The 64,739-nt window shown below is 47.2% G+C and overlaps 1 protein-coding gene across 2 annotated transcripts; it reads left to right on the plus strand.

Annotated features, from left to right (window-relative positions):
* The first annotated feature begins 9,908 nt into the window (after window positions 1-9,908).
* RAD23B (RAD23 nucleotide excision repair protein B) lies at window positions 9,909-53,463 on the plus strand. 2 transcript variants are annotated; one of them, XM_089779162.1, is made up of 10 exons: window positions 9,909-10,109; window positions 33,534-33,615; window positions 34,830-34,909; window positions 36,699-37,003; window positions 38,857-38,912; window positions 41,525-41,652; window positions 45,405-45,549; window positions 48,411-48,537; window positions 49,646-49,826; window positions 52,158-53,463. In XM_089779162.1, exons 1-10 carry the CDS (start codon window positions 10,044-10,046, stop codon window positions 52,269-52,271), a joined length of 1,284 nt encoding a protein of 427 aa, XP_089635288.1. In that variant the 5' UTR covers window positions 9,909-10,043; the 3' UTR covers window positions 52,272-53,463. The 2 variants fall into 2 exon arrangements, with proteins under 2 accessions (XP_089635288.1, XP_075787489.2); XM_075931374.2 differs by having other exon boundaries at window positions 9,919-10,109; window positions 48,411-48,538; window positions 49,665-49,826.
* Window positions 53,464-64,739: the final 11,276 nt, after the last annotated feature.

Below are 64,739 nucleotides of genomic sequence, written 5' to 3' on the forward strand. Positions count from 1 at the left end.
GTGCAGGCCACAGGAAGAAGAGGAGGGGGTGCTGATATCAGGCTGCCCTTCCCCTCACCCTGTACCCCATCTCCACAGAGCAGAGGGGGGCAGGAAAGGAGAGTTTGCTGGCTGCTTTAGGGAGGGGTGCAGGGCCAGAGCAGGGGTGAACCTGCCTTAGCTCCCTGCACCACCACCCCGAAGTCGCCTGTGGTAAGCGGTTCCCACCTGGAGCCTGCATTCCGAACCCCAGCCCCAGTCCTGAATCCCTCCTGCACCCAAACCTCTTCCCTGCCCCTTGAGCCCCCTCCTGCACCTCAACTCCTTGCCCCAGGCTCAGCTCAGAGCCCCTACCACATTCCAAATCCTTTAGCCCAAGATCCGAGTCAGCCTAATAAAAGTGAGTGAGGATGGGGGAGCGAGGCGTCAGAGAAGGGGCAGGAAGGAGGCGGGGCAAGGCTGTTTGGGTTGGAGGTGGATCCTGGATTGCAGTTAAATTCAAAAAGTGATCTCATGCTTTAAAAGCTTGGAGCCCACGGGCGTAACTCATTCCAGAAAGGTCCATTGCAATACGGTAGTGATGGAGGTAACACCGCCATGGAAATCAGAGCTTATAAGCAAGGCTTGCATGGTATAGGCCATTTAATATCGTCACCCATTGAAAATGTCACCGCAGTGGAAGAGGGGGAGCCCCTGGCCCAACACACGTAGCACTTGCTGCAACCAGTGCCCACTTCATCTCCATCGTCAAATGAAAATCACTATTCTCCAAACACATTTACGCTCTTGCAACTATCTGCAGCTCCCTGTGAGTGTATCCATCTGCCAGGGGATCTGAGAGCAGGAGTCACTGTTATTACTACTATGCACTCCTGCCCAAGCGATTTTCCATCTTTTCAGCTAAGTGCCCTGTATTCTAGTTTTGGTGTGTTCCCCTTCAACTCTGCAATTAACAGTTTCACTTTGTAATAGTGAAGACATGAAAACAAACACCTCTAGGTAGATGATTTGATTTTAAGCTGAAGATTGTCAGGTCAGCTACTGACGTGTCTTGGATAGTGCGGTGGGGGAGAGGAGAACATGAGGCGAACTGATGGCGACATTAAGTTGGACTGACTGCATCACGGTCAGCAAATATTTAGAAAGATCAGACCCTTTGAACAATAGATAATAATCACTGTGGTCATTTAGGTTGGCCATCCAGACCTTAACGCAGAGTAGTGAAATCTTAGATTTAAATCTCACGCTCACCCAAAGCAATTATTGTTCCAACGGTTGGGAAATGAAAAGAGAAGAAAAGAAACACATTCCACAACAGAAAATACCCTCAGAAGGACCAAACACAGTGGCCGCACCCCGATTCACTAGCTCCTGGGCCGCAGAAAGGGCACAGAGGTGGGGGTGCCACATCTCCAACGGAAAACATTGGCAAGTGGCCGGCTTTATGGAGATGAGGAGGTTGGGCATGGATTGGAGGATTGCCGTTGATGTGATCATCTGGTTTCTGGCCTGTAGAGATGCATGAGTTCCAAACGTTGCAATGGAGAAGGTGGAAGCAGATAGTAGAGTTGCCCCAGGGTTTTGACTAATCCACTATGGGAGGATTATGCTTTTTTCACCCCCTATTCCTCATTGCAAGCCCAAATAACGGGTTTTAATAATTTAATCCTGGGGGGGAACCTAAAGCCTGGGGGCTGGATATGGCCCCCAGCTTGCTTAGATCTGGTCCTAGAGGCTCAGGGCTCCTCCCCAATATTGGGGAGCCCGTGCTGGCTCTCCAGCCCCACCACCATCACCCTGTGGGGCTGGAGCACACACAATCTACTAGCCTGGGGCCCCTTAGGCTCTGGTGTAAAGGGAACGTGGGGAGTGTCTTTCTCCTCCTCAGTCAGGGGTCCTGTCAGTGATGGTTTAATTTTCTTTTCCTTTTTGCTTCTCACTTATGTGCAGTCCCCAAACCAATTTTTCTATGGGTCAGTGGCCCCCGACCCACAAGAAGTTTCCCAGTCCTGATTTAATCCTAAGAAATAAAATGCCTTTGGACTCAACTGAGAAAATCTGAATGCAATTATCTCTTTTATTGGACCAACTTCTGTTGGGGAGAGAGACAAGCTTTTGAACAACACAGGACTCATCTTCAGGCCTGGGAAACTAGCTTTGGACTTGATTCTCATTACGTGGTTGCCATTTTCCGCTGCCAGTGTAAAGGGGCCTTAAACATAAGAACATAAGAACGGCCGTACTGCGTCAGACCAAAGGTCCATCCAGCCCAGTAGCCTGTCTGCCGACAGTGGCCAGCACCAGGTGCTCCAGAGGGGGTGGACCGAAGACAATGATCAAGCAATTCCTCTCGTGCCATCCGTTTCCAGCCTCTGACAGACAGAGGCCAGGGACATCATCCCTCTCCCTGGCTAATACCCTTTTATGGACCTAACCTCCATGATTTATCTAGCTTAAAGTGGGCATTAGTTTTATTTAAGCCGCCTTACAGTCTCCTCTGTGGTGCTGGAGAGGTGCAAAACAGCTTCCGCATGAATGAGAGTTAGATCCTGTATTTGGTAGGAGTTGTTTGCAATGTATAAATTGCAGCCATACACACATTATAAAGAGGATTGTTTACGTTTACCTGGTTCTATTTGATTTCAGTGGCAAAGATTGGTGCCACTGATGGAATGCGAACTAGTTGCTACAAAACATCTACAGTTGTAGTGACCTATTAATTACAAAGCAGCTAGCTTTGCACATAGAAAGCAGCATTTAAGGAGGTCTGATTGCTTTTCATTCAAACATTGCTAAGTGAAATGAAATACAATTAAAGGTTTTATCTGGAAAAATAAATTAGACACAGTACCACATAGCAGTAGTGCAAGAGGGTAAATAATGTTTTAACTTGTAAACAGCCAGTGTAAAAATATCAAGTGATATTTGATGTGGTTGAACTTGATATGCTTGCCAACCCTCCCAGTTTTGGCAGGAGTCTCCTGGAATCAGGCTTCATGTCCCCCAGGCTAATGCAGCCAGTCTGGGAGAATTTAAACCGCTTAAAGTTTGATGATGCATTGGGCTAAGGCAGGTTCCAGAAGTGACTGGCACATCCTTGTGGCCCCTAGTGCAGTGTTTCCCAAATGATGTTCCTCCCAGTGTTCCGCAAAATGAAAATAAGGATTTTGTGAGAAAATTCCATGATAATAACATTTTATGATTTTAAGAAAAATAATTAATATTTAAGCATTTATGAATTGTATCGAAAACAATTTTCATTTGCGTTCGATTCAAACAGCCAACTAATACAAAAATGTAAAGAAGTTTCTCTGATTACATTTTGGGTCGGCTTATGTCAAGAATATTCAGCTTTATCAAGACGTGCAATTTGTCAGTGGTTACCCTTCGCCAGCACATACTTGTGCGAAACTGGGTTCTTGAATTACGCAACAAAACCGAAATACAGAAATCGACTGAATGCCGTGCCAGATATGCGAATCCAACTTTCCAGTATTAAACCAAATATAAAAAGAATTTGCCAAGAAAAGAAGAAAAACAACTCTTCACATTGAAAACTGCCAATATAATGCATATTAGTTTTTGAGCTCTATTTTTTGTACACATTAAATGTGATTTTTGTTTTTAAATATGTGCAATTAAACTAAATGTTGATCTCATTACCTTGTTTAGCATTTGTTTATTATTATCCTTATTTGTGGTCTACCTTTTCAGCTCCATATATAAGACTATTAGGGGTTCCGCAAAATTCTTTAAAGTTTAAAAGTGTTCTGTGACCAAATAAAATTGAGAAACACTGGCCTAGTGGGAGGGTAGAGGGTCTTTGTGTGCTGCCTCGGCTCTAAACGATTCTGCAGCTCCTATTGGCTGGGAACTGCGGCCAATAAGAGTTGCAGGGATGGTGCCTGCAGGTCGGGGCAAGGTGTGGAGCCATCTGGTCCCCTAACCCAAGACATGCCAGCTGTTTCTGCAAGCGGTGCAGTGCCAAGGCAGGCAGGAAACCTGCCTTAGCCCTGCTGCATCATCACCTGGGAACTGCCAGAGGTACACACCACACAGTCAGTGCTTGCACCCCCTCATCTCCTGCACCCCAATTTTTTGTCCTACTTCTGAGCCCCCTCAATCCAGCATCCCACACTCCCTCCTCCATTCTGAGCATCCTCCTGCACCCAAACTTCCTCCAAAGCCAGCACCCCAATCTCCTGTCCTAGGCTTATTCCAGAGCCCCCACCCAAATTCTGAACCTTTCAGCCACATCCTAGAGCCTGCATCCCACCCCCGTTTCCCAACCCAGTGAAAGTGAGGGTGAGGGAGAGTGAACAAAGGGTGGGGGGTGGAGAGAGCAGGGATGGGGCCTCGGAGAAGGGATGAGGAAGGGGACTTGGCAAGGGTATTGGGTTTGTGTGTTTACATGCTTGGCAATTCTAGCTTGAACATCTCTATCTTTTTGGAATGATCCTTAATGCAATGCAACCAGGTTATTCTCTGCTGCCAAGAATCCTGGATTCCTATGCGCTAGAGTCAGCAGTTTCTTTGGCTTCCTGATAAAAGCGTGTGTCAGAGCCCAAGGTGCAGTGGCTGCAGAAAGCAACACCACATACACATTCATTCTCATGACAAGGCTCCTCCTCAGTTTCCCTTGGGCTGCAGAGAAATCTAGCAGTTTCTGATCCTCAGTGCTGCTTGAGAAACCTTGCAACATTATGACAGACATCCACTAGACTCCTCCAAGCTTACCATGCTAATGGTGATAATGATCCAAATATTTTACTTGTTCACTACAAAGATCTACTCACTCTGCAGAAAGAGGGTGGGTAGGACTTGGCAAGGCATCCTGGGATAAGAAGGATGAGGCTTTTTGTTATTTATATTATAATAGTAGTATAGCAGCTTGAATGTTCATAGATGTTGACATCTAAATGTTAAACGATATTTAATGGGGATTTCATCTTTGTCTGTGTACGAGAGAGGCAAGGTGGGTGAGGTAATATATTTTATTAGAACAACTTCTGTTGGTGAGAGAGACGAGCTTTCAAGCTCTTCCCCAGGCCTGGGAAATGTAAAGCTGATAGCAGTTAATCCACCTCCCTGAGAGGCAGTAGCTATGCTGATAGGAGAAGCTCTCCCACCAACATAGTGCTGCCTACATAGAGTCAGGCAGTTAAAACTACGGTGCTTAGGTGTGTGAATTTGTGTCACTCCTGAGCAACATAGGCCTGTGGTATAGACCCGTCTTAGTCTTAGATCCAACATACAAGGTGAAGTGGCCTGTTAACGTCCCTATATGTAGTCCTAGGATAAAAAAGGGTGGAGTTAATGAGTTACAGAGACAGATACAGGCATCTTTAAGCTCCACAGATTTTTTTTAAATCAAAATATGGCGAACAGGTCCCCTCCATGCCTAATGCTCGTTCCAAACTTCCATGTGCTCAGGCTCCTTTGTATTATGTTGTATAACACTCTACAGAGGTAGCAGCCAGGCAGGGACCATGGATACCAGCTCTTCTCCCGTCTCAACTGCTCTTCATTCATGCCCAATCCTAGACCCCCACCCCAATCTGCCCCTTTCCTCCTCCATCCTAGCTCCTTCCAACAGCCCCTTCCCTTGCAACCACAATCCCGCCTCCCCACCCGCGCAGCCCCTTTCCAGCCCATCAACCCCTTCCCGCTCCCAGCAGCCAAGCCCTAACCCAGCTCCTCAGCAGACTCACCCCCACCCAATCCCATTCCCTAAACTCAGCTCCCAACAGCCCCATCCCCAATCCCAGCTCCCCAAGCACCCCCTTTCCAGCCCGAGTCCCTTCCCTCCCTAAGCAGCCGAAACCCACAATCCCGACCGTGCCCCCAGCAGCCCTTCCCATCCCCCCAACTCCTCCCCCTTCCCAGCTACCACCCTACCCCAATCCCAGCCCCCTGTCTCCCTCTAATCCCCAACCCCTTCCCCAATCCCAGCTCCCCCAACTCCTCTCCCTTCCCACCCCAACCCCCTACAACTCCTCCTCCGATCTGCAACCCCTCCCCCAATCCCAGCCCCCATCTCCCCATAATCCCCAACCCCTCCCCCAATCCCAGCCCCCCCCCATCTCCGCATAATCCCCTCCCCTCCCCCAATCCCAGCCCCCATCTCCCCATAATCCCCTCCCCTCCCCCAATCCCAGCCCCCATCTCCGCATAATCCCCTCCCCCAATCCCAGCCCCCCATCTGCCCATAATCCCCTCCCCTCCCCCAATCCCAGCCCCCATCTGCCCATAATCCCCAACCCCTCCCCAATCCCAGCCCCCCATCTCCCCATAATCCCCTCCCCTCCCCCAATCCCAGCCCCCATCTCCCCATAATCTCCCCTCCCCTCCCCCAATCCCAGCCCCCATCTCCACATAATCCCCAACCCCTCCCCCAATCCCAGCCCCCCATCTCCCCATAATCCCCTCCCCTCCCCCAATCCCAGCCCCCCATCTCCGCATAATCCCCTCCCCTCCCCCAATCCCAGCCCCCATCTCCCCATAATCCCCTCCCCTCCCCCAATCCCAGCCCCCATCTCCCCATAATCCCCTCCCCTCCCCCAATCCCAGCCCCCCATCTGCCCATAATCCCCTCCCCTCCCCCAATCCCAGCCCCCATCTCCCCATAATCCCCTCCCCTCCCCCAATCCCAGCCCCCCATCTCCCCATAATCCCCTCCCCTCCCCCAATCCCAGCCCCCCATCTCCTCATAATCCCCTCCCCTCCCCCAATCCCAGCCCCCCATCTGCCCATAATCCCCTCCCCTCCCCCAATCCCAGCCCCCATCTCCCCATAATCCCCTCCCCTCCCCCAATCCCAGCCCCCCATCTCCCCATAATCCCCCCCTCCCCTCCCCCAATCCCAGCCCCCCATCTCCCCATAATCCCCTCCCCTCCCCCAATCCCAGCCCCCCATCTGCCCATAATCCCCTCCCCTCCCCCAATCCCAGCCCCCATCTCCCCATAATCCCCTCCCCTCCCCAATCCCAGCCCCCATCTCCCCATAATCCCCTCCCCCCTCCCCCAATCCCAGCCCCCATCTCCCCATAATCCCCTCCCCTCCCCCAATCCCAGCCCCCATCTCCCCATAATCCCCTCCCCTCCCCCAATCCCAGCCCATCTCCCCATAATCCCCTCCCCTCCCCCAATCCCAGCCCCCATCTCCCCATAATCCCCTCCCCCCCCCCTCCCCCAATCCCAGCCCCCCCATCTGCCCATAATCCCCTCCCCTCCCCCAATCCCAGCCCCCCATCTCCCCATAATCCCCTCCCCTCCCCAATCCCAGCCCCCATCTCCCCATAATCCCCTCCCCTCCCCAATCCCAGCCCCCATCTCCCCATAATCCCCTCCCCTCCCCCAATCCCAGCCCCCCCCCCAACCCCCTCTCCCCATAATCCCCTCCCCTCCCCCAATCCCAGCCCCCCATCTGCCCATAATCCCCTCCCCTCCCCCAATCCCAGCCCCCATCTCCCCATAATCCCCTCCCCTTCCCCAATCCCAGCCCCCCATCTCCCCATAATCCCCTCCCCTCCCCCAATCCCAGCCCCCCATCTGCCCATAATCCCCTCCCCTCCCCCAATCCCAGCCCCCCATCTCCCCATAATCCCCTCCCCTCCCCCAATCCCAGCCCCCATCTCCCCATAATCCCCTCCCCTCCCCCAATCCCAGCCCCCCATCTGCCCATAATCCCCTCCCCTCCCCCAATCCCAGCCCCCCATCTCCCCATAATCCCCTCCCCTCCCCAATCCCAGCCCCCATCTCCCCATAATCCCCTCCCCTCCCCCAATCCCAGCCCCCCATCTCCCCATAATCCCCTCCCCTCCCCCAATCCCAGCCCCCCATCTGCCCATAATCCCCTCCCCCTCCCCCAATCCCAGCCCCCCATCTCCCCATAATCCCCTCCCCTCCCCCAATCCCAGCCCCCATCTCCCCATAATCCCCTCCCCTCCCCCAATTCCAGCCCCCCATCTGCCCATAATCCCCTCCCCTCCCCAATCCCAGCCCCCCATCTCCCCATAATCCCCTCCCCTCCCCCAATCCCAGCCCCCCATCTGCCCCCCCCATAATCCCCTCCCCTCCCCAATCCCAGCCCCCCCATCTCCCCATAATCCCCTCCCCCTCCCCCAATCCCAGCCCCCCATCTGCCCATAATCCCCTCCCCTCCCCAATCCCAGCCCCCCATCTCCCCATAATCCCCAACCCCTCCCCCAATCCCAGCCCTTCCATCTCCCCATAATCCCCAACCCCTCCCCCAATCCCAGCCCCCCATCTCCCCATAATCCCCTCCCCTCCCCCAATCCCAGCCCCCATCTGCCCATAATCCCCAACCCCTCCCCCAATCCCAGCCCCCCATCTCCCCATCCCCAATCCCCTCCCCCCCCCCTCCCCCAATCCCAGCCCCCATCTCCCCATAATCCCCAACCCCTCCCCCAATCCCAGCCCCCCATCTCCCCATAATCCCATCCCCTCCCCCAATCCCAGCCCCCATCTCCCCATAATCCCCTCCCCTCCCCCAATTCCAGCCCCCCATCTGCCCATAATCCCCTCCCCTCCCCAATCCCAGCCCCCCATCTCCCCATAATCCCCTCCCCTCCCCCAATCCCAGCCCCCCATCTGCCCATAATCCCCTCCCCTCCCCTCCCCCAATCCCAGCCCCCCCATCCCCCTCCCCCCCCATCTCCCCAATCCCCTCCCCCCCCATCCCCCAATCCCCTCCCCCCCAGCCCCCCTCCCCCCCCATCTGCCCTTCCATAATCCCCTCCCCTCCCCAACCCCTCCCCCAGCCCCCCCCCCATCTCCCCATAATCCCCAACCCCCCCCCCCCCATCCCCCAATCCCCCAGCCCTTCCCCATCTCCCCCCATAATCCCCAACCCCTCCCCCAATCCCAGCCCCCCCCCCATCTCCCCATAATCCCCTCCCCTCCCCCAATCCCAGCCCCCCATCTGCCCATAATCCCCAACCCCTCCCCCAATCCCAGCCCCCCCCAACCCCTCCCCTCCCCATCCCCAATCCCCTCCCCTCCCCCAATCCCAGCCCCCCATCTGCCCATAATCCCCAACCCCTCCCCCAATCCCAGCCCCCCATCTCCCCATAATCCCATCCCCTCCCCCAATCCCAGCCCCCATCTCCCCATAATCCCCTCCCCTCCCCCAATTCCAGCCCCCCTCCCCCCCCATCTGCCCATAATCCCCTCCCCCCCTCCCCAATCCCAGCCCCCCATCTCCCCATAATCCCCTCCCCTCCCCCAATCCCAGCCCCCATCTGCCCATAATCCCCTCCCCTCCCCCAATCCCAGCCCCCCATCTGCCCATAATCCCCTCCCCTCCCCCAATCCCAGCCCCCCATCTGCCCATAATCCCCTCCCCTCCCCAATCCCAGCCCCCCATCTCCCCATAATCCCCAACCCCTCCCCCAATCCCAGCCCTTCCATCTCCCCATAATCCCCAACCCCTCCCCCAATCCCAGCCCCCATCTCCCCATAATCCCCAACCCCTCCCCCAATCCCAGCCCCCATCTCCCCATAATCCCCTCCCCTCCCCCAATCCCAGCCCCCATCTCCCCATAATCCCCAACCCCCCCTACTCTTCCCCCTCCCCCCCCGCAACCGACCCCCCAGCAGCCCCCACTCCCAACGCCTCCCTATCCCCCCGCCCACTCCCCAAATCCCAGCCCCACAACCGAACCCCTCCCCCCCCCATTCCCACTTCCCCCTTCGCTCCTCCCCCGCCCGCGCCGAATTCCGCCCCGCACATGCGCCCCAGGCCGCCGGCCTCCCGCGCGTGCGCAGGGGGAGCGTGTCCCTGCGCCTCCCCGCTCCCTCCTGGTGTCTTGTGCAGGGGGCTGCGGAGGCGAGTCATGATGGCGGCGGCCAGGCCGTGAGGCGCGCGAGAGCTGCCTCCGCCCGCCCGCACGCGCGCCCCCGCCCCCCTCCCGCGCGCCCAGCCGAGCGAGCGGCGCCCCCCCCCTCCCCCGCGCGCCGGGGCCGAGGCAGCGCGAGCGGGTCCGGGAGGCGCAGGCCGCGAGCGCGGGGCGGCCGGGCCGGGCCCCGGGGCGCGGCCTCGCCATGCAGATCACCCTGAAAACCCTGCAGCAGCAGACCTTCCGCATCGACATCGACCCCGAGCACACGGTGCGCCCGCCCGGCGGGGGGGGAGGGGTAAGGGGGTGAGGGAGGGAGGGAGGGAGGGGGCTGGGGTAAGGGGGGTGAGCATGGGGGCGTGAGGGAGGGGGCTGGGGAAGGGGGTTGAGCATGGGGGGGTGAGGGAGGGGGCTGGGGTAAGGGGGTTGAGCATGGGGGGGTGAGGGAGGGGGCTGGGGTAAGGGGGTTGAGCATGGGGGGGTGAGGGAGGGGGCTGGGGTAAGGGGGTTGAGCATGGGGGGGTGAGGGAGGGGGCTGGGGTAAGGGGGTTGAGCATGGGGGTGAGGGAGGGGGCTGGGGTAAGGGGGTTGAGCATGGGGGGTGGGGAGGGGGCTGGGGTGGGGGGGGGGGCTGGGGTAAGGGGGTGAGGGAGGGGGCTGGGGTAAGGGGGTTGGGCGTGGGGGAGTGAGGGAGGGGGTTGAGCATGGAGGGTGAGGGAGGGGGCTGGGGTAAGAGGGGGTTAGGTTGAGGAAGGGGTTGGGTAAGGGGGATTAGGGTGAGGGAGGGGGTTGAGCATGGGGGGTGAGGGAGGGGGCTGGGGTAAGAGGGGTTTAGGGTGAAGAAGGGGTTGGGGTAAGGGGGGTGAGGGAGGAGGTTGGGGTAAGGGGGTTGGGCATGGGGGAGTGAGGGAGGGGGGTTGGGCGTGGGGAAGTGAGGGAGGGGGTTGAGCATGGAGGGTGAGGGAGGGGGCTGGGGTAAGAGGGGGTTAGGTTGAGGAAGGGGTTGGGTAAGAGGGGATTAGGGTGAGGGAGGGGGTTGGGGTAAGGGGGTTGAGCATGGGGGGTGAGGGAGGGGGCTGGGGTAAGAGGGGTTTAGGGTGAAGAAGGGGTTGGGGTAAGGGGGTTGGGCATGGGGGGTGAGGGAGGAGGTTGGGTTAAGAGGGGTTAGGGTAAGGAAGGCGTTGGGGTAAGGGGGTTGGGCATGGGGGGGTGAGGAAGGGGGTTGGGTATGAGGGGAAGGGGGGGAGGTTAGCTGCAGCCCCAGCTTGTGTGTGGTGGTGACGACCCTTTCTGCAGGGCTTGGGTATCTGTGGGTGGCATTGGGGTGACTAGAGCACTTCTGCTGGGTGAGGCTGCCTGCGTTGGGAGGCTCAGGAAGGGGCCTGTGTATGTCTGTGGGGTTGGTGAATGCGTGGAGACTATTGGCTGCTCAGGGGTGCAGGTTATTGTGTCTACTTCTCTTCTGTGAAGGGAGTATTTTGGGAGTGGTTACTGGTTCTGCTGGGTGTGAATGGAGATACACAAGCTTCTGCTACAGGAGGCGGGGTGTGTGTTGGGGTGTGTCTGATTTTACTAGCCTTTTTGACATTAGTTGTAGTGACTGCTCTTTAGTGGGGGTGTGTAAGTGGGGTAAATCTACTGACTACTCTAGTGAGTGCTTCTCTGCAAGATGCTGGGGGACAGATGTTATTGCAAAGTCCAGTTCATATGGGAATAGTGTGTGTGACTAAGAGGAAGATTAGGTACTTAGTGCACTTCCAAAATTGGAGGGGGACTAGGTGCCCTTTCAAAGAGGAGTGTGGATGCAGCCTTTTGGAGCTAGTTTCCCCGTGTTATACCAATCCTGATGCCATCTAACACCCCATTTGGATTGTAGTGGATCTTTTCCAGTCCTTGCCCATTAGGACTGAGCAATGAAACCATGACTCTGCCTTACTATTTCCCTAGGCCTGATTGTTTAAACACCCTCCCCCCAAAGTAAAAGAAAAAATGGAGTGTTGTGAAGGGTGGCTGCAGCCAGCTCACAAGGGTGATTGGGTCTAGACAAGTTGGCTGAGGGAGAATGTCTAATTTAAATGTACACAGTAGAGTCCTTCATAAGCTTAAAACACTAGCCTTTATAATTAATCCCTACACGGAGAGCTGCCTTCTCTTTTTATTCCCTTTCTCCCCTGCTCATCATATTGAGTGATTTGGAGCAACTCTGAGGTCCTAGGAAACCTCTGCAAGGAGCAGATTAGGGGAGTAGGTTTGCCAGCTAGACAAGCTGTGTGTGCATTTGAGACTATAGAAGTACAGTATTGGCTAGGTGTTGGAGGATGGGGAAGAAGAATGGTTTCTTCAGTTGCTAAATATTGGATCACTGTAGAGATGTAACTGAGCAAAGAACTTCCTCTAGTAAATTAGGGGTTTTGCATACATACAATGATGGAGTAAATTATGGCTGACTATGCAAATATTTTTGGGCATATTGTGTCTCATGAAACTATGATGTTGGTAACTGCAGCAATAAGATTGGCATATTAAACTAGCAAATTCAGGAAAAAATTGTGGGAAAAGTATGCTAAACATTAAAACAGCTTGATGATACAGTTGTAATGCCAACTTTATAAAAAGCATGCTCATGAGACCTATGTTAAAAACTAAAATCAGTTTAAATTACCAAATCCTTTAAAACAGTCTGTTAATTTAGTTTTCAAAGCAGTTTTATTGGTTGCATATTAACTATAAAGGACCCTTTTCAAAATTAGACCGAAAGGAAAGTGTACTAGGGCCTAAACCAAATGTTAGACTTACGTTTTGTTGAATCAAAATGTGTTAACTCCTGGGAGTTTATGAAACATTACATGTAGTCAATTCAGTATTTCCAAGTGCTCAACGCTAAAGGTAAGTTTCATTATTTGGCGCACTGCCCTATACTGAGACATGGCCAAAAGTATCTAAGATAGGCCCAGGAAACTTGTGCTTTAAATCTCCTACTATTCTAGAAATTTCTGGTCACTTTTTAAACTTTCTTTTGTAAGTCAAGCTTAAAAGAACAAGCAAACAAAAACTGATGTTGAGTGCAAAATAAGAAACATTACATATTGTCACTAGAAGTAGGCAACCATCAAAAGTAAGGAAAATATTTAAGTATACTTTCTACTGAGGATCTAGAACAACATACTTCATTTTTGTTTTGTATTAAAACAACCACAAAAATTATGTAACAATTTCAGCATTTTGCAGGAACTACTGACAATATTATCCATGTCAAAGCAAAGGTTCTCATAACCAAGTGATTTAATGTTGTTTCTATGGTCTCGAGTTAGATATTGGTGTGTTTTTGTTCTTTAAGACTTCGCGTGGTCTCAACTTGCACTTTCGAATTACTAGACTTGAAGCAGGGAACTGTCTTGTATCCATGGAAGTACACTTATGAATTTATCAGATAGAAACTGGAAAACATCTAATCAGCTACAATACTTGAGTTAAGAAAGTTCTGGGTGGAGAAGTTCTGTATTGTCTGAGTTGGGGGAAAATACTTGCCACACTTTATACTGGCCTCTGAATTTTGGGCAGTACATTTTTGGAACAAATGTGCAGAGATCATATTTACACCTCTTTATGGAAAATTGTTTTGCCAGTTGGAGCAATCTTAGTGTTTTAAGGTTTGCTGCCTGAATACTTATAATGCATTCTGGCTGGTTCAGGACAGACAAAATCATTTGTTTATGTAGTAGTGCTCCTGTTTACTGCCAATATTTGATTGCAATGGTGAATGCATTCTTGAGGACTACCTGAAACTTTTGCAGTACTGTCTAGTAAAGGAGCTCTTACTTGTGGCTGAAAGGCAGTCATGACAATCCAAAGTTGTAGACTTGGAAAGGTTTTATGTTGTTGGGAATAGGGATGTCAGTGAGTAGTCGACTAGATGATTAACCGATAAACTGGGGATTATCGGTTAATCTTCCCAACTACATGTATTCCCCTCCCAAAAAGGCCGTTCTCCCCCCCCCCCGCACCAGCTCAGGGGTGTTGCCTGCCTCCCTCCCCATGCTGTTACCTCTATCAGAAGCAGCAGCTTGTGGAGAGATGGGGGGGAGGAAACAGGGGAGGCTGCTCTGCATCCTGTGGAGCAGCCTCTCTCCGCAGCGAGCCTCAGCTTGCCGCAGGTAGAGGCTGCTTAATGGCAGCAGCCCCTGTCCACAGGGATCCCAGCTTGCTGCACACAGAGGCTATTCCATATCCTGCTGAATAGCCTCTGTGGGACACTTGGACCCCCCCATAGACACGGTGCTACTCCCAACTTGCACTGCAGCGTGAGGAGCTGATAGAGGCAGCAGCGCAGAGTGGCAGGGGGCTCCCTGGGACTGGACCTGAAGTGTACTGACTGCCACCCCTGCGGACTATTGAATAGTTGTGTAACTGCAAAGATTTTGTGCGGGTACACGACTCTTTGGTTACCTGATATCTAATGTCCCTAGTTGGGAATGCCAGGATCGGGGGTGGGGAACCTTTTTTGGCTAGGGGGCCGCTAACCTGCAGAAAAATGGAACAGAGGCTACACAAGTGAGAAGCCCCCCCGCCCCAAGCCGCGAAGTGCACGCACACAAAACCCCTTGATGAGAGATTCTTTTTTGTTTAGTACTTCAGTGTGATGACCGAGTTTGCTTTTCTTTGCTGGGGTTCTGGGGCTTGCTCGGCCGCAGCTTCCCCTTCCCTTTACCCAGCATCCCGCACTGGAAAGGGTCTCTGGGGTTTGCCCAGCTGTGGCCATCTCATCCTCCCTTTTCCCAGCATCCATGCTAGGAAGAGATTTGGGGGCTGCCTCAGCTGGGGCCTCCCCTTCCCTCCCACTCGTTCAGGTGGCTCTCCTTCCCTCCTGCCCACCACCTTACCTGATTTTAGGAAGTGTTGCTGGCAGCATCTGGGTGGGGCTGGATACTGCAGGAAGCAGCTGCCTGGCGTGGCTCTTTGCTGCAAGCACCCCAGGCAGGAAAGGGCCTCCTGCTGTTTCCCTGTGCCACCTGGGCACCTGGAGTGATTCTGTGCAGCAAGCACTCGGCAGGGAAGGGGATTCTGTTGTTTCCCTGCTGCTGCCCGGTGCAGCTGTTGGTGGTGAGCGCTGAAGCAAGGAAGGGACTCTGGCACTTGCTGTGCTTCTGCCTGTCTGCCAGGTGTGGCTGCCCCCTCTGGCCACCTCACTAGCACATGCTTTCACCTTCATGCAGGACAAGAAGCTGTAAGTGTTTGTCCTGGTGCTGCAGGTGAAGCTGGGGTGAGGTCAGCGTTGTGCCTCCTCTGAACCCCCAGTGGGCTGTCTTGAATTGTCTTTGGCTCCCGAGCCATAGATTCCCTACTCCTGGCCTAGACCAAGGTGTAGTGGATGTAGCCCAGGAATAGCATGTTTCTAAATATACAGCAGTGTTGGGCAAAATGTTCTTAAGCTTCCCTAATGTGTTGAATACCAGCCTCAATAATTAACCTTGTTATGTTTAACTTACGTTTTACTTTGCCGTTGAATTAAATCTCTCATTCCAAGCTGAGAGAGATGCCAAAAATGTCATTTTTCTTACAACAGGATCTAGTTAACATTGCCTGTGTTCTTCTGTGCAAGCACTTTTCTGGGAATGCCTCTGTTTTGAGAAATGCCTTTTTAAAAAAAGTTGCAGAAGCTATTTTAAAAAACAATGTGCGCACAAAATTTAATTTTAGCAATAGAATGTAAATATAACTAATATGTGTACACATCAAAAACCCCTCTTCAATAACATATCTGAGGTGATAACATGCAACTTTAGCCTCTCAAATTTTAGCATTACGACATCTGCTTGAGAAGTGGGTTCTAACAAAGAAGGAATCCGGGACAAGAAGCAGGTTCCACTGAAGTTATAATGGGAGGAGGAAGGGAAAAACAGCAGGATAGTGTTTGTTGTGTGCAGGTCTTCATTGAGTCAACATCTATAGTGCTCTCTCTTTTGGAGAGTGGTAGGAAGAATCATTCTACTCAAGCAGGGAAGGTAAGGGATACTTTGAGGGATAGGGGAGTAAGGCAGCAGTTTTACAGTGAAACATGGGTAAAAATGTCAGAGCAGCACAGAGTAAGTAAAATCTGACAAATCAGATGTTGTATCTGATGATCATCAGTATATATTATGGGGGGGAACTTAACTCGGGCTCTGTTCTGAGGACACTTGGTAAGGTAAAATCTGTGAATCAGATAATGATACTAATTCATATAATCTTTTGGGTGGTTGAAACTTTACAAGTAGATTTATATACAAGTTTGAGACAGATTGCCTCCATCTGCTTCAAATCTATTCAGTATTTCAGAAGCTTTTTTGAAGACCGTTTAAGAACAGTTAATGAAGTGTGAAGACCACAGCTCTTAAAAGCACACTCCTACCCTAACTGAAGTCAGTGGCAATTTTGCCATTGGAATGGACAGGAGTGGCTTTAAGTCCTACAGTCTTGATTTTTGAGGCAGGTAGAATTTTGCTAACTTTATTCTTGAATAAGTGAGCAGGTCTACAATACAAGTACTACAGTGACACAGATGCAGGAGCATCACCGTCATGCAGGGATGTGAACGTTAGCTGATAAGCATCACCCTTAACGGTGATGCTTACTTGCAGGGCTTGACAAAGCATTGAATCTACTCGCCCGTGGCAAGTAGATTTCAGCCGGGCGCCCCGTTTGTTTCTGGCACACGCATGTGCAATATGGGTCTTGCACATGCGCAGTGCGGGGCTGGCGAGTGGCTTTCGCCGCCATTCATCAGTCCCTGCTTGCTTGGATACTGGATAACCCGCTTCCAGTACCGGGCGGGATCCTGCTAAGTTGGTTAACCGTTAGGCTAACCTAACATTTAACCGATTAAATGGGATTTTACGTCCCTACTAGACTCTTGGGGTACGTCTACACAACAGGGCTAAACGTGAAATAAGCTATGCAGCTTGAGCTATGCTAACTGCGTAGCTTAAGTCAAAATAAGCAGTTAAGTCTACACAGCAGTTATTTCAAAACAGAGCAGTCTTCCCCCCAACTTCCCTTACTCCTCATACATTGAGGGTTACAGGAGTCAGAGTAAGAAGCCCTTTATTTTGAAATAATGGGCTTGCTGTGTAGACATGCACTACTGCTGTGTGGACAGAGCCTTAATGACAGCAGGAGTTAGCTAGGTTGATTTAAATTTTAGGTCAAGCCTAAGGTTTGGAAGTGTCCCTGTTCTTCCATTCATCTACCGTATTTTCCGGCATATAGGGCGACTGGGCGTATAAGACGACCCCCTATCTTTTTAATTAAAAGATAGGGTTTCATCTTATACCCCAGCGCCCTTCCGCCTCCTTTGCTCCCGGTGTCCCTGGTCTGCTGGAGATGGTCCCCAGCAGACCAGAGGCACCGGGAGCAAAGCCGCCAGGAGCGCCTGGGCTCCCCCCCGCCGGAGCCCCTCCGCGGCTTTGAAAGCCTCGGGGGAAGCCGGCGGCTGGGCATCCCAGGCGCGCATGGGCTGCCCGCCCGCCGGAGCCCCTCCGCGGCTTTGAAAGCCTCGGGGGAAGCCGGCGGGGGGGCATCCCAGGCGCGCATGGGCTGCCCGCCCGCCGGAGCCCCTCCGCGGCTTTCAAAGCCGCGGAGGGGCTCCGGCGGGCGGGCAGCCCATGCGCGCCTGGGATGCCCCGCCGCCGGCTTCCCCCAAGGCTTTCAAAGCCGCGGAGGGGCTCCGGCGGCGGGGCATCCGGCGTACAAGACGACCCCCGATTTTTGGGGGATGTTTTTTAACTTCAGAGGTCGTCTTGTACGCCGGAATATACGGTATGTTAACTTGTCACTAGCTCTTTTCTGAATATTGTCACCACCTTGCAGTGCTATAGGCTGGGTCTATGCTGGGGCGAAAGTTGACCTAAGATATGCAACTGAAGCTACCTGAATAGCATAGCTGGAGTTGGCGAACTTTAGGTCAAATTTCCATGGTATCCCCACTATAGGAGATTTATGGGAGAAACTCTCTCGTTGACTTCCCTTACACCTCTCATCTGGATTTCAAGAGTGGGTAGAAGGAAAAGCAGCTGGTGTGTACGGGCAGGAAGAAAAAGCGAAAGATCAGCCTCCTTCAAACACATTAAACTGTCAGGCCTAAAAGTGGGCACAAAAATTAAAATGCTGGATTCTCTATAATGTAGAGTTGCCATCTCTTCTTTCTTAGACTTGTATCACCTGCTTCGCAAGCCAAACCTTTTCTCACAACTTTCTAGTAGCAAGAAAGATCCCTTTGTTTAGGTATAGATATGGATCTAAAAATTGAACTTCTGTGAGGAACAGTCGAAAGGCATTCTTCTTTCTGAACACCTGTTTTTGTCCTTTCTGGCCATCTCTATCCCACAGATGTGGTTCATTCACAAATGACTTTTTTAGCGTGTTATCAGAAACACAAGAATCATCTACCTGCAATGGGACTACCGTATTTTCCGGCGTATAGGGCGACTGGGTGTATAAGACGACCCCCTATCTTTTTAATTAAAAGATAGGGTTTCATCTTATACCCCAGCGCCCCTCCGCCTCCTTTGCTCCCGGTGTCCCTGGTCTGCTGGAGATGGTCCCCAGCAGACCAGAGGCACCGGGAGCAAAGCCGCCAGGAGCGCCTTAGCTGCCCCCCCCCCCCCCCCGCCGGAGCCCCTCCGCGGCTTTGAAAGCCTCGGGGGAAGCCGGCGGCGGGGCATCCCAGGCGCGCATGGGCTGCCCCCCCGCCGGAGCCCCTCCGCGGCTTTGAAAGCCTCGGGGGAAGCCGGCGGGGGGGCATCCCAGGCGCGCATGGGCTGCCCCCCCGCCGGAGCCCCTCCGCGGCTTTGAAAGCCTCGGGGGAAGCCGGCGGCGGGGCATCCCAGGCGCGCATGGGCTGCCCCCCCGCCGGAGCCCCTCCGCGGCTTTGAAAGCCTCGGGGGAAGCCGGCGGGGGGGCATCCCAGGCGCGCATGGGCTGCCCCCCCGCCGGAGCCCCTCCGCGGCTTTGAAAGCCTCGGGGGAAGCCGGCGGGGGGGCAGCCCATGCGCGCCTGGGATGCCCCCCCGCCGGCTTCCCCCGAGGCTTTCAAAGCCGCGGAGGGGCTCCGGCGGGGGCGCAGCCCATGCGCGCCTGGGATGCCCCGCCGCCGGCTTCCCCCGAGGCTTTCAAAGCCGCGGAGGGGCTCCGGCGGGGGGGCAGCACATGCGCGCCTGGGATGCCCCCCCGCCGGCTTCCCCCGAGGCTTTCAAAGCCGCGGAGGGGCTCCGGCGGGGGCGCAGCCCATGCGCGCCTGGGATGCCCCGCCGCCGGCTTCCCCCGAGGCTTTCAAAGCCGCGGAGGGGCTCCGGCGGCGGGGCATCCGGCGTACAAGACGACCCCCGATTTTTGGGGGATGTTTTTTAACATCAGAGGTCGTCTTGTACGCCGGAATATACGGTAATGTTTTTCCTCCAAAGCACCAGTCTCTTTCTAGGCAAGAAGGTGTGCTTACATGTCCTTCATCTCTGATGTCTTTTATCACTTTTCAGTGGCATGTGGCCACTGAAAAGTCATGTGGCATCCCTTTTCCCTTCTAAGGGATGGTTGCATTGTTCCTGTAACTGCTACTGCATGAATCCCCAGTATTTCAGATATAACAAACAATTTTGTAGGTCCACATTGTGATGTATCTATATAATATTAGTTAGTTCAAACTGGCATTTCATGCCAGTGGAAATGGTATGAACCCACAATCCCAGGCTCTGCTGGGATTCTCTTAATGAAGATTTATGGAATACAATATATTTATATTAAATGCCACAAAACGCTGAGAAGGATTAGAAAACCAAAGACACCTGGATTATATCCTTCCCTAGCCTGAGAACTCACTGTGGTTGTAAGACTGGAAGCAAATAGAATTTCCAAAGCAAGATCTCTCTCCCGCCTCCCCCCCCCCCCCAAAAAAAAAAAAGTTTGCCCACACATCTTCATTTGGAGGAAACCATGATAAATTATAAAGCAAAAAATTATACTAAATGTTGATTCTAAGAGCACAGAATTTTGAAGCTACTATTTTTGCAATCGTCCATTGATCATCAAGATAGGGATGTAAAATCTGGTGTAATTGGTTAACTGGCTGCAAGTGAAGTTTAACCTGTTAACGGTGACAGGAGGCATGCTATGGCTGGGCTCTGCAGGCAGGTTGCTTCTCCAGTCTGCCCTAACAGCCTTTGTCCACAGTTGGCTCTGTGGGGCTGGAACAGCCCCCTTCCGATGGTAAACAGGGAGCTGCTCCAGCCCCCACTGGTTAACCTTTCACATCCCTACACATAACTCTTCTCTAACCTTATGTGCTTACACCTCTATTAATTTTTGTATTCCTACTTTAATTGTAGTAATAGAACTTTAAACAAAATCCAAAATGGATAGTTTATTTTGTGTTGTATTCCTTTCAATGATCACACCTTTCTTTGGATGAAGTTCAGAGCACCAGCAGTCAACTATCTAAGGGTATGTCTACACTACAAAGTTAGTTCGAACTAACGGACGTTAGTTCGAACTAACTTTAATAGGTGCTACACTAGCGCTCCGCTAGTTCGAATTTGAATCGAACTAGCGGAGCGCTTAGTTCGAACTAGGTAAACCTCATTTTACGAGGACTAACGCCTAGTTCGAACTAGCTAGTTCGAACTAAGGGCTGTGTAGCCCTTTAGTTCGAACTAGTGGGAGGCTAGCCCTCCCCAGGTTTCCCTGGTGGCCACTCTGGCCAACACCAGGGAAACTCTATGCCCCCCTCCCGGCCCCGGACCCCTTAAAGGGGCACGGGCTGGCTACGGTGCCCGTGCCAGGTGCAAGCCTGCCAGCACCCAGCCAGCAGACCCTGCACCTGGCACGGCACAGAGCCACCCACCCGATGCCCCCCAGCCCACCCCCTCTTGCCGGGACCAGGCTGGCGGCTCCCGGGAGCTTGCCCTGGACCGCAAGAGGCGGGCACCTTCCTGGGCTAGTGCGGACATCGTGGACCTGGTCCACGATCTCCGCACTAGGCACAGGAAAGTGGCTGTCTAGGGCAGGAGAGCTGCCAGCCTGGCCACCCAGGAGCAGGTGTGCATGAAAATCAAGGGGGTCCACTGAGACCCCCGACACTGAGCCCTGAGCTTACAATGGCCGTACTGGGTCAGACCAAAGGTCCATCTAGCCCAGTAGCCTGTCTGCCAACAGCGGCCAACCCTAGGGACCCTGGAGGGGATGGACCGAAGACAATGACCAAGCCATTTGTCTCGTGCCATCCCTCTCCAGCCTTCCGCAAACTTTGGGCAGGGACACCACTCCTACCCTCTGGCTAATAGGACTCCATGGACCCAACCTCCATCACTTGATCTCACTTCCCTTTCAACTCTGTTCCAGTTCTAGCCTTCACAGCCTCCTGCAGCAAGGAGTTCCACAGGTTGACTATTTGCTTTGTCAAGAACAACTTTCTCTTACTAGTTTGAAGCCTGCTACCCATTCCTTTCCTTTGGTGTCCTCTAGTCCTTCTTTATGGGAACTCATGAAGAACTTTTCTGAATGCACCCTCTCCACCCAACCCCTGCTTTTAGAGACCTCTATCCTGTCCCCCCTCCGTCTCCTCTTTTCTAAGCTGAACAGTCCCAGTCTCTGTAGCCTCTCTTCATCTGGGACCTGTTCCCAACCCCTGATCATGTTAGTTGCCCTCCCCTCTCCCAGCCTTTCTCTTCCCCTCTCCCACCTCCTTTTCCCAGTCTCCCCCAGTTTTTTTCAATAAAGACAGAGTCAATGTTGGAAGAAACGTTATCTTTATTTTGTACATCAATAAGAAGAGGGGCTAGGGAAGGGCAAGTGGAAGCAGGTGAGGGAGGAATGGGGTACGAGCCCCCGATGGGGAGGACTGGGCTGGCTCTGCGGGCTTCTGGGGGTGGAAGCTCTCCTGCAGCCCCCCAATTACTCCCTCTCCCCAGATGGCAGCCTGCGGCAAGTGCAGCCGGGCTGATGGCCGAGTGGTGTGATGTGCCCAGTGTGGGCACTCAGGGCACTCCAAGCCAGAACTTCTTTGCAAGCGGGACACCCCTTAGAACTGTGTGTCCGGGGTGGGGGTCGGGACCCTTTAAGCGCAGCCCTCGGCTAGCCTGAGACAGCATCTCCATGCTCTAAGTCCTCCTTTTATGCCCTGCCGGCACTGCTTCCGGCCATCCTTAAGCCCTGTTCAGAGTCCACTCAATGTGGACTTACTAGTTCGAACTAGCAAAACGCTAGTTCGAACTAGTTTTTAGTTCTAGACGCGTTAGTTCGAACTAGCTTAGTTCGAATTAACTAATTCGAACTAAGTTAGTTCGAACTAGCGCTGTAGTGTAGACGTACCCAAGCTTACTTTTCTATACACTTATGTGGGCTGTGTGTTAACAAATACAATAATATTCAATGAATATTTGTTTGCAGAAAAGTCCAGGTAATTGTAGAATATGATTATGGTTTCCATTGCTGTAGTAATTCATGAGGATTTTAAACAGTTGCTACTTAAAGTTAGATATTTATGAATCCGCAGGTCTAAGTAATTTGCATCCCAGAGTTTAGAAAAGCTGGCAGAAGAGTTTGATGAACCCTTAGCAAAAATTAAGAATAAGGTGGAAATCTTGGGAATGTAGATCAGTGCTTTGGAAAATTTACTATAACTTCTTATGATAGGTCCAAACTATCTACCCATATGCACGCAAGGTCTAGCAATTATAAATCCAATTGGATTTCTCCTTTTTCTTCTGTCTTGCTGTGCCATTCCTCCCAAAACTTCCAAGTATTGGGAAGGCAAATAAAAATTCCTGGCAAAATTCTGTCTTGTGTGTCACCTATCACAGATGTCTGAGATACCAAGTCTGTCCCTGCTTTTCTACTGGAAGAAGAAATCTTACACTTGTCTTAGTCTTGACTGCTGGGCTGATAAACCTCTCTTTTTGGAGGGGCCATTTCTCTTTTTAACAGCTCCACTGCTTGTCCTTACTGCTCAGAGCTTTTTCGAGACCGCAGCAGAGTGATGTTGATGTGACTCTTGCTTGTGCGTCTTCATTCCTGTACATAGGGTTTTTCAAAATGAGAATAGAAACTTAAATGTTAGTCTTTCCTTGGTGCTGCTTGAGAAATCTTGGGACAACAGTATTACTGGAGCTGCCTCTCTGCAAACTGGGGGAAGAACTGTGTAAATTTGGTACACGTACAAAAGTATAGCTCCACAGAGAAAAGCCTATAAGCGTTTAAAAAGTGCTTTAATTCTGAAGAAAAGGAGTTTAGTTAATCCCCTCCCCTCTTTGCTGCCATATGCTTAGGGCCCTACCAAATTCACGGGTGTGAAAACTGTATCATGTACTTTGAAATCTGGTCATTCCCCTGATACCTGGTCCCTTGTGTGTTTTTTCTTGTACTTTACGGATTTAACGGGGGAATAACAGAATTTACTTGATCTAGCAGCACTAATATGGGCTGACTTTCAACAGTCAGTATATGGTATCATCGTGCTTGAGAACCAAAAAGTGAGCACTAGTTTGTATTCAAAGGTGAATATGAAAAAAGTGTAAAATGTTTTGGTTTAAATATTTTGTGAACAACCTACCGAACTTATAAGATGGTTGAAAACTTTATATGCTTTGATGAATCCGCTATTCATGTACTTAACAATCCATTTGAACTTAAAGCTGCTGCTGCATTTGTCAACTTGGTGGGTACGTGACCAGTATTCATCACTAAATTTAGCCTGTTGGTTGGATCCTTAGCTTGCCTGAACCAGGTATTAATGGGGCATGTGATGCAAATGCTCATCCATCCACTCCCCCTGCTGTAGTAACTGGATCAGAAGGTGGTAGAAAAAACTAACCAAATGCTCAAGCAAATGGAATTAAATAAAACCAACATCCCTTTGGTTATTACAAAGGTTAAATATTTAAAAGTGGTGATTACTTCAGTGCAGTCTATGAGCTCCACTTAAGAGTTAGTCAGACAGGCCATTAATGTGATGCTTGTCCACAGTGGGTATCTTGCAGTGGTTTAATTGCAGTAGGTAGCAACTCAGTGTAATCGGTCTCTTTTTGAATATACATGGTTTCCTGGGATTCTCGTTGAACTCCATAGTAGAAGTAGAAAATGCACTTTTAAAATCAGTAGTTGACTTATTTACCAAGGATCCATCCTGGAAAGCTCCTGATACTGAATGAGTGCTAATTGTGACAAGGAACATGACCGTTCCCACCAGATTAAACCTTTTGCTTTTAATATGTCAAAGTGATGTTACAAGAAACAAGGGGCCAGTATTTATTTGAGACCTGTGAACAATTTGATGTCACTTTATTTCTGCACAGTCATTACCAAAACTCTGAGACTGGTGACAGTTCAGTTTAAATCAGAGGGTTGGTTAGTGAGAAGCTTATTTTAAGCTTCTAAAGTGGTGTTCTAAGTAGGGGAGAGCAAAAAAATCTATTCAAGCAGTTGTTGCAGACATAGTCTGCAGAGCCATTTGTTACTCTGTATTGTCCCTCACCAGTTGAAAAAAGAAATCCCTGCAGGTGAAAGGTTTCAGCTGAAAGGTGACTTAAAGTTTGGGGGTGGGGCGGAAGAACTGTTCATGGACTCCCAAATTTGTGTTTCACAGCTTGATTATTACTGCACTTTACTGAAACCTGACTAGCTAACTGAACTTTGAAATTTGGTTTGTAAATACTGCTCATTTGGCATGTGCCCAACTACTTTACACATTTTTTTTAAATAAGCTTGCTTTGTAGGTAGGCATCTAAGATTTTATTGGATCCTAATGATACAGTGCTTCCCCCTAAAAAATCAGTGTCTATTTTCTCTGCCTAGACTGACACTTCTGTCACTACTATTTTTAGGCATCTACTGGGTGTAGCGTTTGTACGCTGATGCCTGTAAATCCTTCACATCCTCCACATGAGGGAATTGTGAATCGTGTGGATTTTAGGGTGTTCAAAATCTATGCTTGATTTGTCTGTATGGTATAGGCTTTTGTTTGAAAAGAATGAGTTCCCAGCTGTCAAATACCAAGAGAGCCATCACAAGCAAAAAATACCTGCCCACTAGCTTTGTATTCAGCCAAACAATATATAGAAAAGAACTTGGCTTTATCACCTTCATTAAGCTTTCTGTTATGGGTACAGCCCAATGGGACTATTTAAATGCCAAACTGAGTTAAGCATCAGCAATTTCTCTTATGAAGTTTAGTTTTATTTGTAATGCCATGTTTAAGGTTTTAGAGAGAAAGCTACAATGCAAAAGGTGAAGTGGTAATGTGATAATTTTGTATTATAAATTGAATTTTAAAGAAAAACAAGAATAAAAAGGACATGCTTACTGAGAGTTATTGTAGGGTTGCTTTAGGAGCCTTAACTCTTGCATTTTCTGACTTTCAAGTTTGCAATAAGAGCATTTTTACCTTATATAAACATTCAGTTTATTCAGAGTGTCTTGGTCTTCATACTGTGTAGGTGCAGGTAATAAGGGAGGGAGGAATTTAAAGCGGAGAATACTTTGCTTACTTTATAGCTAGGCTGGGGTCCCCAACGTGGTGCCTGAGGGTGCCGTGGTGCCTGAGGGTGCCATGGCGCCCGCCGGAGCATTTATGTGCGCCCACCTGGCCTGAGCCATTCTTGCGCCCAGCGCATGCGTGGGTGACCAGTGCCTGCCCTCCACCCCAGGCGCACAGCACCCCCAAAAGGTCAGGGACCACTGAGCTAGGCCATTAGAGTGGAGGAAAAACCCACCAGGCCCTAACAAAGAACTAGATTTGTTGCAGACAGAGTGATACGTGGGTGAGGCACTTCTTCTAAAAGCATCAGCATGTAGTTTTTCGGAATGTTTACATTTGCTGATAGTATAGGAATTCTTCCAATTACTTCATCCCCAGTTGGGAACTTGAAGGATTCAAGGACTATTACACATTATATGTTCTACCTTAATTAGTGGTATATGTGAGAGGCAGCACCTCTGTCTGCATGACTCTGCTGGGCTAATCATGAGAGCTATCAGCTGTGGAGGCCAATAGAAACCTTGCTACAGTCCCTCTAAAATTTTGTAGCTGAATGAAACCAGGTAGCTATGAAATAACTTGTGTAAAACCTGCCCCAATGCTTAAGTTAGTTTGACATAGCTACTGAGGATGTCAAATTTAACAATCGAATTAGGGATGTAAAGGACTAGCCAACTATCCGATATGCAAATGCTTTTTGGATAGTCGACTAGTTGTTCCCCCTCCCCCGCCTCTATCAGATGGAGGCAGCAAGGAGGGGGAGAAGATGGGGTACTTAAAAGTGGCAGCGCTGCATAAAGCCTGGGGTCAGCTGCTCCTCGTGGCATTTCAAAGCGGCAGCATGGAGCCCAGGATCAGCTGGGGACTTCCCAGACCACCTTCTCCTCCTCCCTCCCAGACTCTTTGTGGCATTTCAAAGAGGCAGCGCCACGTGGAATGCAGGATCAGCTGGGGGCTGGCCCTGGGCTCCAGGGCGTGCCAGCTTTGAAATGTACAAGAGGAAGTGTAGCATGGAGCCAGCGGCCAGCCCCGGAGTCTTGTGCATTTCAAAACAGAAGCACCCGAGTGGAACCCGGAGTCAGCGGTGCTCCATGCACATTTCAAAGGTGGAACATGGAAGTGCTTATCGACTAGTTAATGAAAATTCCATCGACTACTCAACTAGCAAATTAATCGCTATTTAACATCCCTAAATCCAATAGTCGATGTAATTTGCATTTGATAAGGATGCCTCCAACTCTGAAGTGTAGCAAGAGCCCTACATTTCAAAGGTGGAAGCACCGGAAGCATGGCCAGTGGGGGACTCAAGCAGTTCCCCACTGGCCTTGTGCGCCCTGCTTTTAAATGTACAAGAGTGCTGGGAAGGCTCTTGTACATTTCAGGAGCAAAGCAGGGGAGCTTGCAGGACTCTTGCTACATTGGTAGCTGTACGCAACTGCTAGATTAGGTGTTGTCAAGCTTTGGTGCCTTTGAAAAGGGGTTATGTAGAATGCTTACTCTGCAGGCTGGATGTTTTCCTGGTTGGTAGTGTGCTTTGAGAAGAATGGTTGTAAAGATATGGATGTTTCTTTAGTTGCTCTGCTTGCTTTTCAAATGTGCCGATCAGTTTAAGTGTTCGGTTCTCTCCTAATCTGGTGGTGCTGCTCAGCAATTGGTTTGTGTCATAGCTACTCAAAGATTTAACTTGGTAGCTCTTAGTGAAACCTGAGTTGCTTCATGTTTTTGAGATCAAATGGCTTAATATAAAATTGAGTCATAAGTAAAAACAAACATGATTGATTCTATAATGACAGCCATGACACATGTCTAGTGTTACTCATATGCCTTCTTCAGGCGAGGATTGCCTTGGCTGGATAGCCCAAAAGACCAGAGGAGTTTACAGTTGCAGAACCTAATTATAGCTGGAATGTCTTGAAATAGAATTCAGTTATTTTAGTAGCTGAAGTCTGTTGGTATCTGAACTGAAATACATGTTGTGTGAGAGGTAACAGAGTTGGTAACAGCAGAAAACTCCTCATTCTGGTTTTTTTTTTCCTCAGGGAAACAACCACTTCAGTTTAAAATGATTGTTTCTTTAGGGTGTGATTGGGATCCTTTAAGTTTAGCAAATAAATGTTGGCTGGTCTGGAACTGGCCAAGTTGGGAGGTCCCAGTAAGAGCTCCCCCACCTTAGCTGTCCTATGCCCACCAACTTTTAACTGGTTAAGCAATATAATTTTAATCATTTACCCAGTTAACTATTTTGATCGATATTTACATCCCTCATTTGAGTATTGCATAGAATGGTAATACATTCAGCTGGCAAATAGTTTCTCTTAATTTATGACTACATTTGACCTTGTGCATCCACTTTGATATCTGGGGAGTTGCACAAACATGACTAAAGATAATCTGGACCACAATATCAAAAATTGATGCATCTTGTTTTTAAACTGATGGAAAACTGTAGGCTTGTCTACACAGGAATGTTCAGGAAGATTAAGCCAAATTCAAGGGTGTGAATTTGAAGTGGATTAGTTAAATTTGGATGAACTTTTTTTTCTAGGTATCTTGGCCTTAAGTTTTTCTGAAATTACAGTTCGACTGTTATTATATTGTAATTAAATGTTTCTTACAGCTTTTCTCAAATTACCATCAACTTGTTGTAAACTAATTGTGGAACACTTTAATTTTATATCTTATGGCTCAGTCTAGTCAAAAAATATCAGTGACCCTGGTGTAGAAGAGTGTATTTTGGCCTTGCATCCTATGTGGTTTTGTTGTTTCCATTTTTTTTTAACACCGCCTTTTTGAACTCAGTGTTCCTTATTCAAGTCATTAGAGCTACTTTCCTGCTAAAATTTCAGCCATCGATTGCTCTTATCGGTGAGAATAGCTAGTATATTGATCTAGGTTTTTTCAGCATTTGCACTATTATTGTTAACTTTTGTCACTCGGGGGCGTGAAAAAAATACCCTCCTGGATGGCACAAGTTTTCGCAATGAAAAGTGCTGCAGTGGACAGGGCTTCATTAGCAGGAGCTGCTCTTCCCTCTGCCAGTGAGTGCCCATCATGGGGGTAGTTCTGTTTTATCTCCGGGAGACTAAGAGCAGCTATACTGCGCATCTTACAACAGCTTCATCGTTGTACGCACAGTTAGGGATGTAAATCTCATTTAAAATTATATATGATGATAGTCCCCCCAAATGGGTGGCCAACCAGTTAGAGATAAAGAGCCAAAATAGCGATGGATAGAGTGCAAAGAGCCACGTATAGTAGATTTCCAATAATCCAGCACCTTTGGGACCCAGGGGGTGCTGGATTATCGGATATGCTGGAGTATCAGGAGGTACTCCGGTGAGGGTGAGGGGGCGGGGGCTGTGATGGGTCTGCCAGGACCCGCACTGCGACTGGCGGGGGGAGGGGAGGCGGCGACAGCAGGGAATGGTGTGGCAAGGGGCGAACCCTCCACTGTTTTGTAGGGAGGCGAGGGAAGGCCTGCGCAGCCGCCAGCGACAGGCCAGCTGCGGTTGCAAGCGGCAGTGGCGGACTTGGGGAAGTGGCTGAGCAGAGCAGCTGGCGTGCTGCCGGGTTGGTTCCGCTGTGCAGGGCTTCCTCCGCCTCCCTGCAAAACGGTGGAGGGTTCGCCTCACGCTGCGCCGATCCCGCCCCCCCAGCTAGACGTAGTGCTGGTCCCAGCAGACCCGTCACAGGGGTATAATCACCTTCCCCTGTCCTCTCTTTCCCTTTCCCAGCCCGTGAGCACACATGGGGCTCATAGAAACTCCAATTGTCCGGCTGGCTGGAGCACTTCTGTCACCAACTGGAACCCGGACTGTCAGGATTGCCGGACAATTGGAGTTTTACTGTATTATATATTTATTTTTTAGATAGATATAGTACACAAAGTATAGTGATAAAAATAACATTACAGGACATTTCAGACAAAAACCAATACAAAAGTTTCTAGTCACTTAAAAAATCCATGGTCAGTCCATAGCTCTTCAGAGAACTTGATAAGGAACAAACATCAAAGTTTAAAAAAAAAAAAACCTTAAAAAATACAATAATATTCTCACACTTAAAATAATAAAAAAAAAGCTCCCCATCATGTATTTTACATTTAACACTACTGCTTTATTATGTCCTGTGCGGTTTTTTAAATTAAACCGAACTGAGAAGTAAATTAGCACAATTTGAAGTGCTTGTGTGACTCCAGCTTGTTGATCTCTAGTATGGTTTCCTCATTTTTTGCTTATGAAGATTATGGCTTTTTTTTAAAGTTCTAAACTTTCAGGTCTGTCCCAGACTGCAAATATAAGAGGTTCAAAAACAAGAAGGGAGAGACTCCTATCTCAGAATAATTGCTTCAGCCTGGCAAACAATAGCCTCTGAATTTTCTTTAAAGAAACACAATGTAAACCAGGTACATGCTGATTCTTTTTTTTGCACTGGAATTTAAATATGACATCTGTGTTGGCTGCCTTATTTTGCATCCATGAAGACTTTGAGTTTAAGGAGCTTCAGACTCCACCAATCTAACCCAATCCCCCTCCTTTCCTCCAGAGCCAGACACCCCCAGCTTCCTCACCCTCCCCGCCACTTGAACCCAATGCTTGAGTCCTGGAGCCATCGTCACACACTTCTTCCTCCAGGCGCTGCGGTGCGTGTGCAGAGAGGCCAGCTATAAGCAATCTGGGCTCGCAGCTCAGAAGAAGAACCGCATTTCTTTAACCAAATAGCCGCATACAGTTAGAGCTGCGGGTTGGCCACCCCTGCCCTAAAACTTTATCAAACTTACAGATGACATTTACAGATTTTTTGTTTGTTTGTGGTAACATGATACAGACCAAGTTCATGTTTTCAAAACAAGGTGAATGACCTTCAGCCTCTAGTTGTAATCTAGGAAGAATTCACGTCTGAATATTGATAGTTTTATAGACTCCATGTAAAGCCTCTTTGGAGCAAACATTGGATAAAACTGGCATTTTATTTAAAGTAAATATAAAAGATAATGCAGCTTGTCAGAAAGTCAGTAGCATTGCAGGAAAAATTCAAAGGGGAATAGAGAGCCATTTATAAACAAAGAAAATCCTGTTCATGCTAAAGCCATGTAGAAGTCATAGAGTTGTAACATATCCAAAGCCAAGAGTCTAACTAGATTTCCCAATAGAAATACAACTGTTTAGCTTGGGAGGTTGGTATGAGAAAGCTTCTGGTAGGTCTCAGGGCAGCATGTCTAATGGCAATATCAGCACTAAGGATGTTAAGGACTAATGGACTATCCGATAAGCATTTAGTCTGTCAACTAGTCGATTTCCCTGCTCTCCTCTTGCTGCCTCTGAGATAGAGGCAGCAAAGGGAGAGGAAAGGGGTACTTCAAAGTGGCAGCACTGCACTGCTGAGCCGGGGACATTTCAAAGGGGGCAGACAGGGAACCCGGGGTCAGCTGGGGACTCCTCAGCTGATCCAGGGCTCGGCACAGCATTTCCGCAGAACCTGGGGTCAGATGAGAAGTCCCCTGCTGACCCCAGGCTCCATGGCTTTGAAATGTGCGAGCGCCCATACTACATTTCAAAGCTGGCACCCGTGTGCAGCCCAGAGTCAGCGGGACTTCCCACTGGGCCAGGGCTGCATGCGGAGTTCCACATTCCTCCTTTGAAATGTACAAGAGCCCCAGCGTGGGCTCTTGTACATTTCAAAGGAGGAATGCGGAAGTACCTATCAATTAGTTGATGGAATTTCCATCGACTACACGACTAGTCAGTTAACCGCAATTTAACATCCTTAATCAGCACATTCATCTCTCCAGCAGCTGGAGAAAGAGGAAGATGTGGCTTCTCATTTGAGGTTTCCCTTGAATAATGGGCTCTCGTTTCTGTGCCCTGCATGGAGAAGCTGATGGAAACAAATTAAAATTAAAATGCATAAAGTGCCATGGAAAAAAGAGGAATCAAATCAAATGGAGGAGGGGGAAGGACAGTGAAGACTAGAAGAGAGGGAGAAGGAAGAGCTACATAACAAAGTGATGGCAGGAAAGATGTAAGAAAGTATAGGGGAAAACGGGTTTCACCAGAAATAACTTGACAGCTTTTGTGAATATCTAAGTCGATGACTGTATCACATATTGAATAACAAAGGGTATGTCTACACTACAGCGCTAGTTCGAACTAACTTAGTTCGATTTAGTTAATTCGAACTAAGCTAGTTCGAACTAACGCATCTAGAAGTAAAAACTAGTTCGAACTAGCGTTTTGCTAGTTCGAACTAGCAAGTCCACATTGAGTGGACTCTGAACAGGGCTTAAGGATGGCCGGAAGCAGTGCCGGCAGGGCATAAAAGGAGGACTTAGAGCATGGAGATGCTGTCTCAGGCTAGCCGAGGGCTGCGCTTAAAGGGTCCCGACCCCCACCCCGGACACACAGTTCTAAGGGGTGCCCCGCTTGCAACGAAGTTCTGGCTTGGAGTGCCCTGAGTGCCCACACTGGGCACATCACACCACTCGGCCATCAGCCCGGCTGCACTTGCCGCAGGCTGCCATCTGGGGAGAGGGAGTAATTGGGGGGCTGCAGGAGAGCTTCCACCCCCAGAAGCCCGCAGAGCCAGCCCAGTCCTCCCCATCGGGGGCTCGTACCCCATTCCTCCCTCACCTCCTTCCACTTACCCTTCCTTAGCCCCCCTTTTTATTGATGTACAAAATAAAGATAACGTTTCTTCCAACATTGACTCTGTCTTTATTGAAAAAAAACTGGGGGAGACTGGGAAAAGGAGGTGGGAGAGGGGAAGAGAAAGGCTGGGAGAGGGGAGGGCAACTAACATGATCAGGGGTTGGGAACAGGTCCCAGATGAAGAAAGGCTACAGAGACTGGGACTGTTCAGCTTAGAAAAGAGGAGACGGAGGGGGGACAGGATAGAGGTCTCTAAAAGCAGGGGTTGGGTGGAGAGGGTGCATTCAGAAAAGTTCTTCCTGAGTTCCCATAAAGAAGGACTAGAGGACACCAAAGGAAAGGAATGGGTAGCAGGCTTCAAACTAGTAAGAGAAAGTTGTTCTTCTTCACAAAGCAAATAGTATACCTGTGGAACTCCTTGCTGCAGGAGGCTGTGAAGGCTAGAACTAGAACAGAGTTTAAAGGGAAGTGAGATAAAGTCATGGAGGTTGGGTCCATGGAGTCCTATTAGCCAGAGGGTAGGAGTGGTGTCCCTGCCCAAAGTTTGTGGAAGGCTGGAGAGGGATGGCACGAGACAAATGGCTTGGTCATTGTCTTCGGTCCATCCCCTCCAGGGTCCCTAGGGTTGGCCGCTGTTGGCAGACAGGCTACTGGGCTAGATGGACCTTTGGTCTGACCCAGGATGGCCATTGTAAGCTCAGGGCTCAGGGTCGGGGGTCTCAGTGGACCCCCTTGATTTTCATGCACACCTGGTCCTGGGTGGCCAGGCTGGCAGCTCTCCTGCCCTAGACGGCCACTTTCCTGTGCCTAGTGCGGAGATCGTGGACGAGGTCCACGATGTCCGCACTAGCCCAGGAAGGTGCCCGCCTCTTGCGGTCCAGGGCAAGCTCCCGGGAGCCGCCAGCCTGGTCCCGGCAAGAGGGGGTGGGCTGGGGGGCATCGGGTGGGTGGCTCTGTGCCGTGCCAGGTGCAGGGTCTGCTAGCTGGGTGCTGGCAGGCTTGCACCTGGCACGGGCACCGTAGCCAGCCCGTGCCCCTTTAAGGGGTCCGGGGCCGGGAGGGGGGCATAGAGTTTCCCTGGTGTTGGCCAGAGTGGCCACCAGGGAAACCTGGGGAGGGCTAGCCTCCCACTAGTTCGAACTAAAGGGCTACACAGCCCTTAGTTCGAACTAGCTAGTTCGAACTAGGCGTTAGTCCTCGTAAAATGAGGTTTACCTAGTTCGAACTAAGCGCTCCGCTAGTTCGATTCAAATTCGAACTAGCGGAGCGCTAGTGTAGCACCTATTAAAGTTAGTTCGAACTAACGTCCGTTAGTTCGAACTAACTTTGTAGTGTAGACATACCCATAGTGCATGTCTGTTACAGGGCTACTCTTAATAGTAAGCTGCATTTTAAAATGAAATGCTATTGATAATGTAGCAGCTACATAGGACACAAGTAGTGTTGACTTAAGTTTGGGTATTAGGATACAAGTATTTTTTGCCTTAGATAATAAAATGCGTTTGACTTGTAAATCTGCTTTTCTCTAACCAGAATTTTATATGCTTTAGGTGAAGGCGCTGAAAGAGAAGATTGAATCAGAAAAGGGGAAAGATGCTTTCCCAGTAGCTGGCCAAAAACTAATTTATGCAGGTAATCGTTTCAGATCTAATCTTTACTTCAGAAGATTTCAAACTTGCTGCCTTTATTGGCCAAACATTTGGCCATTCAAACCCAGCATCCACATTTCACCCGTGGTGGTCAAATGACCAAACCATTTAGGGTTCAAGTCTACCTTCAACTCCCAGGTGGAATCTCCGGAGTGAGAGAGACTGTTCTAGTCATGTCCTCAGTGGCCCAGACTTCTTGTGCCACAGGCCAGGAAAATAGCCTGTTAACTGCACCTGAGGCCACATATTGTGTTAAGTCCCACTGATGTGGCCATGAGATCAGTTGTAAAAGTGCATATGTATGTTAGTCCCAGCCCTCCTTCAAGACTTGCTGTCACTGCAGGAAACCTGACTGTTAGAACTGATGGTATTAGTCAGATTTATAGTAAAATAGTATTCTCTAATCTTCTTTAGTGATGCTATAACTGAGACTACTTTTACAGAATATTTATGTAGCATAAAGAAATTTTAAACCAAACTGGGATATAAGTGACCTTAAATATACTTAACCGTCTTCTGATTGATAACAAAAGGTGCTAATCAACAGCGGTGGCACAAAGTAGAAAGGTTCTACTGGTTTTTGTCTGTACCCTAATATTTTTTGCAAGACCGGATGAAAGAAGGATTAAACCTGTTTCGCATAAGGCCAGTGTTTGTCTGCTAAGCCTAAATTGGGAACGTTGCAGAATCACAAGCTTGCCTCCTGCAGATGCATTTATGCTGATCGGCTGCTGGCTCTGAAAAGCAATCAAAGTACCAATAAGGCAGGAAGGATAGAAAGCATGGAGTGTGTTGAATTTTTTTTCTTAAGCATGGTAGGCAAATTTAAATTTTGATTGAACCTACTATACATTGAAGTCGTCTAGAGTTTAACAAGATCAGATTTGAGAGAGGCTGAACAAAAACCTTTTTTTAGATGCCCATCCTAATTTAAATATAATGGAGCATATTTGATACTGTTGGTGTTGTCAGGATAGCCAGAAATGGCTTCAGATAACTTGTGCCATAGAAGGCCACAGCAGGAAATGTTGTTTGGGAATTCTGTAGCCAGAGCTTAGGGATAAAACATTCTTCTTTTGCTTATGCGTAAAGCTACGTTTGAGGTACTTCTTGGTACTGTTGGCACTAATAGAATATTCAGATAGTCTAACAAACTGTTAAATGACTTCTCAATAACTTTCATATTGAACTTGCTAGGTAAAATCCTTAATGATGATACGGCTCTTAAGGAATACAAAATCGATGAGAAGAACTTTGTGGTGGTTATGGTGACAAAAGTAAGTTGTTGGAATTTTCTCATCAAAATCACATCCACTTGGTAAAAAGTTAATACAGTGGTTCTGATCATTACACAGGTAAGTGTGTAGCGACAGAACCACTAAAGTCTGTTTAAATTCTCAGTTCTGTTGTTCATGTGTTGTGTGTAGAGGAAATTGTTGGACCTTTGTTCTTTATCTATGTCACTGTGCATAAATATTGTATCAAGTAGTAATGAACACTATTAGAATGCAAAAAATACATTGTTTCCCGGGTGATAAGTGTGGTCTGAATTAACCTTTTCTTACAATCCCTTCATGTGTTATTCTGCCTACTTAGATTACATTCTTGTGCTCCTGTTCATGAGTTCATTTCTCAATAAGGAAGACCAGTATTAAATCCTCATGCTTAGGACTTCTGAAGTTTTCAGTGCCTGGCTTTCAGAACTCATGGTTGTGATTCTTTGTATTAACTTGAATAGTTTAAACCAGCAGAGGAAAAAATGTAATTTTTTTTTTCAAGGAAGTGATGCTGTGCATTTTGACAAATTATGGGTACCATAAATGGGGACTTGATACTGAATGTAAATTAAGTTTTACGTGTCCCGAGCAATGAGTGGCAAAGGAGAGAATTGTAGAAATCAACATGTGTTTGTAATAGCAGACCTGTCACAATTATTAACTAATTTATATTGAAGGCACTGAATGATTTCTATGGACTTCAGTGGTAACTACATAACTAAAATGTTCTGCAGTGTTTTAAAGATGTTTCTCTTAGTATCTAGGCAGATTGATAGTAGGTTAAGGAAGGGCAGGGTGAGTGAGTGCAGAAGTCAAGTGGGAGGTGCAAGACTCAAGGGAGGAGGCTGGGAGGGGTGTGTGTGTGTGTCAAGGCGGGGGGGCTTACCAGTGCTGCCCGTGGCAGCAAGAATGGTGCTGCTCTGGTGGCATCTTCTCCCAGGGGAGCTGAGGCTGCGCACCCGTGCGAGCATCCTCTTCCCCCTTCCTTCCCCCCCTTGTGGCCAGCAGGCTATCTAGGGAGGGGCCAGACTCCAGAAGCTGCCGCCCCCTCCTACAATGCCTCCTGCAGGCTGTTGAGGTGGGGCCTCCCTGAGTGTGCAGGTTGTCTGGGCAGGGAGCCAGGCTCTGGGGGCTGCTCCTTCCTCTTCCCCTGTGGCTTGCAGGCTTTCCACAGGTGGGGTGGTAGGCTCTGGGAGCTGCCACCCCTCCAGTGACATCCCCCTACTGCCTAAAGGCTCTCCATTCTGGGGAACAAGCTCCAGGTTTGGTGCAGAGGGACTTCTTAGCAGGTCTGGAGGCAGGCAAGATGGCAGATCCCTAGCTCTGCTGGCTGCTCTCTTGGTGCTGCAGTTGCTCCCAGTGGCCACGCTCAGTATCATGTTCTTCCTGTTTCTGCCCTCTCACTTTCCATTTAATGGAAAACAGCCCCATTCCTGGCACTTCATGTTTTCAAGGCACAAGCGAATCCGACCTTGCTTTAAGTTAGGGTAAGAGGAAGCAGCATGCAAAATAGGGATGTTAAATGTAGGTTAATTGAATAGTCGAATAACCTCATGAATTTGTAATAGTCGGTTAGTCGACTATTCTATAGTCCCGGGAGAACCAGCCCCCTGCCACTCTGCGTTATTGCCTCTGTATCAGAGGCAGCAGTGCAGGGTGCCAGGTGGAAGCTGCTCCGTGAGGGGAGCCAGTTTAAAAACCAGCTCCCCTCACTGATTGACTATTTCTTGCCCTGTGCTGTTGCCTCTGATAAAGGCGCCATCTTAATTCTGTTTCATTGTTTTTGTAGCCCAAAGCAGCAGCTGCTCCAACACCATCACCAGCTACGACGCAGCAATCAAATGCTACCACTACTACTGTTAGCTCTACTACAACAGCTACTGCACCTGCACCAGCTCCTCTACCAGTCCCTGCTCCTGCTCCTGCTCCCGCTCCGGCCCCAGTCCCAGCCCCCGCCCCAAGTCCTACCCCCACCACTCCAACACCAGCTGCAGTGGCTTCTGAACCTGAACCTGTAAGTGCCACTAAAGAAGAGAAACCAGCAGAGAAGCCAGTTGAGGCAACAGCTGCTCTTAGCCCAATATCAACTGACAGGTATGAATGGGCCACTTAGAAATAGGTGAAACCATTCCATGTCAGATTGGCCATTATTCTTTACTTTATTTAAATTAAATCTGTCACTAAAGTGAGAGTGAAAAGATGGCCAACTTTTTTCTCCTTTGCAATAGATTTTATATGGCTGACTGGCTGGTGTGAAGCTTTGTAGAGTGCATGACACTTTCTCAGGGAAAGGATGATCTTGTGATTGAATCCCTGCCTTGTGGGTTTGAGAAACCCAGGTTCTGTTTCCAGCTTTGTCACGGGCTTCTCTGACCTTGGCCGTGTCACAAAGTTATTGTGACTGTTTTCCCATCTAAGCTTTCCTGTGGCATCGTGATTCATAGTTGTGATTCATAGTGAATTAATGTCTGAAAAGCCCTTTGGGACTTAAATGGTTTGCCCACCAGAAGCTCAAAATCATGTTTTGAAACATCTTAGTCAGATGCACTAGATGTCATTGTTGATTAAATTCTTACCCTGACCAGAATCTCATTTAGTTTCTGGAAAGAATAATTTTATAAGGAATCTATTGTTGTTGTTACCTTTACTGAACAGATTCCCTAAGATTCTGACTAAGCTTACCAAAGTGTTACTGAGTTGCAACTTACCACTATTAGAAAATATCTGTACCAGAAGTAATCCTTTGCCAAGGTTTGTAGGAATTTAGGTGGGTTGTTACAAATGACCTTCAATATGTATGTCCTGGGGAGTTGAGAGGTTGAGAGCCTCTTGTCTAGGTTTTTATTTGCCCTCCCTATTCGTTTTGAAGATGGTAGTTAGCCAGTACCTCCAACACACAAAAGGATATGAAGAGGTATAGTTCTTGGTTATGAATGACTTCCTATACTGATAGAGACGAGTAAAACGTGGATACTCATGCAAGTGAGTTATCCTTTGTTAAATACTTTTTCTTTTGGAATGTAACCATTAAAATCCACCCAAGCAATGGCATGAGCTGGTGGGGGACCAGGTGAGTCAAAGATGGCGCAAGCTGGTGGGTGAGAAAAGGCAGATGACCACAAGTAAAACTTGAGGCTGAATATGAAGTAAGTCTTGGTTTAAACACCCACATCTAAGTTAGAGATAGGAAGTATGTAGTAACGAAAATGGAATTTTTTCTTTTTAAAATCTTGTCAGACTCTGACAGGGGGCTTTACCATAAACCCACTTGCTCAAGCTGTTTCTTAAATAACTGTCCTCTGGAGTATGGATGTGGATTTCCCTGGTGTTGGCAAGTAAAAACAGATCTCCCTTCACTCTTTAGCATTTCTAGCTCAGAGTAATCTTGTTGGTGTCTAATGATAGCGTGGTAGTCTTTACAGAACACTACTTTTATATGTTAAAGAAATCACATCCATCTTTACCATGGCTTCTGAATGGCTGCCTTTTTATAAGTGGATTCAGACAAACTGTGGGAGCAGGGTATTCTTCCATCACAGGAGTGGATAAAATTTGCTCAGTTGTCCTTCAAAAGGAAATACAGAGATTTTGCTCTGCAGTGGCCTGACTAGTCTGCCACTGAAGTCAATAACACTTTTATTGTTGACTTCTGTAGTTTATGTAGATCCCCCTCCTACACTTTTTCGCAGCCCTAAAGGCAATGTTAAGGCAAGCAGGTGTCAGCCCTTGAATGGATAAACAGTATTCCAAATATAGATATCTTTTGATAAGTCAGCAAGAGTAAGGGTTAAAAACAGTAGCATTTAATGCACAGAAAGATGTAAAGTCTGGCTTCATACCAGATTTTAGACCTCCGTAACTCCTTTAGGAATTGACATAGTTACAGCTGCTACTTCTACAAGTTTGGAACGGGTAATTGATATTTGAGATCTCATTTTGTCTTGCAGTACCTCAGGTGATATGTCTCGGTCAAACCTTTTTGAGGATGCTACAAGTGCACTTGGTAAATATTTATCTAAATGTTATAGCTTGCACCTAAACCTTGTTTCACTGCTACTGAAACGGTGGGTTAACAGAACTTGTTTGCATTCTCTCTTCTACTACATCTTTTATCCTCCAAATTATAATCAAAGTGGTGTGCCAAAGAACAGAAGTAGATGTGGTAAAATCAACCGCATATAAGCATTCTTCTTGCTTTTAGTACAGAAGGTGTTTCAACTTGCGAACAAAGAAGGGAAAACAAACTTATAACAACAGCCCTTCTGTTTTTTTCCAGATTTTTGTATGTTGTCTTTACCAGTGATTCAATTTGAAATGGCTTAGATGGAATGCTGTTTGATGTGTTTTGTTTTATATTGTGGCAAGCAAACACAATCAATGGGGTACATCCCTTCTTCTCACTTGCACATTCAGCCATTATGTTTGTATAATTGAAACAGCTGCTCCAACTTTGGCAGTTCTATGTAGAATGTGCACCCAGTGAGTTTAGGGTCACTAGTCTGAATGCAGATCTGGTCACGCATGGTCTCTGCGGGAGTTGTCTCTAGATACGGTGCAGTGTGAAGTGAATTGCTGGTTTTAATTTATAGCGCATGCAGTGCTGTTAATCCATAATTCACAAAACTCTTCATAAAGGTGAGTGGGCATAGATTCACTTTTTTAAAAAAAATGTGAAGACTGACTCAAAAAGGGGAAGACTTGCCCAAGATCATGCATCTCAGTCGCAGAGATGGATTTAAAACCCAGGTATCCTGACTCTGTCTGGTCTTTAACCTGGCCTTTGGACCATATTACATCCCAGAGAGGATTTTATGGAAGTTACTTTAGTTGGTTCAGTAAATGATTATTTTCTATGGAAAGCACCATCTCCACTTAAATAAACCTGCTACTCCCTCATCGTGTGCTACAAGGATGGTTGGATGGATGGAAAATCTATCAGTGTTTCTTTCTCAGTGTGAAAGTTAGCTGACTGCTTGCTCCCCCCCTCCCCCCCCACTGGATGGGTGCAAGTTTCATTTCAGGTTAGAATATCAATAACTCAATGCCAACAAGGTGCTGATGGATTGTCAAGACAAAAATGTGGATCTTAGAGTGCCAGTCACAAGCCTGCTTTATTGCTACTTATGAATGACCTAGAGAAATCAAATTTGAATGACAGTTTGCTGTTGGCTATAGATGCATAAATTGTCAGTATTCAGATTAGCCTATGCTTACTGCAGTAGGCTCGAATAAATTGAGCCTGATCTCTCCCAGATTTTTCTTTTGTTTCCCCATTCATCTGGTGGTCTAGTTTACATGTAAATAACATCTGTGGTCACAAAAGGCAGAGGGAAAAAAAGTGAGTGGTTTAGTGTGGTTAGGGACCAGAAAAGTGAGGGTCCTTTTCACTTGCACTATGGAGCATGTTTTTGATAGTCCTTTTGTTTGTGTTTTGCAGTACGAGTGAACAGTTCATGTATCAGTAGAAACAATGGCTGATCTTGTAGGTAAAAATTGCACTCTACTGGTTTGCTGCCACTTTCTCAAAACACAAACTGGTTACTGTACAAGTATGCATTCTAAGAAGTTTCTTTTTGGAAGGTTGAGGAGAGGCAATGGCTAATTACTTATTGCAGATGTACACAAAACCACAGTAACACATGCATTCAGTCTTTTAAATGTAGGCCAAATATATTGGCCTTGTATGGACAGTTTTATTTCAAAGTTAACTGATGTTTAGTTCAACACTGAATTGATATTACTAATGCCATCAGGACTGCAAATCTATACTTGGTGTATCACAATAAGCCAGTGGTTCTTATGTATGTTATTTTCACTGACCCTCTTCAGTTCATTGTCGACATACACTCTGGCTACGTCTAGACTGGCATGACTTTCCGCAAATGCTGTTAATGGAAAAACTTTTCCATTAAAAGCATTTGCGGAAAAGAGTGTCTAGATTGGCACGGACGCTTTTCTGCAAAACACTGTTTGCGGAAAAGCGTCCGTGCCAATCTAGATGCGGTTTTGCGCAAGAAAGCTCCAATCACCATTTTCGCCATCGGGGCTTTTTTGCGCCAAACAGTTTTTAGCTATCTACACCGGCCCTCTTGCGCAAAAACATTTCTGGAAAAGGGCTTTTGCCCGAACGGGAACGTCAAAGCATTTGTGCAAGAAGCACTGATTTCGGACAGTAGAAAGTCAGTGCTTTTGCGCAAAATCAAGTGGCCAGTGTAGACAGCTGGCAAGTGTTTGAGCAAAAGCAGCTGCTTTTGCGGAAAAACTTGCCAGTCTAGACGCAGCTTCTGTGTAGATAATAATAAAGGGTAAGCCTAGGGTTGCTGGGACTCCAGTCTGTTGATTCATCTCGGAACCCTGAGCATGAGCTTCTACATTGCATTTTAACTCTAGGTTTAAGAGTTTTTTGCCCAGTGCTCAAACCTGGGGCTCTGGTATCTACACTGCTGTGCTCAATACAAAACTTGAACATACTGGAAAATGAACAGAATTTGGCAAGTTTAGGGTGTCTTTCCTTCATTTCCTGTTGCGTGAATGTCTCCATAGTGGCATTTCTCAATTGAAGTCTGCCTGCATCCATGTACTGCTTTTACAACTGTGCTATTTTTGCCCCTGTAGTGACAGGTCAGTCTTATGAGAATATGGTGACTGAGATCATGTCAATGGGCTATGAGCGAGAGCAAGTAATTGCAGCATTGAGAGCCAGCTTCAACAATCCTGATAGAGCAGTGGAATATCTTCTAATGGTGAGCTATTTTTATCTACTTTTTTTTCTTTTAACTTTCTCCCCATCTTTTGAGGAGAATTAATCTTTAAATGACTTGATTACCTGTAAGATGACTAAAAGTCCACAGCAGCTTTAAGTAGAGAGGCTGGCAGGTTGAGAAGTGGATTTTCAAGAGCCTACTGCTTTAAGGGCAGTACTGATGTCTAGATTTTGTGATTGCCGTATTTTGTACTCATTTGGCTGTGTATGGAAGGAGCATCTAAAGTTTGAAGCTGAAGTGATGTGGTTTAATTACCTATAACCTAACTCAATAGGATCCTGCCAGGATCAGTTAACTAAAAATGGTTCTTTTTCTTATTGTGATCTTTGAAGGGTAATAGTGTCTGGATTTTTTGGATTAGCAGCTATAGTATCACAGAACAGACTTGGTTCTTAAAGCTGTTGATTCACCCTTGGTACAAATCTTACTCTAGAACAACGCCTACTCAACATGTGGCCTACGTGGGTGGGAGCCAAAAACAAAAAAGTAGTCAGTATACTGGTCCTCTGCTGATACGCGTTTTAGTAGTTAGACAGTTCCTGGACTGTCGTTCATTAAAAGTGCTGTCATATGGGTGGAAATCGGGAAATATTGCATTTTATTAATATCCGCAGAACTGATTTAAATGGAGCCTGTGTATTGTGTTGTGGTTTTTTTGCCTTAATTTTTGTATTTATGTCTGTCTGTGTGAAAGTAGCTACTTGCATATATATTTGCATGTATATGCAACCACACTTAAGTTCCGACTCTCGGCATGTGCTGTGAGTATCATTGTGGGCCCCCGGGGCTTCCAAAGTTGAGTAGCTCCACTTTAGAACTTAGAGCATACCAACTATGCATAATCTGAATGTAGGGTCTGGGCTTCAGTGTTTTTCTTTAACTAGTATTTTAAATTGGAGAGAAGTTGATTGATCAATCTGCTGAACAAGATACAACCTGTGCATGGTAATGTTGACTTTAAAAATGCAGTGTGCTTCTGTTTGCTTGCGAGGACCTGGAAAATGGCTACAAATCCAAGTGACTCTTGCGTTACTTCATGTGTAAAAAAATCTTCCTCATTCCATTTTTGTTCTGGATTACAAGCAGCTCTGGAAACTTAGTAGAAAAATGGGTATGAAAGCTCAGTTGGACCGATGCTTATTGAATGCAGATTTCCGGAGTCTCTAGTTTTGGCTAGGGATATAAAATCCCGTTTCATTGGTTAACCAGTTAAACACTGTAGTTAAACCTGCCCTGAATCTGCCCAGCTGCCGATTAAGCTGATTTCTACTGTATTAATGGATATGGAGAACACTATTGACTTTTCAGATGATCCCCCCTGAAAAGTCTTATCTCAGGACGAAAGGTACCAAGTTTTAAATCCTTTCCTTATTTAGAAAACCTGTTATACCTTTTTAACAAAAAAATTTGTCACTCTCCCCTGAGGATTCTTTCCAGTTTATCTATGTTTTTCTTAAACTGTGGTACCAAAACTAAGACAACTACTATGTTTTACATACAATGTCCTTGTTAGCAAACCCCAAAATACTAGTCTTTTAACCAACTCCATCATTGAACATAACTCAATTTGTGATCCACTATCACCCACAGACCTTTTTCTGCATTACTACCACCTAGCCATTTATTCCTTATTTTGTATTTGTGCATTTGGGGTTTTTTTTTCTTCCTAAGGTGGTGTATTTGATTTCAGACCAATTCTTCAATTTGTCAAGGTAGTTTTGAATTTTAACTTTGTCCTCAAATACTTGCAACACCTTCCAACTTGGTGTTATGTGCACATTTTATTAGCATACTGTCCACTCCATTTTCTGAATCACTAGTGAAAATGTTTAATAATACACAGACTCGAGACAGCCCCCTCTTGGATCCCACTAGATGTCTTTCCAGTTTGATGCCAAAGTATTGCCAATTGATTCTTTTGATTAATTTTTCAACCAGTTGTGAACCCGGCAATATAATCTAAATCATGTTTCCCTAGATTGTTTGATGTTTGTATTAAAAGCCTTACTAAAATTAAAATGTCATTTCTCTTCTTCCCATCTCCCCTTCCCCCATTTAGTAGGCCAGTAACTCCTGTCAAAGGAGGAAAATAGACTTGGTTTGCCATGATTTGTTCTTGATAAATTCATGTGGGCTTTTATTTTCTAGATGCTTACAAATCAACGATGAACTTTGTTCCCTGACTTTCCAGCTATCAATTAGGCTGAGGGCTATAGTTCAGCTATAATTTCCAAGTTCTTAAGATAGATGCTGTTTTCCCTTCCCCAGTCCTCTTGTAAATTCTCCATCTTCCAGGAGTTCTTAAAGAACTGGCTGAAGCAATCTTGGAACCATTGGTACTCTACCGTGAATCTGAGTAGGCCCTGCTGCTTTGAGTACATCTAACTTACTGAATGTTTTCTGACCGACCTGCCCTTTCCCTTTGGTGGTTTGTATTCCTCTTTCCTTGTTGTAAATATTAATTGTGGTAAACATTTGGTCACAATCAACCCTTTTTTAGAGGAGACTGAAGCAAAATAGGCATTAAAAACCTCCTTCTGCTTTGTTGTCATCGGTGGTTAACTCTCCTTCCTTGCGAAGCAGTGGACCTAGCGTTTACCTTAAAAGCAAGAGAGGATTTATAGAACCTCATCTTGCCTCTTTATCTCTTGCTAGTTGCAACTCCTTTTGTGCCTTTTTTTGCCTTTCTGATTGTCCCAACATGTTTGTGCTATTCTTTTATGCTCACCTGTAGCAGTTTGTCCATGTTTCCTTTTTTTGTAGGGTTCCTTTTTGGTCGAGTCATTAAATAACTCCTAATGCAGCCATATTGGCCTCTTACCATTCTTCCTGTTTTGCTTTGAATCAGAACAGTTTGCGGTTGTGTCTTCACTTTTGTTTCTTTGTGAAATGGACAGCTCCCTTGAATTTCCAAACCTTTAGGTTTTCTTCCTGAGAGACCCTATCTAAAAACACAGACAAATTCAATTGGTAAAATCCATTGTCCTGATTCAGCTACATACTCCTTTCCTTAGTCATGAAACGGTCAGTTTCATGATCCACTTTTAGTCCGATTGCCTTTTGCTGTTGGATTCACATCTGATTCCCCCATTAGTCAGAGCCAAGTGTAAAAATGAGTGCTCTAAGGTTATTTCTTCCCACTTCTGAAACTAGACATTATTTCGAATATGTTCCAAGAACTGCTCAACCAACATAAAAGTATTGAGGGGAGCATAAGGAAACTAGATCTGTACCTCTGACAGTCCATTGTAATTCAGACATGATATTTAAGGGTCTTTCAGCCTGGGCGACTTCTGAATTCTCAAGTGCTGTAGGCAAGAGTACTCTTAACCATCAGCAGCTGGCAAGGAGTGCAGTCTCTCCTTTTGGGATTTGGCCTTTATGGCGATGCTGTATTGCTCACCTCTGTTAAAGTCCTACAATAAAGCACTTATCATGCAAAGGACATGCTATTCTGAGTTAACTGCTAGAAAACTTCCTGGTACCGTTGGAGATGTTGAGTTTTAGTAAAGCGCTAAATCGTGGAGACCACGGAAACTGAAAAGTGCTATGTTGAATGATTTGGAGGTGTTTGTTGGCAATAATGTGTACACATTTGTAGCGTGTTTGCTTTATATGTGCAATGAAAATGTTGAGTCTTGTTTCTAGGGCCAAACAAGTGCAGTGAAGCCATTATCTTTTCTGTCTTCCCGTGAAAATGCTGTAACTGGTAACATTATCCCTGGGTTTAGGGTATACCTGGAGATAGAGAGAGTCAAGCTGTGGCTGATCCCCCTCAGGCGGCAAGCACTGGTGCTACTCAATCTTCAGCGGTGGCGGCGGCAGCGGCGGCAGCGGCAGCAGCAACTACAACCACGACTACTAGTTCTCCAGGAGGTAAGGTGGCCTTTCGTTTAAGGGCAGCTTTTGAGACAGGCAGCCTGTACTAGGCGTTTTAAGCACTGGGCTTGCGCTCATGAGGCTATTCTAAGTGAGAGACAAAAGCTCAGGGGAACTTGTGTTTTCCGGGTGGGTAGATCTATAACATCGCGGGGCGATTGTTGTTCAGATTCCCAGATGCCACTCTTGGGTTTATGCCAATATCTGACCCAATATCTTTGGATTCGTTTCTGAGTTCACAGAGAGAGACAGTGCTTCATATTCCCCCCAACCTCACCCTTCTTATTGCCTACAATTGAGAGTGATGTTAGCATCTCACTTTAAAACTTCCTCCCTTACAGCCACCGAGCGTTTCGTTTTTGCGTTCCCTACTGAGAGGCCACCGGCAATTTTGAAACGTACTAATCAAAGCTCTTTGGGCACAGACTGCCTTTCTGTTCCATGTTTGTGCAGTGCCTAGCCCTGGGGGAGGAAGGAGAGGGCTGGCCCACAGCTAGTGTAACATCATCAGGATTCTCAAACTCAAAATGTGGTAAACTCAGCAGATGGTCTAGGAGAGTCTCCCCTCTCTTGCCACCACAGCAGTGGTACATGGAAAAGCAAAGTCAAATGTTTCCTGGTATTTTTTTTATGCAGTAAATGTCCTGTCAGTGCAACTCACTTTTCAGTCTTCATCACCGTCTGTTCCTTTTTATGGTCCCCTTCCCACCTGTTCTGTTTCCCACTCCATGCATCTTACCTGACCCTTGGTTTCTTTGATGTGTCTTTCTAACTAGTGATTCCAGCTTTTCCTCCTCTTATGTAGTGTCCAACCCTAAAGGCACTAGGCTGGCTTCACTATTTCTGGCTTCTCTGTGCCTCCAGCTGCTTTGCAAAGGCCTGTAGAAACAGCTGAGGGAAACACAGCCAGCATCACGTGTCCACACAGCTCTTAATCAGCTGCTATCAAATGCTGGGTGGGCTGTCTGTTTCAGCTGTGCTGTACATAGATCAGGCTTTGGCTAAGCCTTTGAGGGTATGTGGGAAGAGGACCCGTTCATGAATAATATCAGACCCCCTCAAATATGCTACCTCACAGCAGCAGGAAGCTTTGAACATGGTAGCTAAAGAGGTGGGTCCCCTGCAGAAAACTCCAAAGGATTGAAATTTGCCTTAACAGGAGCATTTAACAAGCACTCCTGGTGTTTATTAAATGCACGGTGGTTGCTAAGTTACACTACACAGTGTAAAGCTTCAAATGTTAGTTTGCAAAGGAGCCCCGATCGTTTCTTCTGCACAGATTTGAAAAGTTGGAGGTGGTGTTGGGAGCCACCAGAGAGTGCACATGCATTGTTGGGAGGCTGGCAAAAGAGCAGCAACGCTTGTGTAGGCAGTTGGCACTCCCAAAATGAAATCTAATGTGAGGAGGTGGAGGGTGTCAGTAAGTGTCAACCCATGCTGTTGCTAGCCTTCATCTTTCAGTGAATACTAAAAACAACTAAATTGCTGTGTATTTTTGTCAGTATAATGACAAGCTTGCTTTAACTTCACCTCTGTCTGTACCAGAATAAAACTACACCCGTGTTGCATATTATGAAGACTTGTGTTGCTGCTTTGCATTTTTTTCAGATGTGGACATTTGGGGGAGTCTTGTCCTAGCATTATGGTTCAGACCCCAATTTTTGACCTTCCCTAGGTTAGCAGGAACATCTTTTTCCCTCAGTATGTTGAATCATCCTGCTCTTTATCTAAAGGCAAAATAAAAAGCTGCATGCTTGTTAAAACTGTTATAAATTACGTAGACTGGAAAACCACCCTTGAAAGGTATGCTCTGTTCTTTAAAAGGTTAGATGATAATCTTCATTCGAGGTGATACAGTCTCATTGCTGTTGATGGATAGTTTGAAAGGGAGCTCTTTCTGAAAGTTAATCTGTGAAGAGTATGGGGAAAAAGCTTCTAAAAAGCTGACTTTGTACCAGTAAACGCTGCTCCCAAGGAGGCCGAACGTTTGCCAGCTTTTACTTGATCTCAGCAATTCAGTTGCAGCAGTCTTCAGATTGAATCCCTGGCCACAGTTTCTTGAGCAAACACTGAAAGACCTCCTTGCAACCATATAATTCTCCTGAGGTGCCATACCCTAGTGGTTAGAGCAATAAAGATGGAGCCTTTGGTTTCATTCCCCGCTCAACCTCTGGACTTGGTGTAGGTTCTTGACACCACTTAACATCTTAGAACATTGGAGCCACCTGCTGTAAAGCCACAAGAACCTTAGAACGCCTAGGTCTTGCTTGATCCCTTTTGTGTTGTAGTTTACTTCTTAAAACAGAGCCGAGTGAAATGCTAGTCTCCAACCCATCGTAAGCCTTGACTCACCAAGGCCTGCTTTTCTTTTTTTAAAGTTACGCTCTCAATTCTTGTGCAATACCAGTTGACATTCTCTTAAGCTAAAGTTCTCTGTATAAAGCCACAGAACAGGAGCAGTGTGGTTATTAGTGAGGCAAGCTTTGCTCCCCATTCACTAGGGCACCTCCTCTCTCCGAGAGGGGCCACTTTCATGGGTAAGAAGTCCTGCTGCCATGCCATCTCCTTCCATTGAGCCTGCCCATTTGAACATTGTACACTTCAAAGATGGGAGTAACCTTGGAAGGACTTTTACATTGAGGCTAACGTAGAAGTTTGTCTGCATATGCTGTCTATTACTTTGAATGTCCTGAAGTTTCAGAGTTGGAGGGTAATGGACAGTTTTTCCTTCTAATATAGAGATTAGAGATAGAGATTAGAGATAGAGATTAGAGATAGAGATATATATATTGTCAATCTAATTTTATAGAAGCCCATCTAGTAACTTTTTCTTAAATGTATAACTCTTTGCATTTCAGGACACCCACTTGAATTTTTACGAAATCAACCTCAGTTCCAGCAGATGAGACAAATTATTCAGCAGAATCCTAATCTGCTGCCAGCTTTGTTACAGCAGATAGGACGGGAAAACCCTCAGCTACTACAGGTGACTTAAGCACCATGGGATAATATGAATGGACCTGTCAAGGGTGCTTTAATGCATCAAGAATCTTAGTTTTAATGCATCTTAGTTTGGGAGTGTGAAACAGTTCTATGACTGTCAAGTACTGGGATGGAGGCTTTCCTTCTGTTCCCCACCCAACTGGGCGACAGATCTTCAGTACTAGATCCTATTTAGGCAGTAGTTTGATGCTGAGTCAGTACCATTAAATGCTTAAGCTATACTTGCAAATTCTCCTTAGTTTTCATTTTCTTTGAATGTAACCTCTCTCCACGTCTTTTCCTGATCAAAGTCCAAGTGGGTGGGAAGGAACAAGTCAGAAGCTTTTTTTATTGAGACTGAACTGAATTAGGATCAAATGTTAACCATAGAAGGTAGGTCTTGCTAGAGTAAATTCTGGGACACGCTAAGCTTCCTCCATGGCACACTGCAAATGCTGCTGTCTCTTTGGCCACAGGGAATAATGGAAAAACAGCCTTAGTTCTTGTACAGAACGCATGTCACTTACTCCCTTTATGGGATGCATAGTGTTCTACCATTTCAACACATTTGTTTAAACAACTTAATTGTAGCAGGGCAGGCGATGAAATTTTTGGGTGTAAAAAGTACAAAAATAATAAAGCGCTGTAAAACGTAAAACAAAAATTCAGTTTTCTCCAAATTTCAGTTGTTGACGTACCCCCCAGACGTCTCTCGAGTACCCCTAAGGGTACTCGTACCACTGGTTGAGAATCACTGTTCTAGACCAGAGGTGGGCAATAAAAAGATGGTGGTTCACCAGGGTTAGACCTTGATGGGCCGCTGCTGCTATCTTTACCTGTACCCCCCACAGGTATGGGCGATTGCAGCTCCCATTGGCCGGGAACGGAGATCCGCAGCCAACAGGAGCCATGATCCCTGTACCTGGGGAGATGCAGGTAAATATGGCAGTGTAGGGGCCCGCCAGGAGCTTAGCATGGCCAACCCGATCCAGCCTGGGAGTCGGTATTTGTCCACCCCTGCTCTAGACCATAAAGCTTACAGCAGCTAGAAACTTTTAGGTGCCATTTGGCAGGACTGAGCATGCTTTATTTCAGTGTATTGCTTCCTTTTGTTCTCCCATGCCCCGCAGCAAATCAGCCAACACCAGGAGCATTTTATTCAGATGTTAAATGAGCCAGTTCAAGAGTCTGGTGGCCCAGGAGGAGGTGGAGGCAGTGGAGTAGCAGAAGCTGGAAGTGGTCAGATGAACTACATTCAAGTTACACCTCAGGAGAAAGAAGCTATCGAGAGGGTGAGCCTTCCTTTTGTGGGTTTGAAACACTAACATGAGCCCGGCTGTCTCTTTTGCTCCGTGGATTAGGCATTGTGCAGGTTAAAACATGCACCAAGGATGTGCGTGCAGTTCATATCTTACTACTATGAATCATAATTTTCTGGTGTGAGGTTTGAAAGCTTGGCCTGCTGGAAGTCATGTTATGGCTGTAAGGCCCTTGCTTCCCTGCCTCCCCTGCCTTTTTAGAAGAGGCCTGTAAAATGCCATGTTTTTGCAATCACAGCACTGCGGTTGGAAGAGACTGAAGTTCCACTGGGCACATGCATAACTGAATTTGAAGCCTTAGAGTCCTATTTAGGACTTTTTGTAAGAGCTTTTTGCAAACGCTTCAGATTCTGATGTCACATATAAGTGGCTTTGGTAATGTGAGGGGGGGTCCTTTTTTTGTATCTTAAAATTGATTCCTAACTTCTTTAGACTGGCTTTCATGGGAAGTAGACTAAAGTTACTGCTTAGCCCGGTTATTTGACTGTGTTTTACTCTGTCAGTTGCTAAAAATACCAGCATAAATATATATCAGTCTGCAAGCCATGGAAATCTAACCCAGTGAATGCATTCAATTCCACTTCCTGGGCTGGTGATAGGTACACACGTTCCAAATTTCTGCACAAAATGAAGCGTGAGCGGTTGCAACTAAAACTTGTAGACTAGACCTGAGGTGGCATGATTGCGTGGACTGCAAACGTAGCTGTGGAGTCGTGCAGTACAGGCCCTCCCCGAGTTGGAAACATCCGACTTGTGAAGTTCTGCACATGCACACCGAAGCTTGACTGCAGCCTCGCAGGGGAGCAGGCAAGAGGTACAGGGGGCGGTGAGCGGCGTGAGCTCTGGCAAGAAGACTCTGGAGGAACTAGGGCTGTCGTGTAGCTGGCAGCTGGATAGACGCGGTGGTTTCCTCTTCAAAGTGCTTCGTGTCTCCAGCCGCTGGCTGCACGGCCGTACCCTGCTCCTTTGGAGTCCTCCAGCCCACGCTCGCGCCACTTGCTGCCTCCTAATTGGAGGAGTGGGCAGCCGAGGGATACCCACAGGTCCCCTTCAAAATCTCCACTTAGCTCCTCAGCCTCCTGTAATGAAAGCTGTTTTTCTTCAAGCACCAGCGTTCAAGGTTAAATCAAACAACTTTCTACAATTTTTCATTGCAAATACACAGCATTTCAGCTGTGCAGTTCTTTTCTAACCAAGTGTTTTTTATAATAGTTGGGAAAAAAATGGAAAATTTCATATTTCATTGAAGTTTTGAATTCTTCCAACAGAGCTCCCTGATTCTGCAGCAACTTTTAAAATAACCATGGAGAGGGAGGATTGTTCTTCCTGGGTCGATATAGAAAATTGGTCTAAAATAGCTTATTTTCCTTATGAACCCTGCATCGTATGACTCTTGTCTTCAAATGTTGTTTCTTTAACCTACTGTTTTTCTTCTGAATTCATTTTTATACTCTTGGTGGCCAGGAACAGCGAACTACAGCCACTGAGGGGAATGGGGAGGGTGCCTGCAGATGGTCAGCATAAACAAAACGTTTCACATCTTGCCAGCAAATTACCTTGATGGGCCATGTGCCAAAGGTTGCCAATCCCTGCTCTAGATTTAATTAGGGATTGATGTCCTCTCTTAGCCTGAGACACTCGGTGCTCTTAATTAAGAGCTGGTCTGGTATTGATTTTGAATATGTGCAAGTTGCATGTACTCTGAGGTTTTGACAAACAGATTCCTTCACCTCACTGTTTTTGCAGTTAGCTAAAATGAAGTCTTAAACTCTTACCCACCCAAGCCTAAGCTGTCTTCACGGCACTTGCCCGCTCACTCGGTTAAAATCAAGCACACTCTTTTTGCTATAGTCAGGTTTCCTAGTGTCATTGAATTCTAGACCCTCTTAGCAACAAGTACAGCTTGTAGCAAAAAGCGGCTGTACTATTCCTATTTAAAATGTGCTTTGTGATGAATTAATTTTGACCACAGCAATGCAGCCTATAGATGCTCTTTCCTGGTGCTGCAAACGGGTACCTGTTTGCTTCTACTGCTGTAAGACGTTACGAGTGATGTGACTTCATGTACTCAGTGAGACTAACATAGAACCACTTTTTAAATGAGAACTTAAATTGAGGTTACTACGAGATCTTAATTCAATTACAAATCTCCAGTAAATAAGGGCTCGGAAGGGAAACCTAAATGCAGTCACAATGTTTATTTGAACAAATGCTTAAATGTTGAAATCCTAACATAGTAAACCTTCAGAGAGGCTTAAAGTACTTTAGAAGTGGTGTTTCTAAATGCATATCTCTCTTCTTTAGTTAAAGGCATTAGGATTTCCTGAAGGACTTGTGATACAAGCATATTTTGCTTGCGAGAAGAATGAAAACTTGGCTGCCAACTTTCTTCTACAACAGAACTTCGATGAAGATTGAAAGGGAGAGACTTTTTTATCTTGCGCTTCACACCAGTGCATTACACTAACTTTGTTCACTGGATTATTTGGGCTCATATCCACAATACTTGGTGTATGGTATGGTGGGGAGGGAGAAGAAAACATAGGAAACAAAGCAAGGATAAATAAAGCATGTCTGCTTTAAATTGGCAGATGCAGCAAATCACACAGTGTAAAATACTATACAACCAAAAATCAGCTTTTGCAGGTATTTAGTTTCTTCTATAAACTGTAGGTTAACTTTTTTCTAGGTTTTCACTTTTACCGTACTAATTCCAGAAACTTAGTGTAATGCCCTGCTTCATGTTTCTTTTTACTTAACATTGGTATTGGAAAATAGCTTTTGCTACCTAGAATCTACAGTCTGTATTTCATGGCAACACTGGATAATGGCTTTGTGAACTCTAAAAGAATTGAGCAACTGTAAACATAAATGCCAAAATATAGGTGGTTATTTTGCTGCTTCAGATATATTAAATTTAGTGCAAGAAGCCCGTTATTCCGTGTTAAATGCTGGATTTAAAAAAAGAATGCCTTCAAATGAAATCTCATTACTGTTATGTTAAAATTTGTTGATCATTGAATTAGACTCCCTTCTAACGTGATTTGAGAAGCTGAACACTTACTTACAGGCAAACTTACTTTCTTGTTTACGTCTTTTCTTTTTTGGGGTAAAATTATATCTAATTACTGTTTACTTCAATGTTATGTTGCAGTAAAGATTTAAAAAAAAAAAACAACCATTGCATGTTTGGTTTTGATGTATCACTTTGTCAATTGAGCCCTTTTTTTGGTTACCAAATGTAAACTTCACTGCTCTCCATCGTAGTGAATATTATTTATTAACAAGTCAGAGCCCATCTTACTTCATTTATTAAAGTTGGTTCACCAGTTCAGCTGGAAGTATTTCAAAACCAGGTGTCGAATGTTTGTAATACTTTCGCTTTATTTTGTCTTCATCTTCTATGAGAACGTAGGACCACTTTTGGCATTGTATTGCTCTTGAAAGGATTGTAATATTCCAGGAACTTATCTTCAGGAAGGACATTGCGTCTATAAATGCTGTGTGGGGGAATTCAGAACCTGAGAATTAGGTGAACAATCAAGTGATTGCATCCCAAAAGATTATGCACACCTACTTTACCTTCTATTAAAAGTAAGCTCTAATTGTAGAGTTCTGAGTCTTATTTCTTGGTGCCCCGTTGTCAGTTACTTTGTATGTGGAATGGCTAATTCTGTGAGCCTTCCTGTTCAGTATATGTTGGCTTGGCAGACAACTTTACCTCTGCTGCAGTGCTCAGGAGGCAAATTAATTTTGCTTTCTCCTAAAAGTCTTTTGTTTGGGAAGTGCTGTACATGGGCTGAAGATACAAGCTCAAAATGCAGTACTTTTAATACTCCAGTTGGCTTCTTGTTTCCTATGGCATCATTTATTTTCACACAACTTTTTGGTCACAAAGCAACTATGCTTTCACTCTCTAAACTATGTTTAACCTTAGAGATGAATAAGGATGAACAGAGCAGTCTTTTAATAGCACCGGTCTCACCAGAGAAGGGATTTTTGTGTATGGAGTATGGAGTCAGTGTGGCGACTGGTCTTACTGTTCACTATCTAAAATGAATCGCATCTAAAATGAAAGTAGGATGGGGTGGTGGGAAGTATAAAAGACAGTGAAAGCTCTGTTATCCAGACTGCTGGCGAGTGGTCAGGGTGATTTGCAGGTTAACCAAATATTCTGGAAAACAGTTATACTTGGAAACTTGGTATTCCATCGGTAAAGAATTAGAATACAATAAAATAGTACACAAGGGCTCACCAATTCAGTAGTAGTGCTGCACTGCAATGTGGTTCGTTTTTGGAAGCACTTGCATGTACATGGATACAATTTTCTGTACAGTAGGTTGGCGTTACATATTGCTATGAGCAGCTCATGGCAGACACTGAAACAATGCTGGACATAATTTAATCTTTCTTTGATTCAGAAGGAACTTCAGGGTCTTGCATTTGTCATTTCCAGCACCAGTTATCACTAGATGCAAAGGGTTATAGGCGATTTGGTCTGTAATGACCCAGACACACACCCTGGAAGCTGCCTTTTTTTGAATAAATCCCTGATGTCCACTTGCTTGTCTTGTGCATAGGAGTAGAGCAAAGGATGTTCAATTGCATAACGTGCTCGGGTGGTATACACAATAGCCTCTGTACTTCGGGTGCCCCTAGAACACCTGTGGTATGGACTCTGGCATGTGGAAGTGGTTCTGTCTGCAGCCGTCCGCCTCCTGCTGGGGGAACGGCAGCACAGCAATGCGTTCTGTCAGAGGCTTTTCCCTGCTGCTCCCATAGCGGAAGATGGTGGTGCATTGGCGCAACGGGGGACAGAGCGCCAGGTAAATGCTTTACCTCCATCCCCATCACTCCCTCCCTGGCCCAGAAGAGTCTTTAATCTGGCAAACCCTGTTTTCCAGGGTTGCTGGATTAAAGAGGCAGTAGAGCAGGCTGACTTCCCCGTGTTCAGTGCTGCTCCTGCTCTTCTGCTTTTCAGTGAGGTTGCTAAGAGCTGAGCAGGCACTGACATGGCTTGGAGCAAGGGATTGGTGGGGGGGCAGGGAAGACTAGAGTTGGAAGCTGGAGGGAGGATGGGAATGGGGGTGGGTAGGTGGAGAGGGGGAAGCTAGGAGATAGCGGTAGTGTAGAGCGAAGGAGGGGAAACGGGACACAAGGGCAGGCTCGAGTGGGCAGGGCAGAGGCTGTCCAGCTTGGAGAGGTCAGGGAGCAAGAGACAGAAGGCTCTGGTTGCAAGTGTGCATGCCCCTTGAGCTGGATTGAACCCAGGCTGCCTCTGTCTCACCTTTCCTCAGCAGTCAGTAGCCCTTACTCGCAAAGCGAGTGTCTCCTTTTCATCCAGGGGCTGGCCCTCCACAGAAGGGACAACCTATTACTGCTGCACGTGGGGGAAATGGGGATGCTGCAGCACCCCCAGGTCTTCTTCCCAGCCCTGCACCTCTGCTGCCTTGGGCCCTGCTGGGCCTCCACTCACCTCTAGCTGTGACCCCAGCCTCTGCTGCCTTATCCCTGCCCATCCCCCTCCCTCCCTCCAGCCCTGCTCCAGAAGGCGGTGAAGAACGTGGGCAGGGGTAAGGGGAGTGCAGCTCAGTACTCCATTCCCAAAACTGCCAGCTCTGCTGAGTCCTGCGATCCCTGCGCTCCCTTAGCTCAAATGGCAGAGTCTCCGTGGGAGTGCGAAGGCTGAAAACCCGCTGATGAGACACCCGTTAAAAGGGGCATTTCCTAACTGTTGAGTGCTTGATTTGGCAGCCTTCCGGTTCTACTGACGTGTGTTGTGTGCAACTTATACAGAGGGCCGTCCTAAGTTCTCTCAAACGCTGATATTGCCACGAAATGAGACCGACTGCATGGCAATAAAGCCTGGTGCTAAGCAGCCCCTTGCTCGTTTAGCAGGCCCATGGAAAATAATGCAACTAAACTCCCAGGGAATACAGAATGACCTCTCCCCTCTGCTGCTGTCAGTGCAAATTGGATTGATTCCTATTTGTAGAATAATGTACCGGTGCAAGGAAAGGTGGTAGAATCCGGGCCACGAATGATCTAGCAATTCTTCCGCCGCATAGCTAACTGTTTTGCTGTAGGGGTCTAGCAAAACTTGGATAACCTACTCAGCTGGGAATGGGATACTGTTCCGAACTGGAGTGCTAGAGCCTTTGTTCTAAAATGCTCTCCATTCTCCTTAACCTAAAACTTAGGGTTTTAGTTTGTTTCTTCGCTCTCTCCGTGCGTTTTCCACAACCTCGCCACCTCTGATCTCCCTGTGACATCAGCCACCTATGTGACAGAAAGCGTGCATATTTTCCATTGAAAACTTTTGGACAGAGGTCCTCTTTTCCCTGAAGTATTTTGTGCGTGCAAAGTTTTTCTCGATGAAACAAACGTTTGGTTTTTGATGGGGTTCTCTGACAACATGGGGGAAAAAAGAAAGGAAGGGGGCTGGGGAGGAGCGGAGGGATGTGAAGAAAAAATCAGGTTAAATGAAAAATTCCACATTTGGTAAACCCCTGGAATGAAACGGTCTAAAATGTTTACTGTTTTTGACCAGCTAAGTTATTTAATGGTCTCTTCCTCCCTATACTTAGAGCATTCCCCCCTCCCCCCCATGTCTACCTGATGTAGGAAATGAGTGGAGACCCTTTATGAAGTCTTACAATGCTAGAAGGAGTCACAGAGCAGGTTGAAAAATTTGTCAATTTTGATAAGACGTTTGGGTTTTTCACTAAAATTGTATCTGCTTTCTGGGAAAAACTGTCCTGAGAATCAAAGTATTTCAATTCAGATACTCTGCGGTGGCATCTCATGTTCCTTTCTCCTCCAGCAGCCAGATTTTGTTTCTGGGACTGCTTTGTAGCCTGGGGTCTCCCAGATGCACTCCCTCCCCTCATGAAGGTGCATCATGGGACGTGCAGTACAACCAGCAAATGTGCATAACTGCTGCGAGGTGGATTTGAACCTGGGACCTCCCATGATGCACTCCCTCCCTTCATGATGGTCCATCATGGGACATAAAGTACAAGCAGAGAGTATGTGTAATCACCACTAGGTGGACTTGATCCTGGGACCTCCAGAGTTTTAGTAGAGGAACTTTTATAGCTTGAGCTATCAAGCTGCTGGCTCTCAGCTCAGGCTGTAAAGCTCCCTTGTTCTTATCTTTGCTGTAAGTGGTGTAAGTGCCACTACATGGTGTGTGGGTTACATGTGCTCTATACAGCAGCCTGTGGTCACCAGCCACCTATATAACTCCTATAAAGCACTGCAGGGCCATTTCTAGATCAAAATATTTCATTGTTTCTTTGCTGAAAACTGAACATTTTCAAGGGGAAGCGAGGAATTCTGGCCAGCTCTGCTTGTAACAGTGACCCTATTCAAGCTAAGTCAAGTCCAGAGATCTTCATCGTGCGCAACCTGATCTCTCCCCCGCCAGTCCCATGCCCATCTTTTCCCTAGTTCGTTAAGATCTGACTTTGAGTGGCGTTATCTCCCACAGCGCTTGCTGCCTTCACTCAGACGGGCAGATGCTCTACCTTTTTGAAAAGCAGGCCAAAAGCCCATAACTTGAGAGAGAGTGTATGGACATGATAGATACCTTAGGGATCGGGCAGCAAGCAACAGTCTGTCTTTAACCGGTAGGCCCGTTTTTTGGTAAAGTTCTGTAACATTGAAGTAGTGGGTCCTGCCCCTTTAAGGATATGCTGAATTGCATTCTTTTTAACACCATCAGCATTCTTGGCAATTAATCTTTGTTACATGGAAAATGACAGCATGGAAAGGAATTTCATTTGGAAGCTTCTAAGAGAGCATTAAAGAAACAAAACATTAGCTGACAATCTCCTATTAATTAAGAGCAGGCTGGGGGAGGAGGGGAAATCCAAGTGTTGGAATGAAAGACAAAGTCAAAAGGAACTAGAAGCGGCAATTAAACAGTGAAACGTGCCTCTCTAATGTGTCTTAGTTCAAAGGACTTCACTCACTGGAGTCCTGCCATCCACACATACGTAGGGACCATACTAAATTGCATTAACAGACCAGGGCATTAGCTTCTTTCCTACCTCTTCTAGCACTTTTCATGAGTTCATCTCAAAAGCCCAGATAGTCAGAGGTATTTTAGTTCCTATCTTCCCTTGGGCATAAGCATTTTACAAAGAAAGTCAGTGTATTTTCTCTTACTGAAGGGGAAACTGAGGCAGGAGACGGCTGTGACTTGGCCTTGGGGGTCACTGAACAAGCCAGTTGCAGACGCAGGAATTGAACGTAGCTCTTCAGAGGGCCCATGCTGCTTTTTCACACGTGGACTCGCTGTAGTTGCTTCATGAATGTGATGTGCTCATGAACCAGGGGGGAGGTTCCATCCAGGACTGGGGTGCCCCTGAGGCAAACTTCTCATGAAGCTGTGGCCTACCTGAAGGAAAAGTCTGAGATCCTGCAGTGGACAAGAAGAAATGATGGATTTGCATCTCTCCCCCCCCCCCTTTTTTTAAGCTCCCTTCAAAGTACCGTTCCACACTATAGCAAACACTGCAGCTGATGATGGTCCTGACCATTATTCTAGGATATTGTTGGTGATGTTTAAGACTGTAGGAGGAAACACCCCTCTGCAGGTGTATTTGGTGTAGTCAGAATGTTGCCCAAGAGTGTAATTGTGACACGGCAGGGCACAATGCCTTCCCGGTGCTTCTCCTGGGGCAGTGCCGCTTGGCCTGAGGCTTTGGGCTTTATCATTCAGTCTGGCCTTGAAAGAATCAGGATGGAGATTTTCAAAGGGATAAATCGCAGTTAAGCGGCCCCACTCCCATTGGTTCTGTGGGAACTGGATACTTACCTGCCATTTGGGCCTTTTTGAAATTCTCCCCCTCAGCACGCTTTAGCCTGTGTCTATAGCTGGGATCCTTCACCCAGCCCTATATGGAGAATCTCCAGAGCTGCTGTTGTTTGCATTACCTCAGCCCCTAGTTGTGGACTGTGAACCGGGGCTGTACAAACCAAGGACAAATAGCCAGTCCCTGCTCTGAGCATTTACAACGTACGCGCGGGAATGTGGGAAGGGCACAGTTAACGAGTTACTAGAGTTAGAGCAGCGTATCCCACCGCTGGCTTCTGAGTGGTGTGGAGGCATCTGGTGCTGGCAAATGCAGACAGGATACTGGACAAGGTGGAGCCTCTTTCTTACAGAATTGGCAAGATGGACACATTAGCTGAAATAAAATGTCCGGGTGTTATGATTTAGAACAAACATCAGCTCTCTGACTGAGAACCGAACCCGTTTCCCTCATGTACCATTTGTTAGTATATCGACAATTAACTGGTTCCTCACAAGCTGACCGGCTTGGAGCTACCTCTATCCACCATCTTTCTGCCAGGTCATGGGACATGCTGTATTTGGTGTTGTCTACCCAAGGTTGCTACTTTTCCAGAGCTCCCCGCTTGACTTCTGAATCACCTGATGTGATTTTTTTTGAAGTGTTTGCTAGCGTGATCCAGCGCCTTTCAAGTGACAGCACGGAATGACCTGGGGAGTGTAATTACATGTTCCACTTTTCCAGATCGCGTATTAACTTCTCCAGAGCTTTTCCTTCGCACACCATGCAACCTCTGTCTTCCAACTGCTCCAAGGTTCTTCGCGATGGAATGCGGGATGCTGTAAGCGTTCCAGGCGCTCTTGATTTTTTTTCCGGATTCTCCTGGGATTGTGAGAAAAATAAACACGGAAAAACAGAGAGACTTGGGAGATTCCACTGCTCAGGGTTCACGCAGCTGCCCTGAGTGCAAACACTTCAGAGCGTGGAGACAGCATCTCATGTACACGACGATCCCTTTACACCACTGTAAAGAGTCCTGCTACTTACATGTTCAAGGCATCTTTTGAGAGATGTAAAGGGGCCCTTGTATATATCTCGCCTCATATATATGCACATAAGAAGCCACTAATTTTCCTTTCAGAAGCCAGTGAAAGTTGCTGAAAGGACAAGGTCTGGCCCTCAGCTGGCATAAATGGAAGTAATGCAACAGCTTGCAGCAGAACTGTTATTTCATACCAGTTTCGGGCCTCTCTCTAAAACCTTCACTTGAATTGTGTGGCCGCAAATTTTCAGGGAGGAAAAACAAACCGGACAAAAGCTTGGATAAATAGATGGCATTATAGGGTTGATTTTAAAAATTAGACATGCACATTATGTGGCTAATTTGCGCATTGAATTACAGTGATCTGTACATGCAAATGGAGCAATTAGGCATGCAAATGAGCCGGCTACACATGTAAGGGGGTCATTTGTCTCTGCAGTTAGTGGGTTTTGTGTATGTAATCATGATAACTGCATATTTAAATTAGGGCTTTGATCCTGCCAGTACTCATGCATGTTGCTTATTTGTGCTTGTGAGCAGGCTGGCTAACTTCAGAGAGCTTACTCACCTCTGCAGCATTGAGCGGGAGCATGTTTTGCTGGATCAGAGTCGCAGACTGTAATTGTCGGTGCCTACTTTGGAAAAACAGGCCTGAATTCATGAGAAATGACCTGCATGTTCCACATGTAAAATTGCATCACCTGCTAATAAACACCCTTTCTTGTCAGTTTATTATAAACTTTAGTATGGGACATTTCCTGGGATTAATAAAGGGTTGGAGTTAATAGTTTTTGGCTGCATCTTCCGGACAGTATGTCCTTCCAACCAGTCATAAGTCATGGATATTTAAGCTGCAAAGACATACTTAATTCATCCGGGCTTTCGTCTAGTGCCGGATTGTTCTTTCTAATACGGTGCCTGGCACTTGGTGTAGTCTCCATGTAAAAGTTCCAATTTCTTCTTCGAGGGCTTGCCCATATCCATGCCAAAGTAGGTACCGCCGCTGGAAAGTTTTCCCCTCCGTGGTATTCATTGGGTGAACACAGGTGCCTGCTAGAGTTGTGCACTCCTAACACCAGCATAAAAAGTCCCATCATCCTGCGGCCCTCTTCCAATTCTGTCTCGTCGCCTGTACCGGCCGTTAGACTGTCACCTTGTCCATGTGTTTTCCACAAGTACTCCTCGCGATGGGGCTTGATTCTTATTCTTTCTCTTTGTTTGTAGTAGCGAAACTTCAGTTAAGTAGGTCAGGTAGATGAATGAACCCTACTCAGACGGATTAGACTCAGCAGGATTGGAGGAGGGGACTGGATCTTTTGTGGTCCACATGGCCTGAGGTTTCTGGCGCTATACTTGTGTGGAGGGTGACGGACTTACAGTCAGGGAGCCGTTCGTTGTTTCATGTCTGATATGTGCCTGTGAGGGATTGTTCTGTCACCCTCACAGCCTTAAGAAGCTGAGGAAAGACGTGTGGGGCTTTTTTTTTAATGGAGGTTGCTGCTTTTTTTTATTGTCATCTCAGCAGTTGTTGGTATGGGCTTTTTAATTGCATAGCCGAGGGATGACAGAGCTAAAGCAACCTCAGTGGTTAGGACCTGATGAAACTTACAAGTGGTACGTGACGCCACTGGTTTCAAGATGGCTTGGGCCATCCTGATTCAAGGAAGAAGGGGATGTTGGCAGTTGTGGTGTTGGCAGGAAATTGGATCATTGGTGGGACAGGGTGCGTGTGAAAGCTACGTCAATGGGGGCATGCAGGCTGCAGTTTTCTGACCATTGCTTGGTCTAAGTTCAGCTCGGGGAGAATGCTTACTGGAGATGAAATACTCGTTCGCATAATAATGCAGCAGCAATTAGAAAGTTTAAAGGCATCTTTCTGGCACGAGAAACACATCTCCCATGTGGATTGGTGGGAACTGAGCGAGAGGAGTTTGGTGACTTCTTCATGTACCTTTTCAGGATGTCTGTGTGCATCTGATGACAAGCATAAGGCAGCATTGCAGAGCTGTTGGAGAGCTTTGCAGTCAACTGCAAATTGGGGAACACAGAATGAATGGTGTTAGAGCAGGGGTGGGCAATAATTTTTGCAAGGGGGCCACTTAATGAATTTTGGTAGGTGATCATGGGCTGGCTCCACCCCCAGAAGGGGCGGGGCTTGGGTGGAAGGGGCAAGGCTGGGGGACTAGCCTCCACCAGAGTTGTCTGGGGCTGGAAGCTTTGAAATAAAAACAGAGCAAAGGGCTCACCACTCTGTCCGTACTGCTACTGCAGGCAGCTGGGTTGCTATGGCTGTTTAAAAGGCTCACAGCTCCGGTCCCATCCATGGCTGGGAGCCTGGAGCCATTTAAATAGATTCTGAGCTGAAATTCAGTGGCTCGGGCAGCAGCATAAAGATACCAGTCAGATGCAGCTGGCGGGCCAGCCCTGTGTTAGAGGATGCTAAGAAGCACACAGGTCAGCACTGAAAGGGAAAGCTGGAGGTAGCTACATTTGCAAAGGACTTTAGGACAAAAGGTGGGATATCTGCCTCTGATATATTTGCAAGGTGTAAGGAAAAGACATTGCAGCGGGATTATGAGACCCTAGTATGGACTAGGACCACAGGGACTTGGCTGGGCTGTTGAGCGTAGTTCAGGAATATGATAGTGAAGGCTTTCAGGGACAAGTCACCCTTCCCTCCTAGCAGCAGCAGCTGCAGTTTTTGGTTCATCCAGCACTGGCAGATGAGGAGCAGGACTTGCTTGCGATGAGGTCGCTAGAGGAAATGGAGGTTTGTGCAACTAGCTTATCACTGAGGGAAGGAAATTCCCTGGGGCAAACGGCTTGACGGCCGCGTTTCCTGAGAGGTTGGCAGATCCTGTCTCTTTGGGGCTCTCCTGCTTCTTCAGTGATCCCTTGACTAGAGGGAGATTTGTGAGAGCTGAGGGCCGGCGATGAATTGCCCTTGGGCATACAGATTACAAAATTTGGCTTCCATCCTAGTCAAGATATGGAGGGAAATAACAGGGAGATAACTGTCTCCCAGTCCATGTCATGCACGTACAGGACTGGCACACTGTTTGCAGGAAATATTTGCAGTGGGGTGAATCGGGAGGGTTGTGTGTTGGCGTTGGGCCAAACCTTTGGAACGTGTCTTACTTAGGGTTGACCTTGCTCTGGTATTCCTCCACCATTCATTAACAGGCAGCCACTTGTGTAGGTTCATGCAGTACACATAAGCGGGTGGAGAGGGAGGCTATGCAGAAATGTTCTGAGGTAAGATAAGGTCGCTGGAATCCGTTGATGTTTTGTTTTTCTGGGGTGACTTACTTGCAGTCAGTGTACAGTAACGGGGGCTTGCTGGGCTTAAATGCACAGATGGAAAGAGAGGAAATTCACTCTGTCCATGAAGATTTTCACAGGCGTATATCTGGCCTGCACAAAAGATAGGGACATGTTTGTTGACTTCCACTGCAACCAGAGTGGTGATTAACATGAAGATCGAGGCTTTGGGGGCGGGCCTTCTGGGGGCACTCTTTTGCTCTTTAAGAAGAGTTGCAGATTCTGGTGAGCCTTCCCTCCCCCTGCCCTGCTCCAGGGTTATAAATCTTTTGGGACTCTGCTTTGGCTGAGTTGAATGGGGAGAAGCAGTTTGTCTCCTGTCAAGTTAAAGTCATGAGGGTGAAGAAATGGAGCCTGACAATGGCAGAACGGGTGGTGTAAATTAAAATCTGACCGGTATACAGGCAGTCCCCGGGTTACATGGATCCGACTTACATCGAATCCCTACTTACAAACGGGGTGAGGCAACCCCGCACTAGCTGCTTCCCCCCAGCAGATCAGGGAGATGCGAAGCTAGCAACCCCCCCCCAGCAGACCAGAGAGACGCAAAGCGAGCCCTCCCCCTTCCCCAGCAGACCAGGGAGACATGGAGCGGCTTTTCTCAGCAGACACCTCAGCTTGAGAATAAAGGACTGAGGGAAGTGAGGTGTGGGAGAATAAAACTGAGCTCTGGAGAAATGTTTGTAGAGTTTCCCCTACATATGTACCAGTTCCGACTTACATACAAATTCAACTTAAGACAAACCTACAGTCCCTATCTTGTACGTAACCCGGGGACTGCCTGTACTTGCCACGTAATACACAAGGGTATCATCACCCTGGAAAACTGTGGGTCAAATTGGCGGTAACCTCAAAGGAAACACGTCCGAGGCAAAGACCGTCCCCAGGAAATCAGAGGAGACTAAGAAACACTTTTTACCACATTTGGAATTTTTTTGGCTTCAGAACTGGAAGTTCTTCGAGTGTTTGCTCGTGTCCATTCAACATAGGTATGTGTGCTTGCCACATGCTCTGATGCCAGAAGTTTTTCCCTAAGCAGACCCCGTCTGGGTCCCCAGCACCCTCTGGAGTGGCGCGTGTATGTCCCGCTATCTAGGACACTCCCCTTCCTCCTCCATTCCTTCTTACCACCAGCGATGGCGCTTGGAACAGCGTGCTCCGGCTTTAGCTGTGTCAAGCGTTCCCTAGCCCTATTGTTTTGTAAATAGTTCTATCACTGTCGACCCTCCTGAAGCAGCTCACTACCACACCCAGGACTGCTGCAAAGGTGTGTCTGCAGACCATGGGGCAGTCTGCACATGGGTCGTACCCCTAGCCAGGCTCATGAGGCCCCTTCAACTGTGGCGGGCGTCAGTGTACGCACCAGCCAAGCGCTCTCTCGAAAGGGTGGTCATGGTTCCATCTCATGTGGTAAGGGCCCTGGAATGGTGGACAATGATTGAAACCTCTATGTCTTACCTCAGTGTTGTTAATTCGCCTGTGGCGTCCGATCAGTTCCGCCCCTCTGGGAAGTTGTTTGGTGTACTTTGAGTTCAAGGAGGCAGCCGAAAGTTATTCAGTTTACATGAGACAATTTACTCCTGCTGCGACGGCCTTGTTGGAATTACTCCAGGGCTGAGACGGAAATGCTTCCGTTGACTTAACTGAGTCCGTGGTGTAATGCGCCAAGACAGAAGGGCTATCTTAAGAGGCTGATGATGTAAGAAGGCTTAACTTGGGAAT

This window comes from Pelodiscus sinensis, chromosome 6 (genome assembly GCF_052426305.1).
Source record: "Pelodiscus sinensis isolate ZL-2025 chromosome 6, ASM5242630v1, whole genome shotgun sequence".
NCBI lineage: Eukaryota > Metazoa > Chordata > Testudines > Trionychidae > Pelodiscus > Pelodiscus sinensis.

Bases quoted from the DNA above. Each gene is read 5' to 3' on its own strand.
- RAD23B (XM_089779162.1), top strand. From the start codon at position 10,044: ATGCAGATCACCCTGAAAACCCTGCAGCAGCAGACCTTCCGCATCGAC. The intron at 34,910-36,698 runs GTAAGTTGTTGG...TTGTTTTTGTAG, and splicing joins TGGTGGTTATGGTGACAAAA to CCCAAAGCAGCAGCTGCTCC. The intron at 49,827-52,157 runs GTGAGCCTTCCT...TCTCTTCTTTAG, and splicing joins AGAAAGAAGCTATCGAGAGG to TTAAAGGCATTAGGATTTCC.